The 72089-nt window shown below is 46.7% G+C and overlaps 2 protein-coding genes across 3 annotated transcripts in view; one reads left to right on the top strand and one right to left on the bottom strand.

Moving 5' to 3' along the window:
- rbbp8 (retinoblastoma binding protein 8) overlaps positions 1-2243 on the top strand; it is a 290628-nt gene extending 288385 nt beyond the window's left edge. For both annotated transcript variants that reach the window (XM_070875006.1, XM_070875014.1), the window contains one exon: positions 1667-2243. In XM_070875006.1, coding sequence (XP_070731107.1) covers positions 1667-1767 — 101 coding nt within the window. In that variant the 3' untranslated portion in view covers positions 1768-2243. The remainder of the gene's footprint in view (positions 1-1666) is intronic.
- A 50458-nt stretch (positions 2244-52701) lies between these two features.
- Positions 52702-58569, bottom strand: LOC139265698 (uncharacterized). The gene is made up of 4 exons (XM_070882993.1): positions 58566-58569; positions 54015-54102; positions 53260-53368; positions 52702-53174 (listed from the first exon to the last, which is right to left on the bottom strand). The coding sequence occupies exons 1-4, from the start codon at positions 58567-58569 to the stop codon at positions 53046-53048; spliced, it is 330 nt and encodes a 109-aa protein (XP_070739094.1). The 3' UTR covers positions 52702-53045.
- Positions 58570-72089: the final 13520 nt, after the last annotated feature.

The following is a 72089-nucleotide window of genomic DNA, read 5'->3' as shown; positions in this document are numbered from 1 at the left end:
TTCTCGCACTACATCTCACTTAATCCTCCATGGGATACCTTTAGTACATCAAGTTTGCTCTCATTAGTTGAGCACCTTATTTCTGTCTGCAGCCTTTCATACAATATCAACCCTAGATGATCAGAGCACTAGTGTTCACCCACTCATTAATCATTTTACAAAATCACGATCAGTTTGGATGAAGATTCTTCAACCACCATTGATCTTATGGTTCCAGAATACCAGCCCTACCAGCTCCCCATTACTGCATCATGCTGTTACCTTAAAGAGTCCAGTGTCCTGCCTTGACTGCCATGCCTGCCAACCTGCTGTTGTCATTGATCACCCTCTGTTAAGAAATACTTCTTTGAATCTGTCCAAAATTCGACACTCAATCTTGAATCTGTGTGCTCCTGTCCTGCTCACCTAGTGAATCTAAAAATATTGCTTCAGGCTTACTACTCTATATAAATGCAATTATTTCTCTTTCTTTATTATCTTAAGAGTTACATATCTCTATAAAATCCTCTCTGTGAATCATTGTCAACTATTTTTGTTTCCATAATGCTAAAAAAAAAGGTTTAATTTATGCTAACTGAATTTTCCAGAGATTTACCATGCTTTGTTGTGGGTTTGGTGTGATTGCTACCTTTAGTGTACTTTCTTACTTTGAGGGCACACTGAGTCAGTCAATCAGTGACATTTGATTTTGAATGCACATACTACCTGCAGCCTCACGAGTCCAATTTGAGCATCTCTGTGGTGTAGTAACACACTGCTTAAAATCATAACTTTTGGAAGAGAATCTTGTGATGTACCAGTTTTGATCTCACACTGCACTTTTGGTGTCTGTGTTGTCTTGAGTGCCAACATTATACTCCAAGCACAGTGTTATATCAGAAGATGCACAGAGGTGAGGGAGGGGGGAGTATTTTCCTGTTAAATAAATGCAACTAGTGTAAAGTCTTGCCAATTAAGAGCTCCCTGATCAGTTCTTTCCAGGCATTCAAAATCCTAGGCAGTTGGGACCATAAACAGGATTTCAAACATGTACTTGATTGTGTGAGAGAAGAGCACTCCTTTCCCCATGCAAGCAAACAGTGAAAACAGCTTCCTGCTTATAGTTGTGGAGCATAAAAATGTCAATAATGTACGTTTTTTTTCTCCTTTCTCATTATTTCCATAGCCCTCCTGGCTAGCATCCAGCACTGATACTCAACTCTTTCTTCCGTACACAATGTTATTTGGAAGTGGGGCTATCCCAGCATCCAGAACACAAATGAGAGGGCTCCATAAAAATAAACTCATTTTCTGGAGCTATAGACGCTGGACTAACACCACTTCCAAATGAGGTAGTGAAAAGATCATGGGGGGGAGGAGGGGTTTGCTGGAAAGAGTCTAACTGAACCAAATATTATCGGCACAAGAGGATTTTTAATGTTAATCAGGCAGTCTCAACAATACACGGCACTTAATAGCTATGATGAAATCGACTCCATTTCTGAGTATGTATCTATTTTGAAAACCTAATTTTGCCCATCACAATTGCTATTTTCCTTTTTCACAGAGCTAACATTGCACCACCTAGTGGTATTTTAAGGAAATAGGGATTTGAAAAAAATCAACAATCTCAAGCTCACAATCATGTCCCTTCTAACTGCCAAATATGTATGCTTTTACTTTCCAGGTTATATAAAAGAAGAGAGCACACCTTGCCAGCGCCCGAGACGGAGACATCCTTACAATCCAACATTTTTACCAAAGGGCAAAGAACAGAACATAACCTAGTCATCCGTGTAAGAGACAACTGCAAAAAAAGGTCGACGCTGAAGACTGTGTTTAAACTCCTTTTTGCTTCAAATCTTATAGTATGAGACTCTTACCTGATGTGTTTTATACCAGTTTGTCAGATCTAACCTTTTTCTATGATTGTTATTTAAATTATGATTGCTTTTCATCTGTATATTAGGTGGAAGCTTTGACATTTGCACACCGGCATAAGGTATGGTGCTATTTGTTGCACTGGGTAATTATGCAGTTAGATATTTGTAAACCATTATATAATTGTCTGTAAATATAACTTGAATTTTTGGATGTAATTGATTGAATAAGATTTTAGTGATGATCATTTGCTAAAATCTGTAATAATAAATAGCACATCAACATAGATTAATAAAGAAAACAAAAACTGCTTTTGAGCACCAGCTTGTTCATAAAATAACCTTTATCGCAAAGATCAAAATATGCAAGTCCCATAATGGCTCAGTTAATTAGTGCACTGACCAGCATACGACTGATCCATGGAGAACAGTACAGCCCTGATTCAATCCTTGGTCTAGCCTGAGTTGGCCATTAGCAGCCATGGTTGCAGTTGTAGCACTCCTTGGTTTAAAGCCTCCCGTTCAACTCATGGCTAGACAGAGGACAAAAGCAGCCTGGTTCCTGCTCCTGATTACTACACGGTGCCTCTTTCTGGAAAGTACACATTTGCAGAAGTCTGATGAAAGAAAGAAAAGAATGACTTGCATTTACATAGTACCTTTCACGACCACCGGCCATCCCAAAGCACTTTACAGCCAATGAAGGACATTTTGAAGTGTAGTCACTGTTGTAATGTAGGAAAGACAGGATTAGCCCAGCTGTGATGAATATCCTGCCAGCTTTCACTGTTCAAGACTCGCACATGAAAAATGACCACTTCGACAAGATACCAAAGGATGGCTGGCATCTTTGGAACCATATTCCAGCAGGTCAGTGCTGTCATGAGCAGAGGGGATTTAAAAAGAAAGCAAAATAATGGGAGGAAAAGGAGGCATTGCTCTGCATAAGAAAGCAAGTTGGTGGTAATCAGACAATAATAGATAAACAGGAATAATTTATGGAAGGTGTTAGAATTCAAGCTACTTTCCAATACTCATTTTGAGATTTGAGCTCATAAACTGAACACACACTTCAGAACAATACTTGAGGGAGTGCTACATTGTTGGTGGTGCCAATTTTCAGATGAGCATTACATTGGGGCCCTCTTATACCTGTTCTAGTAGTTCATGTGGATGTTAAAGATCCCATGGCACTATTAAGAGAAAAGCACATGCCCATTCTTCTCTCAACCAACAGATTAACTGCCGTTTACCTCATTGCTCTTTGTTGGATCTTGCTGTGTGCAGTGATTTCTACATTAAGCAACAGTAATTACATTTCAAAGCAATTTACTGATTGTAAAGCAAATGAGACATGATGAAGTGCTATATAAATGTAAGTACTCCTACTCTTCAAACACCACACAAAGGTCTGCTTCCACAGACAAACCTGCAGTTCCCATGAGCAGAAAGTTGACTTGTATGTAAAATATCTAGGATAGTATTGCCATAGGGTCAACCATAAATACTTCTACCTTAGAGATATGCACTGGGAATGATACATTGATTAGCGTATGTTTGAGCTCTCCACAGACTGGGAGACATTTGCGACATTTGCTGCAAAAGCATATAGCTCTGGCTTAAACCTACAGATGCTTGTTCATTAAATACAATTATATAGAAGCAAGAATAATTATAACACTGTACTTAATTTTATGCCATTAATAAAAGTACCAAAGCTTTAACAGTTTTCCTCACCTTTTGAACAAGTCTATGATGAACAATATTGAGAACTAAGGGAGCCCCAATGAGCTTTGGTTATATGTATCACTGACTTGATCAAACTAGTATAAAGGAAGATTTTTAAAAGTTATGCTTCCCAATTAATGAAAACTGACCCACTTTGGTCTACCACTATAGGAAGTAATTCAGAGACCGAAGGAGCAAATGTAAGCAACTTCATCTAACATTGAGCCTCTCAAACCAAGATTTGACTTAATTAGATTCAGGCCCAATGCTTTTTGGTTTCTGAGTTACAATAGACAAAGAAACTTTTAAAAAATACAGGTAATTAAAATTTGTCCCTATAATACTCCAATTACATATTTCCTGCTGGATTTGAAGCTGAGACAAAAGGAACTCTTAATCATAGCAGCTAATTATTTTTTTTAATCCATTTGCCTACCCTAGGCCTAGTTGCAAATTTCTTTAGAAATAGGTGTAATTTAAAACTGAGTCAATCTTTTTCCATCATTGAAGGGTTTACAGTATTTCATAAGCCACAATAAGAAATTTGTAGTTTTCATCTGAATCCATCGATATTGCAGCCTTCAAATTCTAATTTTATATGACGTACTCATCAATCTCTTGTGATGTTGCACATGGGAAATTGAAACATAGAAAATAGGTGCAGGAGTAGGTTATTTGGCCCTTCAAGCCTGCACCACGATTCGATAAGATCATGGCTGATCATTCACCTCAGTACTCCTTTTCTGCTTTCTCTCCATACCCCTTGATCCCTTTAGCTGTAAGGGCCATATCCAACTCCCCCTTGAATTATCCAATGAACTGGCATCAACAACTCTGCGGTCGGGAATTTCACAGGTTAACAACTTTCTGAGTGAAGAAGTGTGTCGTCATCTCAGTCCTAAATGGCTTACCCTTATCCTTAGACTATGTCCCCTGGTTCTGGACTTCCCCAACATCGGGAACATTCTTCCTGCATCTAACCTGTCGAGTCCTGTCAGAATTGTATATGTTTCTATGAGATTCCCTCTCATCCTTCGAAACTCCAGTGAATACAGGCCTAGTCGATCCAGTCTCTCCTCATATGTCAGTCCTGCCATCCTGGGAATCAGTCTGGTGAACCTTCGCTGCATTCCCTCAATAGCAAGAACATCCTTCCTCAAATTAGGAAACCAAAACTGAACACAATATTCCAGGTGAGGCCTCACTAAGGCCCCGTACAACTGCAGTAAGACCTCCCTGCTCCTATACTCAAATCCCCTCGCTATGAAGGCCAACATACCATTTGCTGCCTTCACCGCCTGCTGTACCTGCATGATAACTTTTAATGACTGATGTACCATGACACCCAAGTCTCGTTGCTCCTCCCCAACTACGGTCTGAAGGCGAAGCAGGACTAGAGGGCAGTGGAATAATTGGACCAAGGTGGAACAGGGAGGAAGGGAGTGGGGGGGGATGGTCACAGCACTACCTACAGGATAAAACAGCTACTAGTAGTATTTTGAAATGGAATGTGGTGATACATTATCAATTTTAATATATATAACATATTGGGAGTTCGTGTGATAGTTTCAACAGACATCAGGCAGGAATCTTCATACAGTTAATGTTGACCACACTGATTAACAGTTCTGACATAGTGTGCTGATGGATTACTGAGTAATGGCACTGTTTCGTGTACCACAATGCTTTGTAGACGAGCAGATGTCTGGTTTCCAGTCTGAGTTGTTAACTGATCCCAGTTGGAGCAGCGAGGTAACTGACAAAATGATAGTTACAACACAGGACTTTGTCTGTTTCTCCAGCCTAATCCATTTCCTGTTTTAGCCCATCATGTCCTTCTGTTTAATAGTTAGTAGTCTTGTGAAGATTGAGGGAAGTAATTCCACTGTAAATTTCATGAAAAATGCTGAATTTTTATATTGATTTAAGCAGAACCTAGGCAATTACTATCTATTTTCGGTAATTACTGACTACTGTAATAAAAGAAAAAAGACTTACATTTATATAGCACCTTTCACCACCTTGGGACATTCAAAAGTGCCCTACAACCATAGAATTACATAGACTATACAGCACAGAAACAGGCAATTTGGCACCAATTAGTCAGTGCTGATGTTTATACTACACATCTACCTCATCTCAGCCTTTCGCTATATCTTTCTATTTTTTTTTCTTTCGTAAGCATACTAGTTTCCTTTTGAAAGCATCTAAGCGGTTTACCTCAACCACTTCCTGTGGTAGTGAGTTCCACATTATACTCACTGTAAATTCATTTCTCCTCCTGTCCCTATTAGATTAGTAACTATCTTGTATTTATGCCTCTAGTTTTGAATTCTCTCCACATCTATCCTGTCCAACCCATCATAATTTTAAAGACCTCTAGCAGGTCTCCTCCATGTCTTCTCTTTTCTAAAGAAAAAAGCCCCAACCTGTTCATTCTTTCTTGGTGGCTGGAATCTTTCAATTCTGGTATCATCCTTATATTTTGTGCACTTTCTTAACTGCTTCTATATCCTTTCTATAGTATGGAGACCAGAACTCTGCATCATAATCTTATTTGGACCCTGACCAGAGTCCTACTACTTTTGAATTCTACACCCCTAGAAATAAATTCCAGTGCTTTGTTAGCATTTTAAATTGCTTTGCTGACCTGTGATGTTGCTTTTAATGAGTTCACCTGTATCCCTAGATCCCATTGCTCTTCTATCCTATTCAGTTTCTTCTTTTCTAAGGTGTAGGTGATGTTTCTGTTTTTCCTACCAAAGTGCATCACCTCACATTTATCTGTTAAAATGAATTTGCCATTTAACTGCCCAGTCTTCAAGATTTCAATGTCTTGTATTATGTTGCATTCTTCCCCTATTTTGTATCACCTGAAAATGTTGATAGTTACTTATTCCTAAATCCAAATCATGTAAATTATGAATAACTGGTCCCAGCACTGATCCTTGTGGAGCATCGCTTTCTACCTTCCTTTAATCTGAATAACTAACTTTTAACACAACTCTTTGGATACCAAATTGGCTCAAAAATAAAGCATTCAGCTATTTGTCCGCTGACTCCACCTGTCCTAACCTTTGTCACAGGCCTACAGTGTAGTACCTCGGTGGTAGGAAAAATAATGGAATTCCTACTAAAGGAGAAAATAGAACATCTAGAAGCCAAAAATTAGATAATGAATAGTCAGCATGGATTTCAAAAGGGAATGCCCTGCTTGACCAACCTTATTGATTTTTTTGAAGAGGTAACAGAGAGAATAGACAATGGCAATGCAGTACATGTAATTTATCTAGATTTTCAAAAGGCCTTTGATAAGGTACCTCATAATATACTGATGAACAAGATCAGAGAATGCGGAGTCAGGGGACAAGTAGCAGAGTGGATCGCTAGCTGGCTTCAAGACAGAAAGCAGAGATTAGGAGTAAAGTGTAGTTATTCACAGTGGTAGAAGATGGATAGTGATGTCCCACAAGGATCAGTGCTGGGACCATTGCTGTTCACAATTTTACATTTAACGTTTTAGACTTTGGAATCAAAAACACAATTTTATAAATTTACAGTTGACACCAAATTGGGGTGGGGGGGGGGGGGGCGTGATAGTCAATACCGAGGAGGACTGCAACAAATTACAAGAGGACATTAATAAACTTACAGAATGGGCATATAATTGGTAAATGAAGTTCAACACGGAAAAATGTCAGATATTACATTTTGGTAGGAAGAATAGGGAGGTCACTTAATACTTGGGAGGGTGCGAGTCTAGGTGGGGTAGAGGAACAAAGGGATCTCGGCGTACAAATCACTAAAAGTTGCAACATAGGTTAGCAAGGCCATAAAAAAGCAAATCAAGCACTATGGTTAATTTTTAGAGGTATAGAATTGAAAAGAAGGGCCGATATGCTAAACCTGTATCAAACCTTGGTTAGACCACACTGCCTACAGTTATGGTCCCCATATTATAAAAGGATATAGAGGCACTGGAGAGGGTGCAGAGAAGATTTACAAGGATGATACCAGAAATGTGAGGGTATGCATATCAGGGAAGGATGAACGGGCTGGATCTCTTTATTTGAAAAAAATAAGATCTTTAAAATCATGAAAAGTTTTAATAGAGTGGATACAGAGAAAGTATTTCCCACTTATGGGGAAGAACATAACTAGAGGGCATTAATGTAAGATGGTCACCAAGAAATCCAGTAGGGAATTCAGAAGAAATTTCTTTACGCTGAGAGTGGTGAAAATGTGGAAAACTCTCACAAGAAGTGGTTGAAGCAAATAGCATAGATGCATTTAAGGGGAGGCTAGACAAACATATAAGGGAGAAGGGAATAGAGGGTTATGTTGATGGATTTAGATGAGTAAAGACAGGAGAAGGCTGGAGTGGAGCACAAAGGTCAGCATGGATTGGTTGGATCAAATGGCCTGTTTCTGTGCCGTATACCTTTTGTAATCCTATGTAAAACCTTATCAAAGGGCTTTTGAAAATCCAATTATGACATCTACTGTATTACCCTTCTCTGCTCTTTCTGTTACCTCTTCAAAGATTCTATCAAGTTGGTTAAAAATTACTTGGCCTTTTGGAATCCATGCTGATTATTATATTTTCTGTCTCTTGATGGTCTTCTATCACTTATTTTTGTCTAAATTCTAGTAGTGTCCAATCACTGATGTTAAGCTGACTGGTCTATAGTTTCCAGATTTTGTTTTATCTTCCATTTTCTATATAGGAACAACATTCCTTGCAGCCGTGAGTCCCAAAGACTGTGTTGCCTGCCTGGTGCCAGGGTTAAGGACATCTCCTCATAGCTGGAGAAGGAATGTGAGGATCCAGTTGTTATGGTACATGTAGGAAACAATGACATAGGTAGAACTAGAAATGAGGTTCTGCTGAGGAGTTTGAGGACCTACAAATTAAAAAGCAGAACCACAAAGATCATCTCTAGATTACTACCTGACGCACACATAAATAGCATAGGGACAATCAGATTAGAGGTTTAAATGTGTGACTGATATATTGGTGTGGGAGGAAGGGGTTTCAATTCATGGGGCACTGGCACTAGTGCTGGGGAAAGGGGAAGCTGTTCCGTTTGGATGGACTGCACTTAAATTGGGCTGGGACATTTAAAGATATAATTCATAATTCTCAATGAATATACATTCCCTTGAGGAATAAAAACTCCACTGGAAAAGTGGTACAGTCATGGCTAACTAGGGAAGTTAAGGATAGTATTCGATTAAACGAAGAGACTTACAATATTGCCAAAAAGTGGAGTAAGCATGAGGTTTGGATGGGTTTTAAAAATCAGCAAAGGATGACCAAGAATGTGCTGGTGAATTGAATAACTAGGGCGGTAGACGGGCTTTAAACTATTACAGGGAAGGGAAGGTTCAGTAAACGTAAATTTATAAGTCTGAAGAGAAAAGTCAAGGCTATAGAGTAGAGTAGCGATTTGGGTAAAATCAAATAGGTTGTGTCGGGAAGGGACAGAGAGTTTAATAACTGTAATAAGACATTAGCGACGAAGATCACATTGGAGAAAAATAGTAAAAAGTTAAAATTAGAGGTGCTATAGCTGAATGCACGAAGCATTCTTAACAAGATAGATGACTTAATGGAACAAATAGAAATAAGTTTGATCCAGTAGCCGTTAGTAAGACATGAATGCAGGGTAACCAAGGTTGGGAACTAAATACTCCAGGGTACTTGACTTTTAGAAAAGATGGGGAAAAGGAGGTGGGGTAGCCTTGATAATAAAGGATTAGGTAAAGGCAGTAGAGAGAAAGGATCTTAGCCTTGAAAATCAGGATATAGAATTACCTGTAGTATGAGTGGAGCTATGAAATAACAAAGGGCAGAAAACACTGGTGGGAGTAGCTTACAGGTCTCCTAACATCAATCATAGTGTTGGACAGAGTATAAATCAGGAAATTAGAGGAGCATGTAACAAGGGTAATGCAATAACCATGGGAGACTTTCATCTTCATATAGACTGGGCAAACCAAATTGGCAAAAGTAGCTTGGAGGATAAGTTTATAAAATGCAATTGAGACAGTTTTCTAAAACAATATGTTGAGAATCAACTAGGGAACAGGCTATTTTAGAACTAGTAATATGTAATGAGACTGTTAATTAGTAATCATATAATACAGTATCCTCTGGGTGCATGGATGCACTACAACAATTATACATCCCTGTCTGGCGTAAAAATAAAAAAGGGAAGTTGGCTCAACCGTGGCTATCAAGGGAAATCAGGGATAGTATTAAAGCCAAGGAAGTGGCATACAAATTGGCCAGAAATAGCAGCGAACACGGGGACTGGGAGAAATTTAGAACCCAGTAGAGGAGGACAAAGGGTTTGATTAGGGCAGGGAAAATAGAGTACAAGAGGAAGCTTGCAAGGAACATTAAAATGGACTGCAAAAGCTTCTATAGATATGTAAAGAGAAAAAGGTTAGTAAAGACAAACGTAGGTCCCCTGCAGACAGAATCAGGGGAACTCATAACTGGGAACAAAGAAATGGCAGACCAGTTGAACAAGTACTTTGGTTCGGTATTCACTAAGGAGGACACAAACAACCTTCTGGATATAAAAGGGGTCAGAGGGTCGAGTAAGAAGGAGGAACTGAGGGAAATCCTTATTAGTCAGGATATTGTGTTGGGGAAATTGATGGGATTGAAGGCCGATAAATCCCCAGGGTCTGATGGTCTGCATCCCAGAGTACTTATGGAGGTGGCCTTGGAAATAGTGGATGCATTGACAGTCATTTTCCAACATTCCATAGACTCTGGATCAGTTCTTATGGAGTGGAGGGTAGCCAATGTAACACCACTTTTTAAAAAAGGAGGGAGAGAGAAAACTGAATTATAGACTGGTCAGCCTGCCATCGGTAGTGGGTAAAATGATGGAATCAATTACTAAGGATGTCATATCAGCGCATTTGGAAAGAGGTGACATGATAGATCCAAGTCAGCATGGATTTGTGAAAGGGAAATCATGCTTGACAACTCTTCTGGAATTTTTTGAGGATGTTTCCAGTAGAGTGGACAAGAGGGAACCAGTTGATGTGGTGTATTTGGACTTTCAGAAGGCTTTCGACAAGGTCCCACACAAGAGATTAATGTGCAAAGTTAAAGCACATGGGATTGGGGGTAGTGTGCTGATGTGGATTGAGAACTGGTTGGCAGACAGGATGCAAAGAGTAGGAGTAAATGGGTACTTTTCAGAATGGCAGGCAGTGACTAATGGGGTACCGCAAGGTTCTGTGCTGGGGCCCCAGCTGTTTACATTGTACATTAATGATATAGACGAGGGGATTAATGTAGTATCTCCAAGTTTGCAAATGACACTAAGTTGGTTGGCAGTGTGAGCTGCGAGGAGGATGCTATGAGGCTGCAAAGTGACTTGGATAGGTTAGGTGAGTGGGCAAATGGGCAGATGAAGTATAATGTGGATAAATGTGAGGTTATCCACTTTGGTGGTAAAAACAGAGAGACAGACTATTATCTGAATAGTGACAGATTAGGAAAAGGGGAGGTGCAACGAGACCTGGGTGTCATGGTACATCAGTCACTGAAAGATGGCATGCAGGTGCAGCAGGCGGTTAAGAAAGCAAATGGCATGTTGTCCTTCATAGCGAGGGGATTTGAGTATAGGAGCAGGGAGGTGTTACTACAGTTGTACAGGGCCTTGGTGAGGCCACACCTGGAGTATTGTGTACAGTTTTGGTCTCCTAACTTGAGGAAGGACATTCTTGCTATTGAGGGAGTGCAGTGAATGTTCACCAGACTGATTCCTGGGATGGCGGGACTGACATATCAAGAAAGACTGGATCAATTGGGCTTATATTCACTGGAGTTCAGAAGAATGAGAGGGGATCTCATAGAAACGTTTAAAATTCTGACGGATTTAGACAGGTTAGATGCAGGAAGAATGTTCCCAATGTTGGGGAAGTCCAGAACAAGGGGTCACAGTCTAAGGATAAGGGGTAAGCCATTTAGGACCGAGATGAGGAGAAACTTCTTCACCCAGAGAGTGGTGAACCTGTGGAATTCTCTACCACAGAAAATTGTTGAGGCCAATTCACTAAATATATTCAAAAAGAAGGTAGATGTAGTCCTTACTACTAGGGGGATCAAGGGGTATGGTGAGAAAGCAGGAATGGGGTACTGAAGTTGCATGTTCAGCCATGAAGTAATTGAATGGCGGTGCAAGCTAGAAGGGCCAAATGGCCTACTCTTGCACCTATTTTCTATGTTTCTACGTAAAAATGATTATAATATGATAGAATTTCATATCAAGTTTGAGAGAGATGTGGTTAAGTCCAAAATGAGGGTTTTACATTTAAACAAAGCCAATTATGGAGTTGTGAGGGACAAGGTGGCTGAGGTAGATTGGGAAATTAGAGTAAAAGATATGATGGTAGATAAGCAATGGCAAGCATTTAAAGAAATAATTCATAATCCTCAATGAATATGCATTCCCTTTGAGGAATACAAACTCCACTAGAAAAGTGGTACAGTCATGGCTATCTCGAGAAGTTAAGGATAGTATTAGATTAAAAGAAGAGGCTTAAAATGTTGTCAAAAAGAGTAGTAAGCATGAGGTTTGGAAGGGTTTTAAAAATCAGCAAAGGATGACCAAGAATTTGACAAAGAGGGAGAAAATAGAATGAGAGTAAACTAGCAAGAAATATAAATACATGTAAGAGATTTTACAAGTATGAATAAAGTAAGTGATTAGTGCAAGTAAACGTGGGTCCCTTAGAGGCAGCGAGAGGAGAAATTATAATGGGGAATAAGAAAATGGCAGAGACGTTGAACAAATATTTTGTTTCTGTCTTCACAGTAAAGGACATAGAAACATAGAAAATAGGTGCAGGAGTAGGCCCTTCGAACCTGCACAGCTATTCAATAAGATCATGGCTGATCATTCCCTCAGTACCCTTTTCCTGCTTTCTCTCCATACCCCTTGAGCCCCTGAGCCGTAAGGGCCATATCTAACTCCCTCTTGAATATATCCAATGAACTGGCATCAACAACTCTGCGGCAGGGAATTCCTCAGGTTAACAACTCTCTGAGTGAAGAAGTTTCTCCTCATCTCAGTCCCAAATGGCCTACCCCTTATCCTAAGACTATGTCCCCTGGTTCTGGACTTCCCCAACATCAGGAACATTCTTCCCGCATCTAACCTGTCCAGTCCCATCAGAATCTTATACGTTTCTATGAGATCCCCTCTCATCCTTCTAAACTCCAGTGAATAAAGGCCCAGTTGATCCAGTCTCTCCTCATATGATAGTCTAGCCATCCCTGGAATCAGCCTGGTGAACCTTCGCTGCACTTCCTCAATAGCAAGAACATCCTTCCTCAGATTAGGAGACTAAAACTGAACACAATATTCCAGGTGAGGCCTCACTAAGGCAGTAAGACCTCCCTGCTCATATACTCAAATCCCCTGGCTATGAAGGCCAAAATACCATTTGCCTTCTTCACTGCATGCTCATTTTCAATGACTGATGAACCATGACATCCAGGTCTCGTTGCACCTCTCCTTTTCCTAATCTGCCGCCATTCAGATAATATTCTGCCATCGTGTTTTTGCCCCCAAAATGGATAACCTCACATTTATCCACATTATACTGCATCTGCCATGCATTTGCCCACTCACCTAACCTGTCCAAGTCACCCTGCAGCCGCTTAGCGTTCTCCTCACAGCTCACACCGCCACCCAGTTTAGTATCATGCGCAAATTCAATTCCTTCATCTAAATCGTTAATGTATATTGTAAAGAGCTGGGGTCCCAGCACTGAGCCCTGCGGCACTCCACTAGTCACTGCCTGCCATTCTGAAAAGGACCTGTTTATCCCGACTCTCTGCTTCCTATCTGCCAACCAGTTCTCTATCCACGTCAGTACATTACCCCCAGTACCTTGCGCTTTGATTTTGCACACTAATCTCTTGTGCGGGACCTTGTCAAAAGCCTTTTGAAAGTCCAAATACACCACATTCACTGGTTCCCTCTTGTCCACTCTACTAGTTACATCCTCAAAAAATTCCAGAAGATTTGTCAAGCATGATTTCCCTTTCATAAATCCATGCTGACTTGGTCCGATCCTGTCACTGCTTTCCAAATGCGCTGCTATTTCATCCTTAATGATTGATTCCAACATTTTCCCCACCACTGATGTCAGGCTAACCGGTCTATAATTACCCGTTTTCTCTCTCCCTCCTTTTTTAAAAAGTGGTGTTACATTAGCTACCCTCCAGTCCATAGGAACTGATCCAGAGTTGATCGACTTTTGCAAAATGATCACCAATGCATCCACTATTTCTAGGGCCATTTCCTTAAGTACTCTGGGATGCAGACTATCAGGCCCCGGGGATTTATTGGCCTTCAATCCTATCAATTTCCCTTACACAATTTCCTGCCTAATAAGGATATCCTTCAGTTCCTCCTTCTCACTAGACCCACTGTCCCCTAGTACATTCGGAAGGTTATTTGTATCTTCCTTCGTGAAGACAGAACTGAAGTATTGGTTCAATTAGTCTGCCATTTCTTTGTTCCCCATTATAAATTCACCTGAGTCCGACTGCAAGGGACCTACATTTGTCTTCACTAATCTTTTTCTCTTCACATATTTATAGAAGCTTTTGCAGTCAGTTTTTATGTTTGCTGCAAGCTTCCTCTCGTACTCTATTTTCCCCCTCTTAATTAAACCCTTAGTCCTCCTCTGTTGAATTCTAAATTTCTCCCAGTCCTCAGGTTTGTTGCTTTTTTTATCCAATTTATATGTCTCTTCTTTGGCTTTAACACTATCCTTAATTTCCCTTGTTAGCCACGGTTGAGCCATCTTCCCCGTTTTATTTTTACTCCAGACAGGTATGTACAATTGCTGAAGTTCATCCATGTGATCGTTACATGTTTGCCATTGCTTATCCACCGTGAAATCTTTAAGTATCCTTTGCCACTCTATTCCAGCCAATTCACGCCTCACACCGTCGAAGTTACCTTTCCTTAAGTTCAAGACCATAGTTTTCAAATTAACTGTGTCACTCTCCATCTTAATAAAGAATTCTACCATATTATGGTCACTCTTCCCCAAGGGGCCTCACACAACATGATTGCTAATTAGGCCCTTTTCATTACACATCACCCAGTCTAGGATGGCCTGCTTTCTAGTTGGTTCCTCAACATATTGGTCTAGAAAACCATTGCTAATACACTCCAGGAAATCCTCCTCCACCGCATTGCTACCAGTTTGGTTAGCCCAATCAATATGTAAATTAAAGTCGCCCATGATAACTGCTGTACCTTTATTGCACACATCCCTAATTTCTTGTTTGATGCTGTCCCCAACCTCACTACTACTGTTTGGTGGTCTGTACATAACTCCCACTAGTGTTTTCTGTCTTTTGGAATTCCGCAGCTCCACCCATACCGATTCCATATCATCCAGGCTAATGTCCCTCCTTACTCTTGCATTCATTTCCTCTTTAACCTGCAACACCACCCCACCTCGTTTTCCTCTCTGCCTATCTTTCCTGAATGTTGAATACCCCTGGATGTTCCCAGCCTTGGTCACGCTGGAGCCATTGCATCATATCCGTTAACGGCTGTCTGCACAGTTAATTCGTCTACCTTATTCTGAATATTCCTCGCATTGAGGCACAGAGCCTTCAGGCTTGTCTTTTTAACACACTTTGCTCCTTTAGAATTTTTCTGTAACGTGGCCCTTTTTGTTTTTTGCCTTGGGTTTCTCTGCCCTCCACTTTTACTATTCTCCTTTCTATCTTTTGCTTCTGCCTCCATTTTATTTCCCTCTGTCTCCCTGCATAGGTTCCCATCCCCCTGCCATGTTAGTTTAACTCCTCCCCAACAACACTAGCAAACACTCCCCCTCGGACATTGGTTCCGGTCCTGCCCACGTGCAGACCGTCCGGTTTGTACTAGTCCCACCTCCCCCAGAACCGGTTCCAATGTCCCAGAAATTTGAATCCCTCCCTGCTGCACCACTCCTCAAGCCACGTATTCATCTGAGCTATCCTGCGATTCCTACTCTGACTAGCACGTGGCACTGGTAGCAATCCTGAGATTACTACTTTTGAAGTCCTACTTCTTAATTTAGCTCCTAGCTCCCTAAATTCGTCTCGTAGGACCTCATCCTGTTTTTTACCTATATCATTGGTACCTATATGCACCACGACAACTGGCTGTTCACCCTCCCTTTTCAGAATGAGGCAACATACCATCCTGGAGTCTCGGTTGCGGCCGCAGAAACGCCTATCTATTCCCCTTACAATCGAATTCCCTATCACTATAGCTCTCCCAATCTTTTTCCTGCCCTCCTGTGCAGCAGAGCCAGCCACGGTGCCATGAACTTGGCTGCTGCTGCTCTCCCCTTATGAGTCATCCCCCTCAACAGTACCCAAAGCAGTGTATCTGTTTTGCAGGGGGATGGCTGCAGGGGACTCCTGCACTACCTTCCTTGCACTGCTCTTCCTGCTGGTCACCCATTTACTATCTGGCTGTGTATCCTTTACCTGCGGTAAGACCAACTCGCTAAACGTGCTATTCACGTCATTCTCAGCATCGTGGATGCTCCAGAGTGAATCCACCCGCAGCTCCAGTGCTGCAATGCGGTCTGTCAGGAGCTGGAGGCGGATACACTTCCTACACACGTAGTCGTCAGAGACACCGGAAGCGTCCCTGACTTCCCACATACTACAGGAGGAGCATAACACGTGTCTGAGCTGTCCTGCCATTACTTAACCCTTAGATTAACTTAATTTGGCAACAACAATGCTAAAGGTTACTTACTGATGATAAAAAGAAAAAGAAAAACTACTTACCAATCACTTACCCCCTTGGCTGTGACGTCACCTTTCAATTTCTTTCTACTTTTTTGCCTTCTCTCCCTGCTGCAGCTGCACCAGCTTGCCTCTCCTCCGAACTCCCGCATCTCGCCGACTGCCGCTGCCTCAGGAACTCCCGCTGGGCCTTTATAGGCCTCTCCTCCGAACTCCCGCCTCTTGCCGACTGCCGCAAGGACACAAAGAACATTCCGGAAATTGTGGTGAACCAAGTGTCTGATGAGAGCGAGGAACTTAAAGTAATTAATATTAGTAAAGAAAAAGTACTGGAAACTTATTGGATTAAAATCTGACAATTCCGCTGAACCTGATGGCCGACAAGAGGTGCCTGCAGAGATAGTGGGTGCATTGGTTTTGATCGTCCAGAATTCCCTATATTCTGGAACAGGCCCCATGAATTGGAAGGTAACATAGAAACATAGAAAGTAGGTGCAGGAGTAGGCCATTCGGCCCTTCGAGCCTGCACCACCATTCAATATGATCATGGCTGATCATGCAACTTCAGTACCCCATTCCTGCTTTCTCTCCATACCCCTTGATCACTTTAGATGTAAGGGCCACATCTAACTCCCTTTTGAATATATCTAATGAACTGACCTCAACAACTTTCTGTGGTAGAGAATTCCACAGGTTCACAATTCTCTGAGTGAAGAAGTTTCTTCTCATCTCAGTCCTAAATGACTACCCCTTATCCTTAGTTCTGGACTTCCCCAACATCGGGAACATTCTTCCTGCATCTAACCTGTCCAATCCCGTCAGAATTTTATATGTTTCTATGAGATCCCCTCTCATTCTTCTAAATTAGATGTGAATATAAACCTAGTCGATCCAGCCTTTCTTCATATGTCAGTCCTGCCATCCCGGGAATCAGTCTGGTGAACCTTCACTGCGCTCCCTCAATAACAAGAATGTTCTTCCTCAGATTAGGAGACCAAAACTGCACACAATACTCAAGGTTGGTCTCATCAAGGCCCTGTACAACTGCAGTAAAACCTCCCTGCTCCTATACTCAAATCCCCTTGCTATGAAGGCCAGCATGCCATTTACTTTCTTTACTGCCTGCTGTACCTGCATGCCTACCTTCAATGACTGATGTACCATGACACCCAGGTTTCGTTGCACCTCCCCTTTTACTAATCTGTCACCATTCAGATAATAGTCTGCCTTCCTGTTTTTGCCACCAAAGTGGATAACCTCACACTTATCCACATTATACTGCATCTGCCATGCATTTGCCCATTCTGCTAACCTGTCCAAGTCCCCCTGCAGCCTCCTAGCATCCTCCTTGCAGCTCACACTGCCTCCCAGCTTTGTGTCATCTGCAAACTTGGAGATATTACATTCAATTCCTTCATCTAAATCATTAATGTATATTGTAAATAGCTGGGGTCCCAGCATTGAACCCTGTGGCACCCCTCTAGTCACTGCTGCCATTCTGAAAAGGACCCGTTTATTCCCACTCTTTGCTTCTTGTCTGCCAACCAGTTTGCTATCCACATCAATACATTACCCCTAATACCACATGCCTTAAAGTAACAAGTGTAGTCTCACCAATGCCCTATATAATTGCAGCATGACCTCTTTACTCTTATGTTCCAATCCTTTTACAGTACAAGAAAAGATGGACAGAGAAAATGGAATGGTCGGCTAGTTAGCCTGACATCAGTAGTAAGGAAATGCTAGAATCTATTACTCAGGACATGGTAACAGGTCACTTTGAAATTAACAATATGATTAGGCAGAGTCAAAGTGGCTTTATGAAAGGGAAATCGTGTTTAACAAATGTATTAGAGTTTTTGAGGATGTAACTAGCAGAGTAGATAATGGGGAACCAGTGGATGTAGTATATTTGGATTTCTAAAAGGCATTCGATAAGGTGCCACACAGCAGGTTGTTACTCAAGATGAGGGCTCATGGGATTGGGGGTAATATATTAATTAGCATGGATTGAGCATTGGTTAACAGACAGGCAACAGAAAGTAGGAATAAATGGGTCATTTGATGGCAGAATGGCAGGCTATAACTAGTGCACAAGAGTGCCACAGGATCAGTGCTTGGGCTTCAGCTATTTACAATCTGTATCAAAGACTTAGATGAGGGGACCAAGTGTATTATATCCAAGTTTGCTGATGATAAAAGCTAGGTGGGAAATTAATGAGAAGAGGATGCAAAAAGGCCAGAGAAGTGATTGGGCAAGAAGGTGGCAGATGGAGTGTCATGTGGGCAACTATGAAATTATCCACTTTAGTGGGAAGAATGGAAAAGTAGAATATTTTTTAAATGGTGAGAAACTCAAAAATGTTCGTATTTAGAGGGATTTGGGGTCCTTGTACACGAATCATAGAAAGTTAACACGTAGGTATAGCAAGCATTAGAAAAGCAAATGGTATGCTAGCCTCTAATATAAAAGGATTGGAACATAAAAGTAAAGAGGTCATGCTGCAATTATATAGGGCATTGGTGAGACTACATCTGGAATACTGTGCACAGCTTTGGTCTCCTTATCTGAGGAACAATATAATTGCCTTAGAGGTGGTGCAATGAAGGTTCACTAGATTGATTCCTGAGAGGAGAGGACAATCCTATGAGGAGAGATTGAGTATAATGGGCCTATATTCTCTGAAGTTTAGACGTATGAGAGTTGATTTCATTGAAACGTATAAGATCCTGAGGGGGATTGACAGGGTAGATGCTGAGAAATTGTGTCCCCTAGCTGAAGAGTCTAGAACTAGGGGTCATAGTCTCAGAATAAGATGTCAGCCATTTAGGATTAAGATGAGAAGAAATTTCTTCATTCAGAGGGTTATGAATTTTTGGAATTCTTTCCCTCAGAGAGTTGTGGATGTTCAGTTGTTGAGTATATTCAAGACAGAGATCGCTAGATCTTTGAGCACTGAGGCAATTAAGGGATATGGGGATAGGGCAGGCAAGTGGAGTGATGTAGAAGGTCAGTCATGATCTTATTTAATGGCAGAACAGACTCAATGGGCTGTATCGCCTACTCCTGCTCCTACTTCTTATGTTTTTAACATTAGCTGTCTACCAGTCCTCTGACACTATTCCCCTCTTCTATGGAACTGTTGTATATATAAATTCGTGCCTTTGCTATCTCCTCCCTAGTTTCCTTGAGTATGCGTGGGTGCATATCATCTGGACCTGGGTTTTATCCTCTTTTACTTTTGATGGTTTTTCAATTAATTTCTTCGTTTCCATCCTTACTGTATCAATATTCTTTATAAGCTCATCCTATTAGTAAAATATCTATTTTGTTATCTTAGTAAAAACTAAGGCAAAGTTGTTATTCAATATGTCAGCCATTTCTCTGTTATTACCTGTAAATTTTATCTTGCTCATCCTTTAGTGGCCCTATCCCTACTTTAATTTTTCTTTTATTATTTATCTGTCTATAGAATACTTTGTTATTCATTTTTATATTCTTTAATAATTTGTTTTTGTAATTTCTCGTTGCTTTCCTGATTTTTTTTAACTTCTTCGTATTCCCATTTGTCCTCCTCTACTTTAGTATCTAAGTACTTCTTGTACGTATTTTTCTTTAGATTCAATTTTCCTTTAAGTTCTTTATTCGTCCCATAATTAGCTTGCTTATTTTTGGCTTTTAGTGGAATACATTTCTCTTGAACTCTATTGATTACCCCTTTAAAGATTTCCCACTGTCTTTATTGTCTCTTTGTTTTTCAAGATTTTCTTCCACTTTACCTTCGATAGTTCCACTCTCATTTCCACATAATTTGCTCTTTTTGAATCTGTTACCTTACTCTTTGTCTTACTTATGTCATGTTTGATTCGAATCTTGAACGACCCAAGGCGCTTCACAGGAGCGTTATCAAGCAAATTTTGGCACCGAGCCACTTAAGGAGATATTGGGACAGGTGACTAAAAGCTTGGTCAAGAGGTAGGTTTGCACAAGTGTTTTCAAGGAGAAGAGAGAGGTAGAGAGGAGGCGAGGTTGTGGGAGGAAATTCCAGAGCTCAGTTTAATTATATTCCTAATACAGTGTGCATCAAAGACTAAGGTTCCAGTCAAGGGGAATAATACAAGAAAATACATACGTTCAAGAAATCTGAGAAAATGCAAAAACTTGAGCAGCTGTGATAAACAATCAGGATGGTTGATAATTTGACTAATCTAAATAACTCATTGAAATTTAGCTTATGGAGTCTAATCCAATGAAGAAGAATTGTTTGTGTGGGTGCCGCGAGGCAAAATGGATATTGATACAGATGTCGTATGTTTATACAAAATTGACTATTTACATATCCATTACTCACCTCATCAACAAACACGTCGAAGGCCTGAAAAGTGTTTACTTAATTTTAAAAGAAGAGCAAAGTCCAAATCCTGTGAAATGAGATTAAAAAATCCTCTCAGGTAGCTTTTCATGTGAATTATAAAAAAACACATCACTTTACCTCATTTAGTTAGATGAGAATTTGAGAAAGTTGGAGCAGGAAGATAAAAAAAAAGGACAGTATTTGTCTTAGTGGCACGATAATTATAGATGAGGAAGGCCATTTATTCCATCATATGTAGAGAAATACCTTATAAACCACTACTGCAATATCTAATTATTTTTCAAATGATTACAGGCTTTTCTCCATTATGATTCACTATCTAGAAGTCTATTCCACATGGTGATCATTTCTTGCATGAAGAATTTCCTACTGTTGGTCCAAAATTTACATTTTACTAGTTTGAGCTGGTTTCCCCTTGTTCTACTCTCAACTTAATTTAACTTAATTTAATGTAATATTCCAAATTAGCCTTTTCCTCAAATATCTCATACACCTCTATAAAATCATTTCTTAGGTACTTCATTTCCACGCTGGGTGTGTTTTGCTAAGATTTAGAGTTTAGTTCTACTTGATAATTCTGAGTGTAACTAGAGGAATGGTAGAGCAGCTCAGTCCCGTGGATTGCATAACCTGTGGCATGTGGGAAATCCTGGATCCTTCGCGTAGCCGGGGCCACGTGTGCAGGAAGTGTCTCCAGCTGCACCAACTCGAACTCCACGTCTTGGAGCTTGAGCGGCGGCTGAAATCTCTGCAGTGCATCCGTGAGACTGAGAGCTACGTGGATAGCATAAGAGGTGGTCACTGTAATGTATCAATAAAGAGTCTGACTAGATATTGTAAGCTTAAAGTAAAGTGTGAGTCAATCTGGGACCTTTCTTTCCCTGGTTGATCGTCTCGGTGCAAATGCTGGTTTTGGTGAATTGTTTGTTGGGCCCTCGCTGGGCTGCTGTGCAGCTGACCTTGTTGGGCTGCCTGGTGTGGTGAGTCCTGCTGGGCTGCTGCGGATGATGGGTTCTGCTTCATGGTCAACCGCGGTGTCGGTTGCCACTGGTGTGTATGTTGGGGGGGTCAAAGAAGGTAGCGTCCAATGTGGGTTGCTCAGGATAGTCCGTAAATCTGAGTTTGATTTGGTCCAAGTGTTTCCGATGAATGAGTCCATTTGAAAGTTTGACCTGAAACACCCTACTCCCCTCTTTGGCCACAATAGTGCCGGGAAGCCACTTGGGACCTTGTCTATAATTCAACACAAATACAGGGATCATTGATTTCAATCTCGCATGACACATTTGCGCTATCCTGATATGTACTTTGTTGAAGCAGCCTGCTCTCTACCTGTTCATGTAGATCAGGGTGGACAAACGAGAGCCTTGTCTTAAGTGCCCTTTTCATGAGCAGTTCAGCAGGTGGAATCCTAGTGAGCGAGTGGGGTCTCGTGCGGTAGCTAAGCAGGACTAGGGATAGACGAGTCTGCAGTGAGCCTTCAGTTACCCTCTTCAAGCTCTGCTTGATGGTTTGCACTGCTCTCTCTGCCTGACCATTGGATGCTGGTTTGAACGGGGCAGATGAAACATGTTTGATCCCATTACGGGTCATGAACTCTTTGAACTCAGCACTGGTGAAACATGGCCCATTGTCGCTCACAAGGACATCAGGTAGGCCGTGCATGGCAAACATGGCCCGCAGGCTTTCAGTGGTGGTAGCGGACGTGCTTGCTGACATTATCTCACATTCAATCCATTTGGAGTACGCATTGACAACCACTAGGAACATTTGACCCAGAAACAGGCCTGCATAGTCGACGTGGACCCTGGACCACAGTTTGGAGGGCCAAGACCATAAACTTAGTGGCGCCTCCCTGGGTACATTGCTTAACTGCAAGCATGTGTTACATTTGTGCACGCAGGACTCTAAGTCCGCATCGATATTGGGCCACCACACGTGGGATCTGGCTATCGCTTTCATCATTACAATGCCTGGGTGAGTACTGTGGAGATCACTGATGAAAGTGTCCCTGCCCTTCTTGGGGACCACTACCCGATTACCCCACAGAAGGCAGTCTGCCTGTATAGACATTTCATCTTTGTGCTGCTGGTACAGTTTTATCTCTTCCTGCATTTCCACTGAGACACTGGACCAGCTCCCATGAAGCACACAATTTTTTACTAGGGACAGTAAAGGGTCCTGGCTCGTCCAGGTTCTAATTTGTCAGGCTGTGACGGGTGATTGCTCACTCTCGAATACTTCCATAACCATGGCTAAATCTGCGGGCTGTGCCATTTCCACCCCCGTGGTGGGTAATGGCAGCCTACTGAGAGCATCGGCACAGTTTTCTGTGCCTGGCCTGTGGCGGATGGCGTAGTTGTATGCGGACAACATGAGCGCCCATCTCTGGATGTGGGCCGATGCATTTATATTTATCCTCTTACTTTCAGAAAGAAGGGTTATCAGTGGCTTATAGTCAGTTTCCAATTCAAATTTGAGCCCAAACAGATATTGATGCATTTTCTTTACCCCATAAACACACGCTAATGCTTCTTTTTCAATCGTGCTGTAGGCTCCCTCAGCTTTAGACAGACTTCTAATGTATAAGCAACCAGTTGCAATTTCCCAGATTCATTAGCTTGTTGCAATACTCACCCGACGCTGTACAACGACGCATCACACGCTAGTACCAAACGCTTACATGGATCATACTACACAAGCAATTTGTTTGAGCTTCCATGTCCCTGATGACTACGTGTGCGGGAAGTGCATCCGCCTGCAGCTCCTGACAGACTGCATTGCGGCACTGGAGCTGCGGGTGGATTCACTCTAGAGCATCCACGATGCTGAGAATGACGTGAATAGCACGTTTAGTGAATTGGTCTTACCGCAGGTAAAGGGTACACAGCAAGATAGGGAATGGTGATCAACAGGAAGAGCAGTGCAAGGAATGTAGTGCAGGGGTTCACTGCGGGTCATCTACATAACAGATACACCGCTTTGGGTACTGTTGAGGGGGATGACTCATCAGGGGAAGGCAGCAGCAGCCAAGTTCATGGAACCGTGGGAGGCTCTGCTGCACAGGAGGGCAGGAAAAAGAGTGGGAGAGCTATAGTGATAGGGGATTCAATTGTAAGGGGAATAGATAGACGTTCCTGCGGCCGCAACCGAAACTCCAGGATGGTCTGTTGCCTCCCTGGTGCAAGGGTCAAGGATGTCTCGGAGCGGGTGAAGGACATTCTGAAAAGGGAGGGTGAACAGCCAGTTGTCGTGGTGCATATAGGTACCAATGATATAGGTAAAAAACAGGATGAGGAATCGCAGGATAGCTCAGATGAATACGTGATGCAGAAGGGAGGGATTCAAATTCCTGGGACATTGGAACCGGTTCTGGGGGAGGTGGGACCAGTACAAACCGGACGGTCTGCACCTGGGCAGGACCGGAACCAATGTCCTAGGGGGAGTGTTTGCTAGTGCTGTTGGGGAGGAGTTAAACTAATATGGCAGTGGGATGGGAACCTATGCAGGGAGAAAGAGGGAAGTAGAATGGGGGCAGAAGCAAAAGATAGAAAGAAGAAAAGTGAAAGTGGAGGGCAGAAAAACCTAAGGCAAAAAGCAAAAAGGGCCACATTACAGCAAAACTCTAAAGGAGCAAAGTGTGTGAGAAAGACAAACCTGAAGGCTCTGTGCCTCAATGCGAGGAGTATTCGGAATAAGGTGGACGAATTAACTGCACAGATAGCAGTTAACGGGTATGATGTAATTGGCATCATGGAGACATGCCTCCAGGTTGACCAAGGCTGGGGCCCCAACATCTAGGGGTATTTAACATTTAGGAAGGATAGACAGAAAGGAAAAGGAGGCGGGGTGGCATTACTGGTTAAAGATGAAATTAATGCAATAGTAAGAAAGGACATTAGCTTGGATGATGTGGAATCGGTATGGGTGGAGCTACGGAATACTAAAGGGCAGAAAACGCTAGTGGGAGTTGTGTACAGACCACCAAACAGTAGTAGTGAGGTTGGGGACGGCATCAAACAAGAAATTAGGGATACATGCAATAAAAGTACAGCAGTTATCATGGGTGACTTTAATCTACATATTGATTGGGCTAACCAAGCTAGTAGCAATGCGGTGGCGGAGGATTTCTTGGAGTGTATTAGGGATGGTTTTCTAGAGCAATATGTCGAGGAACCAACTAGGGAGCTGGCCATCCTAGACTGGGTGATGTGTAATGAGAAAGGACTAATTAGCAATCTTGTTGTGCGAGGCCCCTTGGGGTAGAGTGACCATAACATGGTTGAATTCTTTATTAAGATGGAGAGTGACACAGTTAATTCAGAAACTAGGATCCTGAACTTAAGGAAAGGTAACTTCGATGGTTTGAGGCGTGAATTGGCTAGAATAGACTGGCAAATGATACTTAAAGGGTTGACAGTGGATAGGCAATTGCAAACATTTAAAGATCACATGGATGAACTCCAGCAATTGTACATCCCTGTCTGGAGTAAAAATAAAACGGGGAAGGTGACTCAACCGTGGCTAACAAGGGAAATTAAGGATAGTGTTAAATCCAAAGAAGAGGCACATAAATTGACCAGAAAAAGCAGCAAGCCTGAGGACTGGGAGAAATTTAGAATTCAGCAGAGGAGGACAAAGGGTTTAATTAAGTGGGGGAAAATAGAGTACGAGAAGAAACTTGCCGGGAAGATAAAAACTGACTGCAAAAGTTTCTATAGATATGTGAAGAGAAAAAGATTAGTGAAGACAAACGTAGGTCCCTTGCAGTCGGATTCAGATGAATTTATAATGGGGAGCAAAGAAATGGCAGACCAATTGAACAAATACTTCGGTTCTGTCTTCACGAAGAAAGACACAAATAACTTTCAGGAAGTACTAGGGGACAGTGGGTCTAGTGAGAAGGAGGAACTGAAGGATATCCTTATTAGGCGAGAAATTGTGTTAAGGAAATTGATGGGATTGAAGGCCGATAAATCCCCGGGGCCTGATAGTCTGCATCCCAGAGTACTTAAGGAAGTGGCCCTAGAAATAGTGGAAAAATTGGTGATCATTTTCCAACAATCGATCAACTCTGGATCAGTTCCTATGGACTGGAGGGTAGCTAATGTGACCCCACTTTTTAAAAAGGGAGGGAGAGAGAAAGCGGGTAATTATAGACCGGTTAGCCTGACATTGGTAGCAAGGAAAATGTTGGAATCAATTATTAAGGATGAAATAGCAGCGCATTTGGAAAGCAGTGACAGGATCGGTCCAAGTCAGCGTGGATTTATGAAGGGGAAATCATGCTTGACAAATCTTCTAGAATTATTTGAGGATATAACTAGTAGAGTGGACAAGGGAGAACCAGTGGATGTGGTGTATTTGGACTTTCAAAAGGCTTTGACAAGGTCCCACAGAAGAGATTAGTGTGCAAAATCAAAGCACATGGTATTGGGGGTAAAATACTGACATGGATAGAGAACTGGTTGGCAGACAGGAAGCAGAGAGTCGGGATAAACGGGTCCTTTTCAGAATGGCAGGCAGTGACTAGTGGAGTGCCGCAGGGCTCAGTGCTGGGACCCCAGCTCTTTAAAATATACATCAATGATTTAAATGAAGGAATTGAGTGTTATATCTCCAAGTTTGCAGATGACACTAAACTGGGTGCGGTGTGAGCTGTGAGGGGGATGCTAAGAGGCTGCAGGGTGACTTGGACAGGTTAGGTGAGTGGGCAAATGCATGGCAGATGCAGTATAATGTGGATAAATATGAGATTATCCATTTTGGCAGCAAAAACGGAAAGACAGAATATTATCTGAATGGCGGCAGATTAGGAAAAGGGAAGATGCAACGAGACCTGGATGTCGTGGTTCATCAGTCATTGAAAGTTGGCATACAGGTACAACAGACGGCGAAGAAGGCAAATGGTATGTTGGCCTTCATAGCTAGAGGATTTGAGTATAGGAGCAGGGAGGTCTTACTGCTGTTTTACAGGGCCTTGGTGAGGCCTCATCTGGAATATTGCATTCAGTTTTGGTCTCCTAACTTGAGGAAGGACATTCTTGCTATTGAGGGAGTGCAGCGAAGGTTCACCAGACTGATTCCCGGCATGGCTGGACTGACATTTGAGGAGAGACTGGATCAACTGGGCCTTTATTCACTGGAGTTTAGAAGGATGAGAGGGGATCATAGAAACATATAATATTCTGACGGGACAGGACAGGTTAGATGAGGGTAGAATGTTCCCGATGTTGGGGAAGTCCAGAACCAGGCGACACAGTCTTAGGATAAGGGGTAGGCCATTTAGGACTGAGATGAGGAGAAACTTCTTCGCAGAGAGTTGTTGATGCCAGTTCATTGGATATATTCAAGAGGGAGTTAGATATGACCATTACAGCTAAGGGGATCAAGGGGTATAGAGAGAAAGCAGGAACGGGGTACTGAGGGAATGATCAGCTATGATCTTATTGAATGGTGCTGCAGACTCGACGGGCCGATTCAAAGATGGAGGCAATTGAGAACGCACCGAGGCCACAGGACGTGATGGAGCTGCACCTATTTTCCATGTTTCTATAACAATTTTCTAGCTTTTACAAAGGCATTTTCTTGGCTTTTGCCCGATACCCATTCGTCTCCTTTACGCAGTAAGGTGTGCAGTTGGTTCTAACAGTATGCTGAGACCCGGTAAGAAGTTACCAAAGTAGTTCAGGAGTCCTAGAAACGACCGCAGCTCCGTCACGTCCTGTGGCCTCGGTGCGTTCTCGATTGCCTCCATCTTCGAATCGGTGGGCCTGATGCCGTCCGCCGCAATTCTTCTCCCCAGGAACTCCACTTCAGGCACCAGGAAAATGCACTTCAATCATTTCAATGTGAACCCCACGTGGTTGAGTCGACCACGAACCTCCTCCAGGTTCTGCAGATGCTCGTCTGTGTCCCGACCTGTAACCAAGATGTCGTCCTGGAAGACCACTGTGCACGGGACCAACTTCAGTAAGCTTTCCATGCTTCTCTGGAATATGGCCGCGGCTGATCGAGTTCCAAACGGGCATCTTATTGTAGATGAAGAGACCTTTGTGCGTGTTTATGCAGGTGAGGTCCTTCGATGATTCCTCCAGCTCCTGCGTCATGTAGGCCGAGGTCAAGTCCAGCTTTGTGAACGTCTTTTCTCCCGCCAGCGTAGCAAAAAGGTCGTCAGTCTTTGGGTGTGGGTATTGATCCTGCAGGGAGAAACGATTGATAGTTACTTTGTAATCACCGCAGATTCTGACGGTGCCGTCTCCCTGAGGACTGGAAGAATCGAATTGGCCCACTCATTGAATTAAATCGGCGAAATGATGCCCTCTCGATGCAGCCGATCTAGCTCGAGCTCTACCCTTTCTCTCATCATGTATGGTACTGTTCTCACCTTGTGATGGATGGGTCGCACCCCCGGAATTAGGTGGATCTGCACTTTTGCTCCTTGGATCTTCCCGATGCCTGGTTCGAACAGTGAAGGGAACTTGTTTAAGACCTGGGCACACGAAGTGTCATCAGTGGACTAGATCGCTCGGACGTCGTCCCAGTTCTAGCGTATTTTTCCCAGCCAGCTCTTGCCGAGCAGTGTGGGACCATCGCCTGGTACCACCCAAAGTGGTAGCTTGTGCACCGCTCCATCGTGTGAGTCCTTTACAGTAGCACTGCTGATTACGGGAATCAGTTCCTTTGTGCAAGTTCTCAGTTTCGTGCAAATGGGAGTTAGGACTGGCCTTGAGGCCTTGCTGCACCACAATTTATCGAGTCTTTTTGCTCATAATGGACTGGCTAGTGCCCGTGTCCAGCTCCTTTGACACCAGGAGTCCATTTAATTCAACCTTCAGCATTATCGGGGGACACTTTGTCATAAATGTGTGCACCCCATGTACCTCTGCCTCCTCGGTCTGAGGCTCTGGTTCGCCGTGATCCACTGTGAATCTGTCCTCCTCTGCAACATGGTGCTTTGCAGGATTACCAGGGTTTGCAGCTCGCCTGCACATACGTTGGAGGTGTTCCATTCTTCCACAGCCCTTGCAAACATATCCTTTGTAGCGGCATGAATGGAAGCGATGATCACTCCTGCAGTGCCAACAAGGTGTTAATGGCCTTGCATCCATCACCCTTGATGGTGGACTCTGAAACATCTGCAGACATGCAGCTGCAGGCTTGTGAGACCTGCCCTGTATGTTGTGATTTGAAAACAACATCACTTTGTTCACAGTACTTGTAGCAGCACTCGTGTGCTGAGAGATTTGCTTAGTATTGTCACTGGTGGCAATGAAATCCTGAGCTATCACTATGACTTTATTCAAGATTGGGGTCTCTACAGTCAAAGGTTTGCGAAGTATCACTTCGTGGCCAATGCCAAGTACGAAAAAGTCTCTGAGCATGTGCTCCAAATGTCCTTCAAATTCACAATGTTCTGCAAAACGTCTTAGCTCGGTGACATAACTTGCCACTTCCTGGCCTTCAGACCTTTTGTAGGTGTAGAACCGGGACCTCGCCATCAGAATGCTTTCCTTCGGGTTCAGATGCTACCGGACCAGTGTGCACAAATCGTCATCCGATTTCTCTGTGGGTTTCGCTGGAACAAGCAGATTTTTCATGAGGCCATACGTTGGTGCCCCGCAGACGGTGAGGAGAATCACCCTTCGTTTGGCAGCATTCGCTTCTCCTTCCAGCTCGTTGGCCACAAAGTATTGGTCAAGTCACTCCACGAAAGTTTCCCAATCATCTCCCTCCGACAATTTCTCCAGAATGCCCACTGTGCTCTGCATCAGTGGGTTTGTCATCTGTATCTCATCGCCAGTTGTAACGTATGAATAAAGATATTGTGAGCTCAAAGTAAAGTGTGACAATCTTTTATTGCAGGTCTCCAGAGTGCCTCGCCAGCCTGTGAGGCCACCTGTGCTCCCAAGGGATTGTGGGATCCCTTGGGGCTCCAGGGGATGAGCCCTCTGGTGGCTACACAAGGTATATACTGGTTTACACATATATAACAGACACCCCGCAGCTTAAGAGTGTGCAGGCAGATAGGGATTGGGTGACTGCCAGACAGAAAAGGAGGACTAGACATGTAATGCAGGAGTCCCCTGAGTCCATCTCGCTCTGCAACCAGTATTCTACTCTGAGTACCCGTGAGGGCGATGGTGGCTCTGGGGAATGCAGCCAGAGCCAAATCCACGGCACCATGCGTGGCTCCGCTGCACAGGGGGCGGGGGGGAAGAAGAAGAATGGAAGAGCTATCGTGGTAGGGGATTCAATAGTCAGGGGAGCAGACAGGCATTTCTGCGGCCGCTGACGTGACTCCAGGATGGTATGTTGCCTCCCTGGTGCCGGTCAAGGATGTCACTGAGTGGCTGCAGGGCATTCTGGGGGGAAACGGTGAACAGCCAGGGGTTGTGGTTCATATTGGGACCAATGACATAGGTAGAAAGAGGGATGAGGTCCTGCAGGTAGAGTTTAGGGAGCTAGGAGAGAGATTAAAAAGCAGGACCTCAAAGGTAGTAATCTCCTGATTACTCTTGGTGCCATGAGCTATGAGTATAGAAATAGGAGGATAGAGCAGATGAATTCGTGACTGGAGAGAAGGTGCAGGCGGGAGGGCTTTCATTTCCTGAGGCATTGTGACCACTTCTGGGGGAGGTGGGACCTGTACAAGCCGGACGGCTGTTAGGGAGAGTTTAAACTAACTTGGCACGGGGATGGGAACCTGAAAATAGATTCAGTAGGAAGGGGAATAAAGCTGAAATTAGAAAGCAAAAATAAAGAAAGTGAGTTTGAAGGAGAGAGAAAACAAGCTGGAAAAAAGGGTAAAAAAACAAATTTAAAGGCACTTTGTCTAAATGCACGTAGCATTCATAACAAAATAGATGAGTTGACGGCACAAATAGAGACAAATGGGTATGATCACATAGCCATTCCAGAGACGTGGTTGCAAGGTGACCAGGACTGGGAATTAAATATTATGGGGTATTTGACAATCCGGAAAGACAGACAGAAAGGAAAAGGAGGAGGAGCTCTATTGATAAAGGATGGAATCACTGCAATAGCGAGAAACGATATTGGCTCAAATGAACAGATGTGGAAACAGTTTGGGTGGAGATAAGGATTAATAAGGCGAAAAAGTCACTGGTGGGTGTAGTCTATAGGCCCCCTAACAGTAGCAACTCTGTTGGTCGGAGTATTAACCAGGAAATAGTGGGGGCTTGTAAAAAGGGAACAGCAATAATCATGGGTGATTTTAGCTTCCATATTGATTGGACAAATCAAATTGGTCAGGGTAGCCTTGAGGAAGAGTTCATAGACTGCATATGGGATGGGTTCCTTGAGCAATATGTAATGGAACCAACCAGGGTGCAGACTATCTTAGATCTGGTCCTGTGTAATGAGACAGGATTAATAAACAATCTCCTAGTAAGGGATCCCTTTGGAATGAATAATCATAGCATGATTGAATTTCAAAATCAAATGGAGGGTGAGAAAGTTGGATGTCTAACCAGCGTACTAAGCTTAAATAAAGGAGACTATGAAGGTATGAGGGCAGAGTTGGGTAAAGTGGACTGGGAAAATAAATTAAAATGTAGGACGGTTGATGAACAGTGGCGTACATTTAAGGAAATATTTCACAACTCTCAAGAAAAATATATTCCAGTGAGGAGGAAAGGTGTAAAAGAAAAGATAGCCATCCGTGGCTAACTAAAGAAATAAAGGACGGTATCAAATTAAAACGAGGGCATACAAAGTGGCCAAAACTAGTGGGAGGACAGAAGGTTGGGAAGCTTTTAAAAGCCAGCAAAGAATGATTAAAAAATGATTAAGAAAGGAAAGACAGAAACATAGAAAATAGGAGCAGTAGCAGGCCATTCGGCCCTTTGAGTCTGCACCGCCATTCAATATGATCATGGCTGATCCTTTATCTCAACACCATATTCCTGCTTTTTCCCCTTACCCCTTGATGCCTTTTGTTTCTAGAAATCTATCTATCTCCCTCTTAAATATATTCAGTGACTTGGCCTCCACAGCCTTCTGTGGTAGAGAATCCCACAGGTTCACCACCCTCTGAGTGAAGAAATTTCTCCTCATCTCGGTACTAAATTTCCTACCCCATATCCTGAGACTGTGACCTCTTGTTCTGGACTTCCCAGCCAAGGGAAATATTCTCCCCGCATCCAGTCTGTCCAACCCAGTCAGAATTTTATATGTTTCAATGAGATCCCTCTCATTCTTCTAAACTCTCGTGAATATAGGCCTTGTCGACCCAATCTCTCCTCATACGACAGTCCTGCCATCCCAGGAATCAGTCTGGTGAACCTTCGCTGCACTCCCTCTATGGCAAGAATACCCTTTCCGAGGTAAGGAGACCAAAACTGCACACAATACTCCAGGTGCGGTCTTACCAAAGCCCCGTATAACTGTAGTAAGACATCCTTGCTCCTGTACTCAAATCCTCTTGCAATGAAGACCAACATACCATTTGCCTTCCTAACTGCTTGCTGCACCTGCATGTTTGCTTTCAATGACTGGTTTACAAGGACATCGACACTTCCCAAGCCATCACCATTTATATAATACTTTGTCCTTATGTTTTTCTTACCAAAGTGGATAACTTCACGTTTATCCACAAATTGCATCTGCCATATGTTTGCCCACTCACTTAACCTATCTAAATCATCTTGCAGCGTCTTTGCATCCTCCTCACAACTCACAATCCCACCTAGTTTTATGTCGTAAGCAAACTTGGAAATATTACATTTGGTTCCCTCATCCAAATCATTTATATATATTGTGAATAGCTGGGGGCCAAGCACTGATCCCTGTGGTACCCCCACTAGTCACTGCTCGCCATCCCGAAAAAGACCCGTTTATTCCTACTCTCTTTCCTGTCAGTTAACCAATTTTCAATCCATGCCAATACATTACCCCCAATCCTAATTAATTTTGCACACTAACCTCTTATGTGGGACTTTATCAAAGGTCTTCTGAAAATCGAAATACATTGCTTTCACTGCTCCCTTATCTATTTTATCAGTGACATCCTCAAAAAACTCCAGTAGATTTGTCAAACATGATTTTCCTTTCATAAGTCCATGCTGACTTTGTTTAATCCCATTGATATTACCTAAGTGTGTCGTTATCACATCCTTTAGAATAGACGCCAGCATTTTCCCTACTACTGATGTCAGGCTAACCGGTCTGTAGTTCCCCATTTTCTCTCTCCCTCCTTTTTTAAATAGTGGGATTACATTTGCCACCCTCCAATCTGCAGGAACTGTTCCATAATCTATAGAATTTTGAAAGATGGCAACCAATGCATCTTCTATTTCCATGACTACCTCTTTTAGTACTCTGGGATGCAGATCATCAGGCCCTGGGGACTTATCTGCCTTCAGTCCCATTAGTTTCTCCAGCACTATTTTCTTACTAATAATCATTTCATTTAATTCCTCTTGCTCACTAGACGCAAGCCAATTTAGGGAGAAAAAATCTGGGAAAATTCCTCTCCAACCCATCCAGGTGATCGAAACTAGTCCAGGAGATCGCCCTGGCTGTATTCTATTCCCTGTAGTACTTACCATTATATCTGCGCCGTCCAACAAAAGCTCATCCAGTCTAATCCCAATTACCAGCTCTAGGTCCGTAACCCTGCAGGTTATGACACTTTAAGTGCCCATCCAACCATCTCTTAAAAGTGGTGAGGGTTTCTGCATCCACCACTCTTCCAGGCAGCGAGTTCCAGATCCCCACAACCCTCTGCGTAAAGAAGCCCCCACTCAAATCCCTTCCAAACCTTCCACCAACCACCTTAAAACTATGCTCGCTCGTAATAGACCCCTCCACCAATGGAAATAGGCCCTTACTATCCACTATATCCAGGCCCCGCAAAATTCTGTACACCTCAATGATGTCTCCTCTCAACCTCCTCTGTTCCAATGAGAACAAACCCAGCCTATCCAATCTATCCTTATAACTAAGATTCTCCATTCCAGGCAGCATCCTAGTAAATCTCCTTTGCACCCTCTCTCGTGCAATCACGTCCTTCCTATAATACGGTGACCAGAACTGCACACAGTACTCCAGCTGTGGCCTAACCAAAGTATTATACAATTTAAGCATAACATAAGAACATAAGAACATAAGAATTAGGAACAGGAGCAGGCCATCTAGCCCCTCGAACCTGCTCCGCCATTCAACAAGATCATGGCTGATCTAGTCGTGGACTCAGCTCCACTTACCCGCCCTCTCCCCGTAACCCTTAATTCCCTTATTGCTTAAAAATCTATCTATCTTTGACTTGAAAACATTCAATGAGCCAGCCTCAACTGCTTCCTTGGGCAGAGAATTCCACAAATTCACAACCCTCTGGGAGAAGAAATTCCTTCTCAACTTGGTTTTAAATTGGCTCCTCCGTATTTTGAGGCTGTACCCCCTAGTTCTAGTCTCCCCCACCAATGGAAACAACCTCTCTGCCTCTATCTTGTTTATCCCTTTAATGATTTTAAATGTTTCTATAAGATCACCCCTCATCCTTCTGAACTCCAAGGAGTAAAGACCCAGTCTACTCAATCTATCATCATAAGTTAACCCCCTCATTTCTCGAATCAGCCTAGTGAATCGTCTCTGTACCCCTTCCAAAGCTAGTATATCCTTCCTTAAGTAAGGTGACCAAAACTGCACGCAGTACTCCAGGTGCGGCCTTACCAATACCTTATACAGTTGCAGCAACACCTCCATGCTTTTGTACTCTATCCCTCTCGCAATGAAGGCCAACATTCCATTTGCCTTCCTGATTACCCACTGCACCTGCAAACTAACCTTTTGGGATTCATGCACAAGGACCCCCAGGTCCCTCTGCACCACAGCATGTTGTAATTTCTCCCCATTCAAATAATATTCCCTTTTACTGTTTTTTTTCCCAAGGTGGATGACCTCACACTTTCCGACATTGTATTCCATCTGCCAAACCTTAGCCCATTCGCTTAACCTATCCAAATCTCCTTGTAGCCTCTCTGAGTCCTCTACACAACCCGCTTTCCCACTAATCTTTGTGTCATCTGTAAATTTTGTTGCACTACACTCTGTCCCCTTCTCTAGGTCATCTATGTATATTGTAAACAGTTGTGGTCCCAGCACTGATCCCTGTGGCACACCACTAACCACTGATTTCCAACCGGAAAAGGACCCATTTATCCCGACTCTCTGCTTTCTGTTCGCCAGCCAATTCTCTATCCATGTTAATACATTTCCTCTGACTCCGTGTACCTTTATCTTCTGCAGTAACCTTTTGTGTGGCACCTTATCGAATGCCTTTTGGAAATCTAAATACACCACATCCATCGGTACACCTCTATCCACCATGCTCGTTATATCCTCAAAGAATTCCAGTAAGTTAGTTAAACATGATTTCCCTTTCATGAATCCATGCTGCGTCTGCTTGATTGCACTATTCCTATCCAGATGTCCCGCTATTTCTTCCTCAATGATAGTTTCAAGCATTTTCCCCACTACAGATGTTAAACTAACCGGCCTATAGTTACCTGCCTTTTGCCTGCCCCCTTTTGTAAACAGAGGCGTTACATTAGCTGCTCTCCAATCCGCTGGTACCTCCCCAGAGTCCAGAGAATTTTGGTAGATTATAACAAATGCATCTGCTATAACTTCCGCCAAATCTTTTAATACCCTGGGATGCATTTCATCAGGACCAGGGGACTTGTCTACCTTCAATCCCATTAGTCTGTCCAGCACTACCTCCCTAGTGATAGTGATCATCTCAAGGTCCTCCCTTCCCACATTCCTATGACCAGCAATTTTTGGCATGGTTTTTGTGTCTTCCACTGTGAAGACGGAAGCAAAATAATTGTTTAGGGTCTCAGCCATTTCCACATTTCCCATGATTAAATCCCCCTTTTCATCTTCTAAGGGACCAACATTTACTTTAGTCACTCTTTTCCGTTTTATATATCTGTAAAAGCTTTTACTATCTGTTTTTATGTTTTGCGCAAGTTTACCTTCGTAATCTATCTTCCCTTTCTTTATTGCTTTTTTAGTCATTCTTTGCTGTTGCTTAAAATCTTCCCAATCCTCTAGTTTCCCAATAACCTTGGCCACCTTATACGCATTGGTCTTTGATTTGATACTTTCCTTTATTTCCTTGGTTATCCACGGCTGGTTATCTCTTCTCTTGCCGCCCTTCTTTTTCACTGGAATATATTTTTGTTGCGCATTATGAAAGCGCTACTTAAAAGTCCTCCACTGTTCCTCAATTGTGCCACCGTTTAGTCCTTGTTTCCAGTCTACTTTAGCCAACTCTGCCCTCATCCCACTGTAGTCCCCTTTGTTTAAGCATAGTACTCTCGTTTCTGACACAACTTCCTCATCCTCAATCTGTATTACAAATTCAACCATATTGTGATCACTCATTCCGAGAGGATCTTTTACGAGGAGATCGTTTATTTTTCCTGTCTGATTACACAGGACCAGATCCAAAATGGCTTGCTCCCTTGTAGGCTCTGTTACATACTGTTCTAAGAAACAATCCCATATGCATTCTATGAATTCCTCCTCCAGGCTACCCCCTGCGATTTGATTTGACCAATCGATATGTAGGTTAAAATCCCCCATAACTACTGCCGTTCCTTTTTCACATGCCTCCATTATTCCCTTGATTATTGCCCGCCCCACCATGAAGTTATTATTTGGGGGCCTATAAACTACGCCGACCAGTGACTTTTTCCCCTTACTATCTCTAATCTCCACCCACAATGATTCAATATTTTGTTCATTGGAGCCAATATCATCCCTCACAACTGCCCTGATATCATCCCTTATTAACAGAGCTACCCCAACTCCCTTCCCTTCCTGCCTATCTTTCCGAATCGTCAGATACCCCTGTACGTTTAATTCCCAGTCCTGGCCATCTTGCAACCATGTCTCTGTAATGGCCACCAAATCATATCCATTTGTAATGATTTGTGCCGTCAACTCATTTACTTTATTTCTAATGCTGCGTGCATTTTGGTAGAGTGTTTTCATCCTAGTTTTTAAACCATGATTTTTAGTTTTTACCCCTCCTGCAGCCCTTTTATATTCAGTGGCCCTTTTTGTTTCTTGCCTTTGGTTTCTCTGCCCTCCACTTTTACTCATCTCTTTTCTGTCTTTTGTTTTTGTCTCCTTTTTATTTCCCTCTGTCTCCCTGTATTGGTTCCCATCCCCCTGCCATATTAGTTTAACTCCTCACCAACAGCACTAGCAAACACTCCCCCTAGGACATTGGTTCCGTTCCTGCCCAAGTGCAGACCGTCCGGTTTGTACTGGTCCCACCTCCCCCAGAACCTGTTCCAATGCCCCACGAATTTGAATCCCTCCCTGTTGCACCACTGCTCAAGCCACGTATTCATCTGTGCTATCCTGCGATTCCTACTCTGACTAGCATGTGGCACTGGTAGCAATCCCGAGATTACTACTTTTGAGGTCCTACTTTTTAATTTAACTCCTAGCTCCTTAAATTCGACTCGTAGGACCTTATCCCTTTTTTTACCTATGTCGTTGGTACCAATGTGCACCACGACAACTGGCTGTTCTCCCTCCCTTTTCAGAATGTCCTGCACTCGCTCGGAGACATCCTTGACCCTTGCACCAGGGAGGCAACATACCATCCTGGACTCTCAATTGCGGCCGCAGAAACGCCTATCTATTCCCCTTATGATTGAATCCCCTATCACTATCGCTCTCCCACTCTTTTTTATGCCCTCCTGTACAACAGAGCCAGCCACGGTGCCATGAACTTGGCTGCTGTTGCTTTCCCCTAATGAGTCATCTCCCTCAACAGCACTCAAAACAGTGTATCTGGTTTGCAGGGGGATGACCAGATGGGACCCCTGCACTACCTTCTTTGTACTACTCTTCCTGCTGGTCTTCCATTCCCTAGCTGGCTGTGGATCCTTCTCATGCGGTAAGACCAACTCACTACACGTGCCACTTATGTCATTCTCAGCATCGTGGATGCTCTAGAGTGAATCCACCCTCAGCTCCAATTCCGCAACGCGGTCCATCAGGAGATGGAGGCGGATACACTTCTTACACATGTAGTCGTAAGGGACACCGGAAGCGTCCCTGAGTTCCCATATGGCACAGGAGGAGCATATCACGTGACCGATCTCTCCTGTCATGCCTTAACCCTTAGATACCCTTAAATTGGTTATAACAATGTTACAGTTTACTTATTGATATAAAAACAAAAAGAGGAAAAGTTATTCACCAATCACCAGCCAATCACTTACCCCATTGGCTGTGATGTCACCTTTTGATTCCTTTCTACTTCTTTTTTGCTTTCTCTCCCGCTGTAGCTGCACAAGTACGCCTTTTATAGGCCGCTCCGACACTGCTCCCACCTCTCGCCAACTGCCGCTCACTCTCGAGCTCCCGCTGGGCCTTTTATAGGCCGCTCTGACGCTGCTCCCACCTCTCGCCAACTGCCGCTGACTCTCGAGCTCCCGCTGGGCCTTTTATAGGCCTCTCCGACGCTGCTCCCACCTCTCGCCAACTGCCGCTGACTCTCGAGCTCCCGCTCGGCCTTTTATAGGCCGCTCCGACGCTGCTCCCACCTCTCGCCAACTGCCAATAACCTCCCTGCTCTTGTATTCTATGCCTCGGCCAATAAATGCAAGCATTCGGTATGCCTTCTTAACCACCTTATCCACCTGGCCTGCTACTTTCAAGTATCTGTGGACAAGCACTCCAAGGTCTCTTTGTTCATCTACACTATTAAGTGGCCTACCGCTTAATGTGTATACCCTTTCATTATTAGCCCTCCCGAAGTGCCTCACCTCACACTTCTCTGAATTGAACTGCCACTGCTCTGCCCACCTGACCAGTAGATTGATATCCTCCTGCAGCCCATGACTTTCCTCTTCATTATCAATCACACAGCCAATTTTAGTGTCGTCTGCAAACTTCTTAATCATACTCCCTATATTCAAATCTAAATCATTGATATATACCACAAAAAGCAAGGGACCCAGTACTGAGCCCTGCAGAACCCTACTGATAACATCCTTCCAGTCACAAAAACATCCATCAATCATTAATCTTTGCTTCCTACCTGCAAGCCAATTTTAGATCCAACTTGCCACTTTGCCCTGGATCCCATGGGCTTTAATCTTCGTGACCAGTTTACCATGTGTGACCTTATCAAAAGCTTTGCTAAAGTCCATATACACTACATCATAAGCACTGCCCTCATCGACCCTCTTGGTTACCTCCTCAAAGAATTCAATCAGGTTAGTCAAACACGATCTTCCCTTAACAAATCTGTGCTGACTGTCCCTAATTAATCCTTGCCTTTCCAAATGTAGATTTATCCTGTTTTTCAGGATTTTTTCCAATAATTTTCCCACCACTGAGGTTAGGCTGACAGGCCTGTAATTACTCGACCTATCCTTTTCTCCCTTCTTAAACAAGGGTACTGCATTAGCAGTCCTCCAATCCTCTGGCACCATGCCCAGATCCAAAGAGGACAGGAAAATGATGGTCAAGGCCTCTGCTAGTTCCTCTTTTACTTCGCTCAATAGCCTGGGATGCATTTCATCCGGGCCTGGGCACTTATCTACTTTCAAAGCTGCTAAACCCCTTAATACTTCCTCTCTCACTATATTTATTTCATCCAGAATATCACACTCCTCCTCGATAGCAGAATCTGAATTACCCTTTTGCTTTGTGAAAACAGATCCAAAGTATTCGTTAAGAACCTTACCAACATCTTCTGCCTCCACACAAAGATTACCCTCATGGTCTCTAATAGGCCCTACCCTTTCCTTGGTTACCCTCTTACTCTTAATATATTTATAGAACATCATAGGGTTTTCCTTAATTTTACTAGCCAAAAATTTCTTGTGCTCTCTCTTAGCATTCTTAATCCCCTTTTTAATTTTGCCTCTTAACTTTCTATATTCCTCTAAAGATTGTATAGTATTTAGCCGTTGGTAAATGACATAAGCATCCCTTTTTTTCTTTATCCTCCCCTGTAAGTACCTAGATATCCAGGGGGCTCTAGAATTATTATCCCAACCTTTTTCTTTAAGGGCACATGTTTGGCCTAAGCCTTCTGGATCTCCTCCTTGAATGCCTCCCACTGTTCCAACACTGATTTACCCACAAGTAGCTGGACCCTATTTGCTAGTGCGCTCTTTTGTTTGAATGCTCTGTCCCTTCCTGACATAATCTGGTTATCCTTACCATAATCACATTCCTGCATCAAGATAGACTATGAAAGTAAACTAGCATGAAATATAAAAACAGATAGCAAGAGTTTCTATAGGTATATAAATAGGAAAAGAATGGCTAAAGTAAATGTGGGTCCCTTAAAGGACGAGACCAAGGAATTAGTAATGGGGAAAATGGAAATGGCAGAAACTCTGATCAAATATTTTATATCAGTCTTTAGGGTAGAGGACACAAACAATATCCCAACAGTGGATAGTCAAGGGACTATGGGGGGGGAGGAACTTAGCACAATCACAATCACTAAGGAGGTGGTACTGAGTAAGATAATGGGACTAAAGGTGGATAAATCCCCTGGACCTGATGGCTTGCATCCTCGGGTCTTAAGAGAAGTAGAGGCAGGAATAGTGGATGCATTGGTTGTAATTTACCAAAATTCCCTGGATTCTGGGAAGGTCCGGGCAGATTGGAAAACTGCAAATATAATGCCCCTATTTAAAAAAGGAAGCAGTCAAAAAGCAGGAAACTATAGACCAGTTAGCCTAACATCTGTGGAAAATGTTGGAGTGCATTATTAAAGAAGCAGTAGCAGGACATTTGGAAAAGCATAATTCGGTCAGGCAGAGTCAGCATGGATTTATGAAGGGGAAGTCATGTTTGACAAATTTGCTGGAATTCTTTGATGATGTAACGAACAGGGTGGATAAAGGGGAACCAGTGGATGTGGTGTATTTGGACTTCCAGAAGACAATTGACAAAGTGCCAAATAAAAGGTTACTGCACAAGATAAAAGTTCACGGGGTTGGGGGTAATATATTAGTATGGATAGAGGATTGGCTAACTAACAGAAAACAGAGAGTTGGGATAAATGGTTCATTGTTGGGTTGGCAATCGGTAACTAGTGGGGTGCCGCAGGGATCAGTGCTGGGTCCCCAACTATTTATAATCTATATTAACGACTTGGAAGAAAGGACCAAGTGTAACGTAGCGAAGTTTGCTGACAATACAAAGATGGGAGGAAAAGCAATGTGTGAGGAGGACACAAAAATCTGCAAAAGGACATAGACAGGCTAAGTGAGTGGGCAAAAATTTGGCAGATGGAGTATAATGTTGGAAAGTGTGAGATCATGCACTTTGGCAGAAAAAAATCAAAGAGCAAGTTATTATTTAAATAGAGAAAAATTGCAAAGTGCTGCAGTACAGCGGGACCTGGAGGTACTTGTGCATGAAACACAAAAGGTTCGTATGCAGGTACAGCAAGTGATCAGGAAGGCCAATGGAATCTTGGCCTTTATTGCAAAGGGGATGGAGTATAAAAGTAGGGAAGTATTGCTACAGTTTTACAGGGTATTGGTGAGGCCACACCTGGAAAACTGCGTATAGTTTTAGTTTTCATATTTACGAAAGGACATAATTGCTTTGGAGGCAGTTCAGATAAGGTTAACTAGGTTGATTCCGGAGATGAGGGGGTTGACTTATGAGGAAAAATTGAGGAGGTTGTGCCTCTACTCATTGGAATTCAGAAGAATGAGAGGTGATCTTATCAAAACTTAAGATTATGAGGGAGCTTGACAAGGTGGATGCAGAGAGGATGTTTTCACTGATAGGGGAGACTAGAACTAGGGGGCATAATCTTAGAATAAGGGGCCGCCCATTTAAAACTGAGATAGGGGTAGTGTGCTGATGTGGATTGAGAACTGGTTGGCAGACAGGAAGCAAAGAGTAGGAGTAAATGGGTACTTTTCAGAATGGCAGGCAGTGACTAGTGGGGTACCGCAAGGTTCTGTGCTGGGGCCCCAGCTCTTTACATTGTACATTAATGATTTAGACGAGGGGATTAAATGTAGTATCTCCAAATTTGCGGATGACACTAAGTTGGGTGGCAGTGTGAGCTGCGAGGAGGATGCTATGAGGCTGCAGAGTGACTTGGATAGGTTAGGTGAGTGGGCAAATGCATGGCAGATGAAGTATAATGTGGATAAATGTGAGGTTATCCACTTTGGTGGTAAAAACAGAGAGACAGACTATTATCTGAATGGTGACAGATTAGGAAAAGGGGAGGTGCAATAAGACCTGGGTGTCATGGTACATCAGTCATTGAAGGTTGGCATGCAGGTACAGCAGGCGGTTAAGAAAGCAAATGGCATGTTGGCCTTCATAGCGAGGGGATTTGAGTACGGGGCAGGGAGGTGTTATTACAATTGTACAGGGCCTTGGTGAGGCCACACCTAGAGCATTGTGTACAGTTTTGGTCTCCTAACTTGAGGAAGGACATTCTTGTTATTGAGGGAGTGCAGCGAAGGTTCACCAGACTGATTCCCGGGATGGCGGGACTGACATATCAAGAAAGACTGGATCAACTGGGCTTGTATTCACTGGAGTTCAGAAGAATGAGAGGGGATCTCATAGAAGCGTTTAAAATTCTGACGGGTTTAGACAGGTTAGATGCAGGAAGAATGTTCCCAATGTTGGGGAAGTCCAGAACCAGGGGTCACAGTCTAAGGATAAGGGGTAAGCCATTTAGGACCGAGATGAGGAGAAACTTCTTCACCCAGAGAATGGTGAACCTGTGGAATTCTCGACCACAGGAAGTTGTTGATGCCAATTCACTAAATATATTCAAAAAGGAGTTAGATGTAGTCCTTACTACTGGGGGGATCAAGGGGTATGGCGAGAAAGCAGGAATGGGGTACTGAAGTTGCATGTTCAGCCATGATCTTATTGAATGGCGGTGCAGGCTCGAAGGGCCGAATGGCCTACTCCTGCACCTATTTTCTATGTTTCTATGAGATTAGGAGGAATTTCTTCTCTCAGAGGGTTGTAAATCTGTGGAATTTGCTACCTCAGAGAGCTGTGGAAGCCGGGACATTGAATAAATTTAATAGACAGAGATAGACAGTTTCTTAACCGATAAGGGATTAAGGGGTTATGGAGAGCGGGCAGGGAAGTGGCCCTGAGTCTACGACCGGATCTGCTGTGATCGTATTAAATGGCGAAGCAGGCTCGAGGGGCCGTATGGCCTATTCCTGTTCCTATTTCTTATGTTCTTATGTTCCTATAAGCCCAAGTTTCTCCATATTTTTCTCATACCTTAGATCGATGACTCTAGAGATCAGCCATGTGGGTTTTCTCTGCCTCCAGTGCTTGAACGTCACCCCTGTTTTCTTGGTAACTGGAGCTGGACACAATAGTCTGGGTGCAGTTTGACTGAAGCACCATATAGTTTGCTCACTTGTATTCTACTGTTTTAGCTATGTATTTCAATGTTCTATTGGCTATTCTCTGCTTTGTTTGGGCAAGTTGAATATCAATTCTATTAAGACACCTGGGCCACTCACACATCCTTAGCTATTTCAACACCATTTATGGAGTATACGCGTTCCTGGTATTCCTTCCAATATGCAGTACTTTACATTTGTCTGCATTAAATTTCATCTCAAATTTCTTCCCATTTACGTATTTTGTCCAGCTCGTCCTGTAACTACTGAGTTGCCTCTCCCAATTCCACTGCCCCTCCTAGTTTGGCATCATCTGCAAATTTGCATTGAGTTTCTGTATTCGAGTCATTAATGTAAAATAGAAACTTTAGTGGTCCCAACAGTGAGTCCTGTGGTACCCAATCAGTACTTCCTTCCGTCCTGACATAACTCCTTGAACGATCATCCATTATTTTCTGCCTTGGCCCAGTTTTTTAACAATTATCTAGACTTAGCCTGAATTCCCACAGCATAACTAATAGCCTTTCATTTGGGTCATTACCTTTGTTTGAAAAAGAGCAGTGAGTTCTTCCAGTGACTTGGCCAGATTCATCATTCATGCAATACCACCAAAAAAAGAATATTTACTGGTCATTCATTTGCTTTATCAGGACCATATTGACCGCAATTAGTAAAAAGGCAGTAAATGGTCTTGGCGAAGTATGTTAGGAACAACTGACTTGCCTTGGAGCTGCCCTTCTGAGGCTGGTGTATAAGATTCTGTTTGGGGCAAACATGCTCAGTGTTTCAGAGCACACGTAGTTTCAAGCCTCAAAACAGGGGATCCTAGTGAGCCCAAAAAGTTGAGAAATCTTACTGATACAAATGATTGCTAAGATGGTCCTTTGGGTTCATATAGTACATAAATTGGATGCTCTTAATGCTACTGAATAATCAAAAAAGAACAAGCTGGTTCTGCTTTTGTGAGGAATGTGAAGTATAGATTGTGGATTATTCTGAGTTTGGCGATTTTCATAAGTATCAGCGGAACCCACATATTACTTCAACAAAAGCGATATGCTGCGGGTGCTGGAAATCTGAAATAAAAACAGAAAATGACGAAAAGTTATCGACCTGAAACCTTAACTCTATTTCTCTCTCCACAGATGCTGCCTGACCCGCTGAGTATTTCCAGCATTTTATGTTTTTTTTAATTTCTATTACACTTTTGATTTGGGGTGGGGTGAGGGGGGATTTTAACTGTCTTGACTGCTGGGAACCATGCTGGCTCAGATTATACCAATTTATGTAACTTGACAGGAAAATCAGTCCTCTAAAAACTACAGTCTGGGGAGTGGCTGATGAAGCAGGTTAATATACTGTCCTTTGTAATCTGGCTTCATAAGCAGCACAGCCTTGCACATTTATGACCGGTTCAAATCCAATTTACATGATTTGGAAGAAAGTCTCTTATTTCTGACTGTTAGTGGCAAAAGTGAAATTTCTTTGAGTATTCTTAACACAGTTTCTAGTAAATGTGTCCACAGGAGACAACTACTCATAATGCGGAAAAAATTTACATTCTTACTTGAAAGAGCATTGTGGATGAGCTGCTGTTATGAGAATGGGGCATAGTAGAGGGGTTTCTACTTTGCCTCTGCCTTCTGCAATTCTCTATGTGGAAATGCCTGAAGCTACTAGTAGTGAAAGACTTAATTTTCCAGCATTAACATAATGAATAGCACAAAATTCACTGGGACATTATATTTTAAAAGTTTCCTGTCATTGAATTTGAGACTCAGATAAAACACATAAACTGAGTTTTGCTCTTGCAGTTTAATATAATTTAAATTATTTGATTCCATGGGCCCAAGTTTCCACACGATAAAAAACGGGCGCCCCTCCGAGTTGGGCGCCCGTTTTTCGGGCCACAAAGCGCGCCTAAAAAAACCCTTCGTATTCTCCACCTCCCTGCAGGTCCTCTGGCCCTCGGCGCGGCGCAGCAGGAGCTGTAGGGGGCGGAGCCAGGTCCCTGCGCCGAAAACAGTGCTGGGAGCTCTGCATATGCGCGCTACAGTGGGCACGCAAGTGCAGTAGCTCCAGGCGCCCGAAACTGTGTGGGAGGGGTCCGAAGCACGCAGCCCCTAGCCCTGACCAAATGGCCTCACTGGGGCTGTGTGAATAAGGCTCCTCCCACGGCCAGCTCCTGCTTCCTGCCGACTCCCGCTCCTGCTTCCCCCCCCCCACCCCACCGACCGGACCCGACCCGACCCGACCTAGAACTTTGTACTGTTTCTTTTTAAGTTGCCACTTCATGGTGGGAGACATTTCAGTCACATAGACCTCGTCAAAATAGGGGCTGATGGTTTTAGTAACCTCTACGTCTCCAGCTCCGAGATCAAGCACCCTGCCCATCCTCCAGTGCGTCCCCACCCTGAGCAGCTGAAGGAACCGCTCCTCAGAGAAGACGAGCTGCCGCTCCTGCTTCCCCCCCGCCCCCCGACCGGACCCGACTCGACCCGCCTGTCGCTGCCGCTCCTGCTTCCCTGCCGCTCCTGCTTCCCCCCCGCCCCCCGACCGGACCCGACTCGACCCGCCTGTCGCTGCCGCTCCTGCTTCCGCCCCCCACCCCCCCCCGGACTGCACCGGACCCGACTCGTCTGCGTCTGCCGCTCCCGCTCCCACCCGACTCGACCCGACTCTACTCTACTCTCGCCCCCGGACTGGATCCGACCTGACCTCCCCCTCCCCGACCTGACTGGATCCGACCTGACCTCCCCCTCCCCGACCTGACCTCCCTCTCCCCGACCTGACCTCCCTCTCCCTGACCTGACCTCCCTCCCCGACCTGACCTCCCTCCCTCCCTCCCTCCCTCCCTCCCCCTCCCTCTCTCCCTCCCTCCCTCTCTCTCTCTCCCTCCCTCCCTCCCTCCCCCTCCCTCCCCCTCCCCCGCCGACCCGAACCGAACCTCTCTCCCCGACCTGACCCAACGCCACCTACCTCTGGTGCTGGGGACGGGCCCTGCCCGAAATCTCGGGCCCGGCCCGTTCAGCCTTCGGTCCCGATGGCAAACCGCTTCCTAAAGGCCTACCTGAAGCACTTTCACACAGGTAGGAACATGGTTTATTTAATCTTTTCTTTGCTTATAAATGTTTATTCAGGTTGGATTTATTTGTATAATATTTGTATAAGTATAACTAAGGATTTATTGTAGAATTTAATGACTTCCCTTCCCCCCACCCCCCCACCTCGTTCTGGACGCCTAATTTGTAACCTGCGCCTGATTTTTTAATGTGTAGAACAGGTTTTTTCAGTTCTACAAAAATCTTCACTTGCTCCATTCTAAGTTAGTTTGGAGTACGTTTTCACTGTGGAAACTTTAAAATCAGGCGTCAGTGGCCAGACACGCCCCCTTTTGAAGAAAAAATTCTGTTCCAAAGTAGAACTGTTCTACCTGACTAGAACTGCAGAAAAAAAATGTGGAGAATTGCGATTTCTAAGATAGTCCGTTCTCCACCAGTTGCTCCTAAAAATCAGGCGCAAATCATGTGGAAACTTGGGCCCCATGTGTCATCTGAGAGCATGGTGATTCATCAAAGCCATCTGAGGGCACTGGATATCAAAACCATCTGAATTAAAAAAAAAATCTCAATTAACAATTAAAACCTGAAACTCCACAAGTGTAATACCCTGTAGTTAATTTTCAGTGCCAGATAGGTTGACTGGCAATAATTAACACTTATCACATTGTTAAAAGGCTACTTAGACTCAAAATGATTTGGTATAACTTTGTGGCGAATTTACTTAAATCTACTGTGCAAGTACAGGAACTTAACTTTTTGTCAATAATCTTTCCTGCTTTCCACCCTATCACAGACCTTCCCTTTTGTTCTTTCCTTCCACCCTCCCTTTCCTTGCCTCTGAACTTACATCTGTAACATTTTCCAGGTCTGACAAAAAGGTCATCTACCTGAAATGTTAACTTTGTTTCTCTCTCCACACCTGCTGAATATGTCCAGCATTTTATGTTTTTATTTCATATTTTCAGCATTCGCAGCATTTTGCTTTTGTACAGGAACATAATGCCACTCAATGGGCCCAAGTTTCCACACGCGCCTAGAACGGCGCAGTCCCGACCTGGACGCCCGTTTTTCGGGCCACAAAGTGCGCCTAAAAAAAACCTCCGTATTCTCCACCTCCCTGCAGGTCCTCTGGCCCTCGGCGCGGCGCAGCAGGAGCTGTAGGGGGGCGGAGCCAGGTCCCTGCGCTGAAAACAGTGCCGGGACCTCTGCACATGCGCGCTACAGTGGGCACGCAAGTGCAGTAGCTCCAGGCGCCGAACTGTGTGGGAGGGGCCCGAAGCACGCAGCCCCTAGCCCTGGCCGAATGGCCTCACCGGGGCTGCGTGTATAAGGCTCCTCCCACGGCCAGCTCCTGCTCCCCCACCCTGACCAGACCCGACACCCGCTCCCCCCCGCCCCCGGACCAGACCCGACACCCGCTCCCCCCCCTGCCCCCGGACCAGACCCGACACCTGCTCCCCGCCACCCCCCCGCGCGTGCCTCCGGACCAGACCCGACACCTGCTCCCCGCCACCCCCCCGCGCGTGCCTCCGGACCAGACCCGACACCTGCTCCCCCCCCCCCCCCCCCCCCCCCCGCGCGTGCCTCCGGACCAGACCCGACACCTGCTCCCCCCCCCCCCCCCCCCGCCGCGCGTGCCTCCGGACCAGACCCGACACCCGCTCCCCGCCCCACCCTGCCTCCGGACCAGACCCGACACCCGCTCCCCGCCCCCGCCTCCGGACCAGACCCGACACCCGCTCCCCGCCCCCGCCTCCGGACCAGACCCGACACCCGCTCCCCCCCGCCTGCCTCCGGACCAGACCCGACACCCGCTCCCCCCCCCGACTGGACCCGACCCGACCCGCGCTCCTGTTCCCGCTCCCCGCCTCCCCGACTGGACCCGACCCGACCCGAGCTCCTGTTCCTGCTCCCCGCCCCCCCAACTGGACCCGACCCGACCCGCGCTCCTGTTCCCACTCCCCGCCCTCCCGACCCGAGCCGAGCTCCTGTTCCCGCTCCCCACCTCCCCGACTGGACCCGACCCGACCCGAGCTCCTGTTCCCGCTCCCCGACTGGACCCGACCCGCGCTCCTGTTCCCGCTCCCCGCCTCCCTGACTGGACCCGACCCGAGCTCCTGTTCCCGCTCCCCGCCTCCCCGACTGGACCCGACCCGAGCTCCTGTTCCCGCTCCCCGCCTCCCCGACTGGACCCGACCCGCGCTCCTGTTCCCGCTCCCCGCCTCCCTGACTGGACCCGACCCGAGCTCCTGTTCCCGCTCCCCGCCTCCCCGACTGGACCCGACCCGAGCTCCTGTTCCCGCTCCCCGCCTCCCCGACTGGACCCGACCCGACCCGAGCTTCTGTTCCCACTCCCCGCCTCCCCGACTGGACCCGACCCGACCCGAGCTCCAGTTCCCGCTCCCCGCCTCCCCGACTGGACCCGACCCGAGCTCCTGTTCCTGCTCCCCGCCTCCCCGACCCGACCCGAACTCCTGTTCCCGCTCCCCGCCTCCCCGACTGGACCCGACCCGAGCTCCTGTTCCTGCTCCCCGCCTCCCCGACTGGACCCGACCCGACCCGAGCTCCTGTTCCCGCTCCCCGCCTCCCCGACTGGACCCGACCCGACCCACACTCCTGTTCCCGCTCCCCGCCTCCCCGACTGGACCCGACCCGAGCTCCTGTTCCCGCTCCCCGCCTCCCCGACTGGACCCGACCCGACCCGAGCTTCTGTTCCCGCTCCCCGCCTCCCCGACTGGACCCGACCCGACCTGAGCTCCAGTTCCCGCTCCCCGCCTCCCCGACTGGACCCGACCCGAGCTCCTGTTCCCGCTCCCCGCCTCCCCGACTGGACCCGACCCGACCCGAGCTCCTGTTCCCGCTCCCCGCCTCCCCGACTGGACCCGACCCGAGCTCCTGTTCCTGCTCCCCGCCTCCCCGACTGGACCCGACCCGACCCGAGCTCCTGTTCCCGCTCCCCGCCTCCCCGACTGGACCCGACCCGACCCGCACTCCTGTTCCCGCTCCCCGCCCCCCCGACTGGACCAGACCCGACCCGACCCGACCCGAGCTCCTGTTCCCGCTCCGCCCCCCCCAACTGGACCCGACCCAACCCGACCCGAGCTCCTGTTCCCACTCCGCCCCCCCCCGACTGGACCCGACCCGACCTGAGCTCCTGTTCCCGCGGCCCCCCCCCCGACTGGACCCGACCTGACCCGCGCTCCTGTTCCCGCTCCCCGCCCCCCCCGACTGGACCCGACCCAACCCGCGCTCCTGTTCCCGCTCCGCCCCCCCCCCCGACTGGACCAGACCTGACCCGACCCGACCCGCGCTCCTGTTCCCGCTCCCCGCCTGGACCCGACCCGACCCGCGCTCCTGTTCCCGCTCCCCGCCCCCCTGACTGGACCCGACCCGACCAGCGCTCCCGCCCCCCGACCCGACCCCCCCCCACTGGACCCGACCCGACTCCCGCTCCCGGACTGGATCCGATCTGACCTCCCCCCCCCACCTCCCTCTCTCTCTCTCTCCCTCCCTCTCTCTCTCTCTCCCTCCCTCCCCCCCGACCCGACCCAACCCAACCCAACCCAACGCCACCTACCTGTAAATCTGGTGCTGGGGACGGGCCCTGCCCGAAGTATCGGGCCGGCCCGTTCAGCCTTCGGTCCCGAAAGGCCTGCCTGAAGCACTTTCACACAGGTAGGAAGATGGTTTATTTAATCTTTTCTTTGCTTATAAATGTTTATTCAGGTTGGATTTATTTGTATAATATTTGTATAAGTATAAATAAGGATTTATTATAGAATTTAATGACTTCCCTTCCCCCCCCCCCCCCCACCTCGTTCTGGACGCCTAATTTGTAACCTGCGCCTGATTTTTTAATGTGTAGAACAGGTTTTTTCAGTTCTACAAAAATCTTCACTTGCTCCATTCTAAGTTAGTTTGGAGTACGTTTTCACTGTGGAAACTTTGAAATCAGGCGTCAGTGGCCGGACACGCCCCCTTTTGAAGAAAAAATTCTGTTCCAAAGTAGAACTGTTCTACCTGACTAGAACTGCAGAAACAAAATGTGGAGAATTGCGATTTCTAAGATAGTCCGTTCTCCACCAGTTGCTCCTAAAAATCAGGCGCAAATCATGTGGAAACTTGGGCCCAATGTGTTTGAATGGGGAGCCAGGCAGCAAGATGCTATTTTCGTGAACTTCATGGCAGAGCGGTACTTCTCCAATAGCACCTTCTCGATTTCAGCATTCAATCGCACGTCTGCAGTCACTTGAGGTTGCTGTGGTATTTGCACATAAATAACAGCGAGCACCATTAGCCTCACTGTTATTTTGACAGCAATTTTTGGGCCCATGCCTTTTTCTGTAATCAGTCCCCCATTAGATCCGAAGTGGTTTGATTATTTCCTCAAACAATGTTTCAAATTTGCCACTGTAATAAAGAGACCTCAAGGCTGAAAATGAACGGTTCAGTAATCCTAGTTTAAGTGCCAGGATGCACCCTCTGGGAACCTTGGCTGCTGACCTGGACATATTGACTGCCATCCATACCACTATGAATACATCTCAGTTGCCTGCCATAGAGAGGGAGGTCAGACGGAGGCTGGAAATTGTGGCAGAGGAAAACTGGTTTGGTGGTACCAATGAGTCTCCTTTACAAAGTGGCTGCAAAAAAGAAAGAAATTTGAAAAAAAAACCTGTCCTGATCTCCCAGCTGGGTCCCAGTTCTGCAATTAGACCAGTTAGTGCATCTCAATCATCTGGGTGTATGAGCCATCTGACTTCCTCTAACCACATCCCCTTTGACATAAGCGACCATGTTTGGGATGGACAGAGATTCTGCTCCAAACAGGTTTCATCCACCCCTATTAAAATCTCGGTACTGAGGTCTAATTCATGGGTCTAATTCTGCAATTCCCAAAGATTTCCTGCCTGGAGTGCACCATTCAGGCTCATGTAAAGTTGGGGTTAGCCATTATCTATAAAGACTTTCCCACCAGTGAGGGGTGCCCTCCTAAGAGAGACTCTTGATTAATGGGGCATATTTGGAGGTGTGGGACTCTGCTTGAAATCAGGTATTTAAGAGACAGTCCCTTTCACTTTGAGATCTGGTTTGTTTGATAACTCTATACCCAGAGCTTTCTCACTTCTGAAATGGATGATTGTGCATTTTAAGCCCAATGATCAACTTGGGACATAACCTAGATTGATACTGAGGGAGTGTGCTGCATTGTCAGAGGCACCACAATTTGGATGTGATGTTAAACCAAGACTATGTCCGCTGTTCAGGTTCATGTAGAAGATCTCATGGCACTGTTCAAAGAAGAGCAGGGAGTTCTACTGGTTCTTGGCAAACATTTATCCCTCAACCATTATTATCAAAAAACAGATTAACTGGTCATTGACCTCATTTGTTATTTGTGAGACCTTGCAGTGCAGAAATTGGCTGTCGTGCTTGCCTATACAATAATACTTCAAAAGTAATTAATTGGTTGTACAGTGATTTGGGATATCGGGAGGGCGTTATGAAGTGGTATATAAATACATGTCCCTTTGTTTTTTGAAGAAGTTTCCACAAGGTGAGCTCTTCTGTACATTGAAGATACAGTAGCCTCAGAACTGCACTTGTAGTTGGCATCATGTCACTGGGAGTTACATATACTAATGGCCATTAAGCTATAGAAATGTGAAACTGGCATTATCAGATGTGTAACTGGACTAGTCAGGATTCCAGTGATAAAACATTGATCACCGCAGAAAACAAAAGAATTTCACATGGAAGAATGTTAACATTAATAAAGCTGAAAATTGGATTATTCTGAGAAGCAAAAGTAGAAACAGATGCAGAAGTTGCGAGAGCTTGATAAAATATAACACCTTCAAAAAATTAATGGCCGGGAAATTGTGGTCGAGGCTTGTCGCCCGCATACGCCACCAAACGGAAAGGAAACAATGAACTTACCTGGTGTCTCCGGTGCTTCGGATGCTTGCGGTCCTGGGCCTACAGGTGTATGCAGTTCACAAGCATCCCTGGGATTACGTGGGCCAGGCCAACCACTCAAATAGAGGGATTCCTATGATGCTTATGAGGATTCCATTTATGTATGGAATCCCCATAAGCATAAGAAAACTCACCTAATAAGTAAAATTTCACATCACTTGAATAAAAAATAAATCATCACAGGTTCAAAATTAATGAAAATACCCTTTTTAAAATATTTAAAATAAAAATTAAATTTTTTGAAAAATAAATTTAAACATTTTTAAACAGGACAAAATTTACCTAAACTATTTTAAATTAAAGTGAATGTTTAAGTCATTTAAAAAAAAAAATTATTTTAAGATTTATTTTAACCCTTACTCTGGTAAAAGAAGGCCTTTGTTAAATATGCAGCAAAAATGTACACTTTGTAGTTTGTAATAATTATACCATTTTAATGCGTTACATTATTGTTAAGCCAGTTTCTATAAATTTTGTCATTCAAAAAGTGAAATTTCTCTAAACATATACTTGAGCAATATGATCAGACTGTATCATGTATTCGGCATTCCTTTATAGAGAGGTGTATCCTGAACAATTCTGAGAATGGTTGTTACAGAGGATCCCCTGAAATTTGTATGTGAGATGGAAATTATAACATAAACTAAAGAGTCAGAAGGTCAAAAACTATACATCTAGTGTGTGTTTTTAGATCAACTAAGAATCTAGAAATTAGTTTGGTTTGGCCGACTACCCAACAAACATTATTTAACTCAGATCACGAAAGCATGGTTTAAAGATCAAAGCATCACGCTAGGATAGCGGAATCAGTCAATCATGTTCATCATGCTGGTTGCAGCATGGTGGCAATTGTTACGAAATAGACCATAATTTTCACCACCAGCTCGAACAAAGTCTCCCAATGTTCTCCTCTCTACTGGCCTTTCAGGCATCTCCTGCACAATAAAAAAAAGGCCAATGTTACCATCTTATTCCTGAAGTTAATTTGGTTAAGGGCTTTCATAAATAGTTGATACATACACGCCACTGAGCTGACATGTGAGCGGCATCAACGACAACAGTCTGAGACGAGCGACCATATCCATGTCCTTTGTGAATCAGCCACTGGTGGTTATCATCTGTGGTAACTCTGAAACACAGAGGGCTTTTGTCTGTAAATGATCCAGGGCTTCTTAAGTAAAGTTAGCACAATCTCACTTGTGCTTTTCTGCTGTTTTTATTGTTTTTTCAGAAGACATATACCAGTCAGTGTTACCCACCATTAACATCCTAACATTGGAAAGACCACATAAAGGGCCCAAGTTTCGGCCTCAGTTGCTCCTGATTTTTTGGAGCAACTGGTGTAGAACGGAGTATCTTAGAAATTCAAATTCTCGGCATTTAGTTTGCTTCAGTTCTAGTCAGTTAGAACAGTTTCACTTTGGAACAGAATTTTTTTTCAAAAGGGGGCGTGTCCGGTCACTTACGCCTGTTTTCAAAGTTTCGGCAGTGAAAACTTACTCCAAACTAACTTAGTAAGTGAAGATTTTTGTACGTTTGAAAAAACCTTGTCTACACTTTAGAAAATCAGGCGTAGGTTACAAATCAGGCGTAGGGAATGGGGGGGGGGGGGTTTAAAGGGAAGTTTACAAACATTAAACACTTGAATTTTACAAAAAGGGTCATCATCAATAATAAATTATAAATACATCAATAAATCAACCAATAAATCAATCAAGAAAATTAATAAAAAATAAATTTTAAAAAAATCAATAAATAAAACATTTTCTACTTACTGACTGCAGCACCGGGAGTCCTCCAACAGTGTGCTGGGACGGCCCCCGCCCCCGTGTGTCTCTGTTAGTGTCTCTATCTCTCTGTCTGCCTGTGTGTGTCTCTCTCACTCTCTGTCTGTTAGTGTCTGTGTTTCTGACAGTGAGGGGTGGAGGGGTGGAGGGGTGGTGGAGTGGAGGAGAGGGGGTGTAGTGGGGAGAGGGGGTGGGGGGGAGGGGGTGACAAGGGAGGGAGAGGAGGGGGGTGAGAAGGGAGGGTGAGGAGAGGGGGTGGGGTAGGGGGGGTGAGGGGGGAGGGGGGTGAAGAGGGAGGGGAGGGGGTGGGGAGGGAGGGGAGGGGGGTGGGGAGGGGCTGGGGAGGGAGGGTGAGAAGGGAAGGAGGGGAGGGGAGGGGGGTGAGAAGGGAGGGAGGGGAGGGGGGTGAGATGGGAGGGAGGGGAGGGGAGGTGAGATGGGAGGGAGGGGAGGGGGGTGAGAAGGGAGGGAGGTGGTAGGGAGGGAGGGGAGGGGAGGGGGGGTGAGGAGGGAAGGGAGGGGGGGTGAGAAGGGAGGGGGGGTGAGAAGGGAGGGAAGGGGGGGTGAGAAGGGAGGGAAGGGGGGTGAGAAGGGAGGGAAGGGGGGTGAGAAGGGAGGGAGGGGGTGGTGAGGAGGGAGGGGAGGGGGGTGAGAAGGGAGGGAGGGGAGGGGGGTGAGAAGGGAGGGAGGGGAGGGGGGTGAGAAGGGAGGGAGGGGAGGGGGGTGAGAAGGGAGGGAGGGGAGGGGGTGAGAAGGGAGGGAGGGGAGGGGGGTGAGAAGGGAGGTCAGGTCAGTGGGGGGGGAGGAGGGTGGGAGCGAGAGTCAAGTCGGGTCAGGTCCGGTCCGGAGGAAGCAGGAGCTGGGCGTGGGAAGAGCCTTATGCACGCAGCCCCAGTGAGGCCATTCGGCCAGGGCTAGGGGCTGCGTGCTTCGGGCCCCTCCCACACAGTTTTGGGTGCCTGGAGCTACTGCACATGCGCGCCCACTGTAGCGCGCATGTGCAGAGGTCCCGGCACTGTTTTCAGCGCAGGGACCTAGCTCCGCCCCCTTCAGCTCGTACTGTGCGCGCTGTGCTGCAAACGACCTGCAGGGAGCCGGAGAATCTGGAAGTTTTTTTTAGGTGCACTTTGTGGCGTGAAAAACGGGCGTCTAGGTCGGGGCTGCGCTGTTCTAGGCGCGGCCCGAAACTTGGGCCCAAAGTTTCACCTTTCCAACCAGTCTATTCTGAAAATGGATTTACTATTGCACAGATACGCAATAGTCAGAAATACAAGTAACGCCAATTATTATATAACTATAGATAACTGCAAAAATTGAATATTAGCTTTTAAACAGCAGATTTCTTAGTTCCAACATCAAGGTTGACATCTGAATTTACAGTGTGGTTACTTGGGGTAGCTCAATGTCCTGAGTGTTTGAATACTAAACTTCCAGTATTACAAATTGGGAAATGCAGGTTTGATCTCCCCTCTGCTCAATTCTCAATCTGAGTTGCATTAACAAAGGAAATATTGGCCTCAATTTTGGCCCACTCCTTTTTTCGGCACACTTACAGGAGATACGCCGCTTTTCTCCGTTAATAAGTGCGCCGAAGAAAATCGCTCCCCACTTTGGCCGCTGTCCAGTCTCTCCTAGTCAGTCAAGTCGGGGGTGGTGCCAGCGTCCTGCGCTGAAAACAGTGCCGGGACATCTGCAAATGCACATTGGAGTCGGGTCGCGATGTCCGCGCATGTGCAGTAGCGCCGAAATTTGGCAATAGGCCAATTTTAAAATGAATCATAACTGCTTGTGTTTTGCTGTCCAGTGAGTTTGCTTCCTGTAGCTTGTGCGTGCTCTGATGTCAGCAGTTCCTGCTCTTATTCCTGGCCGAATGGTCTCCCGGTCGTCCCGCCCCATTCCTAGCCAAATGGTCTCCCGGTCGTCCCGCCCCTATCCCTGGCCGAATGGTCCCCCGGTCGTCCCGCCCCTATCCCTGGCTGATTGGTCTCTCGGTCGTCCCGCCCTATCCCTGGCTGAGTGGTCTCCCGATCGTCCCGCCCCTATCCCTGGCTGATTGGTTTCTTGGTCGTCCCGCCCCATCCCTGGCTGAGTGGTCTCCTGATCGTCTCACCCCATCCCTGGCCGAGTGGTCTCCCGGTCGTCCCGCCCCATCCCTGGCTGAGTGGTCTCCCGGTCGTCCCGCCCCATCCCTGGCTGAGTGGTCTCCCGGTCGTCCCACCCCTATCCCTGGCCGAATGGTCTCCCGGTCATCCCGCCCCCTATCCCTGGCCGAGTGGTCTCCCGGTCGTCCCGCCCCATCCCTGACCGAATGGTCTCCCGGTCATCCCGCCCCATCCCTGGCCGAGTGGTCTCCCAGTCGTCCCGCCCCTATCCCTGGCCGAGTGGTCTCCCGGTCGTCCCGCCCCATCCCTGGCCAAGTGGTCTCCCGGTTGTCCCGCCCCATCCCTGGCCAAGTGGTCTCCCGGTCGTCCCGCCCCTATCCCTGGCCAAGTGGACTCCCGGTCGTCCCGCCCCATCCCTGGCCAAGTGGTCTCCCGGTCGTCCCGCCCCATCCCTGGCCAAGTGGTCTCCCGGTCGTCCCGCCCCATCCCTGGCCAAGTGGTCTCCCGGTTGTCCCGCCCCATCCCTGGCCAAGTGGTCTCCCGGTCGTCCCGCCCCATCCCTGGCCAAGTGGTCTCCCGGTTGTCCCGCCCCATCCCTGGCCAAGTGGTCTCCCGGTCGTCCCGCCCCTATCCCTGGCCAAGTGGACTCCCGGTCGTCCCGCCCCATCCCTGGCCAAGTGGTCTCCTGGTCGTCCTGCCCCATCCCTGGCTGAATGGTTTCCCGGTCGTCCCGCCGGCCGAATGGTCTCCCGGTCGTCCCGCCCCATCCCTGGCCGAGTGGTCTCCCGGTCGTCCTGTACCTATCCCAGGCCGAGTGGCCTCCCGCACCGGCTGGCCCACTGTTTAAGTAGTTGCTTGTATTTTGCCCTTGCTGCAGCCTGTCCAGTGAGTTTGCATCCTGTAGCCTGTGTTGCTCCGATATCGACAGTTCCCGCCCCTATCCCTGGCTGAGTAGTCTCCCGGTCGTCCCACACCTATCCCAGGCCGAGTGGCTTCCCGCACTAGCCGGCCCGCTGTTGAAGTAGCTGCTTGTGTTTTGCCTTTGCTGCAGCCTGTTGCAGCCCGTCCGGTGAGTTTGCTTCCTGCAGCCTGTGTGTGCCTTCCCGGGCCGAGTTTTCAGATGATGGTAGGATTTAGTTCTATTTTTTATTTCTTTTTGAATGCTTATTACTTTTTGTACTTTGCTTAGTGCTTTTTAAATCTTGGTGCAAAGTCCTCTCTGCTTCCCTTCCCGCCCCAACCCAGGCCGAATGGCCTCTGATGTACCTACCTGCACTGATTTCTTAACTCTCTGCAAGGGTTTTTTGAAGTGGCCACATATGCTGGCCTAAGTAGATTTGGAGTAACTATTAGCTGGCCAAAGTGGCCTAAATGGCCAAAACTTGTGTAGGTGGTTGTTAACGCCCCCTTTTGAGAAAAAAAACTAAACTAAAAAATCCTAACTAGTTCACTTACGCAGGTGCAAATTGAATGTGCAAAATGGGGATTTTTAAGATATTCCAAAAAGATCAAGTTGCTCCAAAAAAAGCGGAGCAATTCCTGGCTAAAATTGAGCCCATTAAATGGAGGTTACAGCATGTCCTGGGCTGGAGCAGTAGGGAAAATGTTCGGGTGCAGTTTAGTCTGAGCAGTAACTTATGCCTCTTAGTGGCTGGTTAAAGGGTTGTTTATGGGCCTATAGGAATGGAACAGTTGCCCAATATTTTAGCTGCAGAGAGGTGAGTCTAGACAGATGTGTGAACAAAGATATATTGCCTCAGGAAAAAAATTACTGACAATTAAAATATATACACGAGTAGGCTCTTCAATTCATTTGAACTCAAAATAAGATAATAGTGTGGTTTCAGTGGTCAGCCAATCAATTGTTTTAATTGATTGCTGGTCATTGTTCTTATGTACTAAAGGCAGATCAATTAACTGCATTTGAACTAATTTAAACTGAATTTTAAGTAATTTAAGGTAATTGGGGGATCAGTATGAGAAAGAGTCAGGCTTCAATTGTAGAGGCAGATCTTTAACGATAAATCAATGTAACCATTGGGGCGCAATTGGTGGAAACTCGGCATTTCATTCTGGGGGCATGGTTTGTTTTGTGGGCGAGAACTGCTTCGGGTGAATGGACTTTTCAACCAACATAAAAGATTGTTGAAACTCGAGCATAAAGAGATTATAGCCACAATGTACTAATGCTTAAAATCCACTGGGGCCAAAATTCAGGTCCCCAAAAAGGCCTGTTGCCACCGGATACGGTGGTCATACAGTGGAGTCGAGCAGCCACTGACTTCCGGTCCAATGGCCACTGCCAGCGAAATTTAGCTAAGCTTTTTTTCCAGCGGTGCCGACTTCTGCCCCGATCACCTCACTTCCGCTGCGGTACAGTGGTTGCGGCTGTGACGATGCAATCACAGTGCGTACTACTGCTGCTCCGCCCCTCAACCCATATTTAGCATAAAAAAGCCGATCTGCTTCCTGACAGTGCCCCCGACAGCTTTTTGTGTCGGAGCACTTTGCTGAGCTGCTCGAGACCGCCAGCAGAGGAGAAAGGAGTTTTGGTGGAAACTGTTGCGGACTTGCGGGAAATTTTGGCGACTTCTGAAAAGTTTTCTACTCGCCGTGATTACGAGTGGCCTGGGGGCCTATTTCTGTACTCAACAGAGGCTTTCTAGTGAAGGTTGAGCCTAAAGACGCAATGAGCTCTATGTTAGCCTTGTCCACATTGTGAGAGGCAGGGAGACACGCAGGAGAAGGCGGTACCGTGAGTTATGGATTCAGAGGCAGCGGGCAAGGGAGGCAGCAGCTATGGCTGCCCAACATGGAGAAGGGCCTGGAGATGGCTGCAGATCTCAACGCAAAGTGTTTGGCCAGGAAGGAGCTGGCATCAGGAGGAGGGTCAGGTACGCTGACCCCCCACACCAGATAGTGGGCGAGGAGCCAGATGCTAGCCAGCCTCAGTCTGCAGAGGCTGAGGACCATCAACAGCATGAAGAAGGCGGCAATCAGACCGCTGCTATTGGAAGGGCCCAGCACAGACTTTGGGGAAGAACCAGGATTGTGGATGGCTACTTGGGGACAAGGGATATCTCCTGCCCACTTAGCTGCTGACTCTCGTTCGGAACCGTAGGATTGCTGGCGAACATTCCTACAACAACACTCATTCTGCATAATTGAGCACTGCATCAGAATTCTCAAACAGAATTGCCTGAGCGGGACTCCACCTTCGTAGTCGTCTGCTGCATGCTTCACAACCTGGCAATCATGAGGGGCTAACTGCTGGAGGTCGATCCAACAGTAGCACCTCAGGAGGAGGCGTAGGAGAAGGAGGAGGATGCGCGTCGCCATCCACTCAGGGGGCATCATCGCCATCAAAACCCTGCAAGGGAAGTGCAGACCCTTCTCATTGCTGCTTGTTTCAGATAATTTAAAGCCCAATGACCCTTGGTTCGGGCGAGACCATGGTTGGATGCAATAGCGGAGTGACAGGTCTGGGATCAGGAATGGTGTGATCCTGAGAGAGCACATCCTCAAAATCCTGGTCGGAGGAGCCTGCATCACTCCCGGGGGTGGCACATTACCACCACCACGAATCTGAGGGAGGTCAAAGTCGGTGCTGTGGTGCCACACCAGAAGGTTCCCCCGTGGCCTGTGGTATACCCAGCCGCGAAGGCAACACTGAGGTGTTGAGTGGCATCCAGCTGCGACTGCATGAGAGCAGCCACAATCTCAACGCCACCAGAGATGATAGCACTTCGACGCTCCGAGATCTGTTGCACAGACTGCACAACAGCATTCTGAGCTTCCAGGGCAGCGGCCTTCCTCTCCAAAGCAACACCGATACGCTCGTTCCCTTGTGCCTCTGCTGCAATAGCAACTGCCACATCAACTACGAGTTGCAGCATCACAGCTGGATCTGCATGGTCTCTCTGGGAGTCCACTATTGCCTGCACACTGGCAATGATGGGCTCTATGGAGTGCGCAGAGCTGTCGACAATGCAAGAGGCGGACTCCTCCACGCTCCTGACCACTTCCGACAGCCCGTCCGGCACCCTTGCCACTGCCCCCAACATCTGGGAATACATAGCCTCCACCCTTCTCTCATAAGCCACAACATCGATGGGCTCATCTGAGTCCTCCTCAGCAGAACTCCAGTGCAGACTTGCCCCCCCGGAGAGATGGCACCTGAGATTCCCTCTACCCGTCACCATCCTGCAGGCCGCCAGGACCCGGTGCAACACCCAGTGCAGACCCCTCTGCTATCTCTACTAACTCCGACCGTGTACTCCCAGTATCTGAGCTGGCACGTGTGAGTGGAAGAAGTGACGCATTGCTGCCAACAGTGACCCCCTCGTCCTCTGCCTCATCCTCTGCCTCGTCGAGGTGTCGCCAGCGGGTGGAATGGGCTCCAACATGTCATGTAGACTTGAGGCTACAATGTCCTCTAGGGTGTCAGGATCTCCATGGCTTTTTGGCCCCTCAAGGCTGCCATCCAGGCCTCGCCTCCCACTCTCCATCTCATCATCTTCTCCCTGGTCTCAGCTTTCACTGCTGTCAAGGCTATCGTTGGTTATTTCCCTCCCACTCGCACTAGTGCTCGGACCCGCTCGTTGGCTGTCAATGGACCTCTCTTCTGTAAGCATAAATGGCACAAGGGATGCCGTGAGGTGGAGGGAGGGGATGACGGAGGTGATGCATGGAGGCTGCAACTAGCACACTTTCAGAAGGAAAGGCACAGCAGGCGCTGGTGCTTTCAGGGAGAGATAGCATTAAAGGAGGGCCTCACTTTCCCATGCTGCCCGCAGGGGGATCGGCATCGCCCGTACCGGTGACCAGAGAGAAGGCAGCAAATCTGCTCATTAGAGCCTCTGCCCGTTCCTCCAAAGGGGTCAGTATTTGAAGCTGGGGCTCGCCACCACCAGTCTTCCTTTCCTCCATCCGGTTGTGCACAACCTTGGCCTACAAAACAAAGAATGGTTGCTGAGTAGCAGTGTGATGAGACCTCAGAAATGAATGCACAAGTGTGTATCCCTGACATGTAGCTGGAACTGTGACATGAAAAGGAGCCTCCATTGCGAGAACACACACAGATTTATATAGGCCTCAATAGTGAAATGCTGCTTCAGTGATTACATACTGAAGGTGGGAAATAAAAGGATGACAGAGAGGCTTGCAGATGGAAGGTCAGCAGTTGGTGGAACAGGTACTCACTTTCATCAGCAGGATGATGTCGTTCATCCTTTTTCTGCACTGGGTGGCAGTCCGGTAATGAATGGAGGTCCCTGAGACCTCTACAGCTGTCTCGCTCCAGGCATTAGTAAAAAACTTCCCACGTAGGTCTGCCTGCATCAGAGTGCAGCATGCTACCTGCTACCATCTCAGTAAAACCCCAGCCCTACATGAGGTAGAAAAGGCCATCTACCAGCTCAAGAACAACAAGGCAACGGGAGCGGATGGAATCCCTACTGAGGCACTAAAGTATGGCAGAGAGGCACTATTGATACGAATGCATGACCTCATCTCTCTCATCTGGAAGGAAGAGAGCATGCTGGGAGATCTCAAAGATGCAATAATCTTTAAAAAAGGGGACAAGTCCGACTGTAGCAACTACGGAGGAATCTCCCTGTTATCAGCCACTGGGAAAGTCTTCGCTAGAATCCTCCTCAACCGTCTTCTCCCTGAGGCTGAGGAGCTCCTCCCAGAGTCACAGTATGGATTTCGTCCACTACGGGGTACAACGGACATAATCTTTATGGCGCGACAACTGCAAGAGAAATTCAGGGAACAGCACCAACCCTTGTACATGGCCTTCTTTGACATTACAAAGGCCTTTGACACTGTCAACCGCGAGGGACTATGGAGCGTCCTCCTCCATTTCGGCTGTCCCCAAAAGTTTGTCGCCATCCTCCGCCTGCTCCACGACGACATGCAGGCCGTTATCCTGACCAACAGATCCCTCACAGACCCAAACCAGGTCCGGACCGGGGTCAAGCAGGGCTGTGCCATCGCACCAATCCTCTTCTCAATCTTCCTCACTGCAATGCTCTCCTCACACTCAACAAGTTCCCCGCTGGAGTGGAACTAAACTACAGAACCAGTGGGAACCTGTTCAATCTTCATCCTCAATAGGCCAGATCCAAGACCGTCCCAACCTCTGTCGTCGAGCTACAGTACGTGGACGACGCTTGCATCTGTGCACATTCAGAGACTGAACTCCAAGACAAGGTCAACATCTTCACTGAGGTGTACGAAAGCATGGGCCTTACACTAAACATCCGTAAGACAAAGGTCTTCCTGACCCTGCCACACAGTACTGCCCCTCCAGTCATCAAGATCCACGGTGCGGCCCTGGACAACGTGGACCACTTTCCATACTTCTGGAGCCTATTATCAGCAATGGCAGACATCGCCAGTGCACCAGTGCAGCCTTCGGCCGCCTGAGGAAGCGAGTGTTCGAAGATCAAGCCCTAAAATCTGGCACCAAGCTCATGGTCTACAGGGCTGTAGTGAGGGGCGAGGCCATTCAGTACTGTGGCAGGGCGGCAACCTACTTTACAACAGTGACTACACTTCAAAAACTACTTCATTGGCTGTAAAGCACTTTGCCCTAAGATCATGAAAAGTGCTATATCAATGCAAGTCTTTCTTTTAGAAGTCTTTCTTTTTTGCCTCGACCCTCCCTATGTCTGTAATCTCCTCCAGCCTCACAACCCCACTAAATCAATGTGTGGCTGGAGAGATGGTGCAGAGTTAGACTCCTGAGGCATTGGGACCATTTCTGGGGGAGTTGGGACTTGTACAAGCCGGACAGAGACGGGACCAATATCCTCATGGGAGGTTTTGCTGGTGCTGTTGGGAAGGGTTTAAACTAGCTTGGCAGGGTTATGGGAACCTGAGAGTAGATTCAGAAGGGAGAGAAGCAAAGCTGGAATTGGAAAGCAGAAAATTAGAAAGTGAATTTGGAAGGCAGTGGAAACAAAGGTTAGAAAATAGACAACAAGGGAATTTGGCAGTGCTAAATGGTATATACTTAATGTCATGTATCCTACATGGGTACTGTTTGTACTATTACAAGGTGTGCCACCAGGGGGCATCTCAGTGGGAGACTTGTAGGTTACCTGTACAGGTGTGCCAGGCCTAGTATAAAAGGCAGGCCACCAGGTGTGATCCTCGATTTGGAGTTATCAATAAAGGACTAAGGTCACTACAGTTCAAGTACAACACATTACCTCATGGAGTCATTATCAGAGCACCTAAAGACGCAACAATTGGCGACGAGATTACGGACCTTCACACGAAAATAGCTACCCTTGGTACGTTGCAGCAGTTCACCGATGGTGATGATTGGGAAGCTTTTGTGGAGAGGCTCGATCGTTTCTTCACAACAAATGATCTGGCGGGCGACAATCTGGCCACACTGGCTGAAAGCGCAGAGCTATCCTGCTAACCAGTTGTGAGCCCACTGTTTATGGCCTCGTCAGGGACTTGCTGGCACCAGCAAAGACAATGACCAAGACGTACGAGGAGCTTGTAACGCTGATTCAAGAACAAATCAAGCCCAAAGAGAGCATCCTCACAGCCAGACACCGGTTTTACACCCACTGACGGCCTGAAGGCCAGGAAATCGCGAAATATGCTGCAGACCTCAGGAGGCTGGTGGCACTGCGTGATTTCGGCAACCACCTCACCGAAGCGCTGCGGGACATCTTTGTCATTTGAATCGGCCATGAGGGCCTTCTTCATAAGCTACTGTCAGCGGATACCTCAGTCAAACTGCAGAAGACCATCTCCGTGAGCCAGGCATTCATGACCTCGACCTGCGACTCTAGGCAGATGACTCATCCTCAGGACTCAAACCCGGCAAGTACTGTGCACAGAGTGGCACCTTTTAGAGGCTGGACCGTAGAACGTGAACCTTCTCGGGGAAGAGAAAACAGGCCCCCCAAGTCCCTTAACTCAGAGTCCGCCGAGGGGAGCTAACCGAGTAGCTCCATGCTGGTGTTGCGGAGGGAATCACAGGGCTCACCAGTGCCGCTTTAAAGACTATGGGCCCAAGTTTCCACATGATTCGCGCCTGATTGTTAGGAGCAACTGGTGGAGAACGGACTATCTTAGAAATCGCAATTCTCCACATTTTGTTTTCTGCAGTTCCAGTCAGGTAGAACAGTTCTACTTTAGAACAGAATTTTTTCTTCAAAAGGGGGCGTGTCCGGCCACTGACGCCTGATTTGAAAGTTTCCACAGTGAAAATGTACTCCAAACTAAAGTAGAATGGAGCCAGTGAAGATTTTTGTAGAACTGAAAAAACCTGTTCTACACATTAAAAAATCAGGCGCAGGTTACAAATTAGGCGTCCAGAACGAGGTGGGGGGGGGGGGGGGAGGTGGGAAGGGAACTCATTAAATCTGACAATAAATCCTTATTTATACTTCTACAAATATTATACAAATAAATCCAACCTGAATAAACATTTATAAGCCAAGAAAAGATTAAATAAACCATCTTCCTACCTGTGTGAAAGTGCTTCAGCCAGGGAGAATTCTGCAGTCGTTCGTGCCGCTGAGCGGGAGGGGGAGAGAGAGAGAGAGGGGGAGGGAGGGAGAGAGAGAGAGGGGGAGGGAGGGAGAGAGAGAGAGGGGGAGGGAGGGAGAGAGAGAGAGGGGGAGGGAGGGAGAGAGAGAGAGGGGGAGGGAGGGAGGGAGAGAGAGAGAGGGGGAGGGAGGGAGAGAGAGAGAGGGGGAGGGAGGGAGAGAGAGAGAGGGGGAGGGAGGGAGAGAGAGAGAGGGGGAGGGAGAGAGAAAGAGGGGGAGGGAGGGAGAGAGAGAGAGGGGGGGAGGGAGAGAGAGAGGGGGAGGGAGGGAGAGAGAGGGAGGGGGAGGGAGAGAGAGAGAGGGGGAGGGAGAGGGGGGGAGGGAGAAGGTGGGGGAGCGGGTGTCGGGTCGGGTCTGGTCGGCGGGGGGGGAGCGGGTGTTGGGTCTTGTCGGGGGCGGGGAGCAGGAGCTGGCCGTGGGAGGAGCCTTATTCATGCAGCCCCAGTGAGACCATTCAGCCAGGGCTAGGGGCTGTGTGCTTCGGGCCCCTCCCACACAGTTCGGCGCCTGGAGCTACTGCACTTGCGTGCCGACTGTAGCGCGCGTGTGCAGAGGTCCCGGCACTGTTTTCAGCGCAGGGACCTGGCTCCGCCCCCCCTCCACAGCTCGTGCTGGCTGCGCCGAGGACCAGAGGACCTGTAAGTAGGTGGAGGGGCACCTGTTTTTTTTCTTGTGGAAACTTGGGCCCTATGTGTGTAATGGCTGCAGCACAAAGGGCCACCTCCAGCGAATTTGTAAAAGAAATATGACTCACTGTGGTGATGAAGAGTCTGCAAATGGCCTTCAATTCAGCGTGGATTATGAAACGATAGTCAGAGAGGCAGCTCAGCCCCACGTTGAGGTATATAGCATGTTTACCTGCACCACTGAGTATTCCTCATTGAGGATGGAAGTCGAGATAGATGGCGTTCCAGTCTTCATGGAAGTGGGCACGGGGGGGCGAGCCAGTCAGTAATGAATCAAGAAGCCTTTGAGAGGCTATGGGACAATCAGGCTGAACGATCCAAGTTGGTCCCGGTTCAGGCAAAGCTGCACACCTACACCGATGAAATTATCCCAGTTGTTGGTAATGCGGATGTAAAGGTACTCCATGAGGGCACGGTGCACAGGTTACCTCTGTGGATTGTTGCAGGTGACGGACCAATGCTACTCAGAAGAAGGTGGATGGAGAAGATCCATTGGAGTTGGGAAGATTTCCTCCCTCCAGCGATCGACGTCCGCCGAGCTCAGAGGCAAAGACCGCTCAGCACGACTGCGTGGAGATGATCCAGCTGAGACGACCTGAACGCACCTTCCAGGCTCCAGTGGCAGGAATCCGGAGGAAGAAAATCGGATCCAAAGGCGACTTCCCAGCTTCGGTGGCAGAACCCGGGGAGAAGAGGATCACCGCAGTCGATATGGTGGATGGAGGAAAGATGGCGCCCAAACACGAGGTGATGCACTGAAGAAAAAAGATGGCGGCAGCCAGACCACGAGGTGCAGCGCTGATGGAGCAACACGTGGTGCCAAATGAAGAAGAGGATTGGGGTAAAGTTAGCAAGGCTCTCTTAAAGGAGTCTTGCAAATCACCACACTCTCAATCAATGTAAGAGCAACTGTGAGTTAGATGTAAAATGTGCAATTGATGATCAGAGCTGTGTACATGCAATAAGCAAAGAAAAGTTGCGCGATCAGAGCTACAGGTTATTTACTATGAAACGTTGTGCGATATAGGATTTCAACTGCATATAGTCAACTGCAGACACCCATTGGAAGCACACAGGTCCAGCAAGCTACCCAATGTAGTAGCCTAATAAAACTTATCATCAGCTCGATGTAGTTATTTCCAGGATATAAGTTACAACAATAATTATTGTTCCATTTACATAGCGCCTTTAACATAGAAAAATGTCCCAAGGCACTTCACTGATGCATAATCAAAACAATTAGACACCGATACAAAGAAGGTGATATGAGGAAGGGTAATCAAAAGCTTGGTCAAAGAAGTGATATTTAAGGTGAATCTTAAAAAAGAAGAGGGGGGTGGAGAAGTGGGGTGATTTAGGCCCCTATTTTTCACTTTCACGATTTTTGACGCCCGCGTACAATAACGTACGATTTTATTTTGCACGATTGCGGCAAAAAATAAAAATCCCAACTTTTCCCAAAGTAAAATGTAATTTTGGCGGAGCTTCATGTGTGTCCCAAAAACTCTGTGGGCATGCGGGAAAAGCGGAGGTTGGCAGGGCAACCAGAGACACACTGGCAGCTGAATCCCACTCCCCTGCTGCAACCCCGGCCAGAAAGGATTGCTTCCCCGCTGTACCCACTGCAACAAAAAATCACTCATGGGGAACATCACCTAACTGTGAAAAAAACGCACCCAATCCAGTTATGACGTTATCGACGGCCAATAAAAATAAAACTGCCACTGACAGTGGGCGCTGGTGTGCAAACTTTTGTCAAAGTTGCAAAAGGAGGATTTCACACTAAAAAACAGCGCCCAATTGTAGTGAAAATAGGGGCCTTAGGGAGCATGGCACCCAGGCTGCTGAAGGCACAGCTGCCACAAGTAGGACAAAGGGAGGGGGAATGCCTGAGGTCTGACTTAGATGTTTTGGGGGGCATGGGTTGTAGAGGAGGCTACTGGGATAGGAAGGGATGAGGCCATGAAGGGGTTTAAACACAATGATGATCATTTTAAACCTGATTGCTGATCAGGCACAGCGTTGGTGACGGCAAGGATCTTGGTGAGGGAAGTGTTCTCCATCTGATCTCCCCTGAAAAGCATTCCCTCCTTTAAAGTAATGCCCGCTACCCTGAACGGGCCTTCTACCTTTTCTCCCCTAGCCAACTGCTCTAGGACAACCTTGAGGAAGGGATCCTGTGCCTGGACTTTCCTCAAGTCCGGGGTCAACGCTACCCCTACACTCCCTTGTGTTCCCCCTTTGTCCTGGATCACTGCTACTGGGCTGGACCCATATGGATCTCAAAACTCTCCTGTTTTGGCTCCCTCCTTGGCTAACTCATCAGCCTTTTGGTTGCCTTCCCCTCTCTGCTCTGTCTTGGAATGGGCCTTTACTTTATGAATGTAATGGCTTCCCTGGGTTCCCGTGGCCTCTAAGATCCTTTCCAACAGTGGTTTGGTTGCTAAGGGCTTCCCGTCTGCGGATGTGAAACTGCGACGAGACCAGATGGCCAAGTATTCGGTACACGAATTGCATGTAAACGTGGAATCCGAGCAGACGGTGTATGGGGTCGGGAACACGTCGGCATCGGTAACGACGTACACCACCACCGACAGTTCGGCGTGCTGAGCGCTCAGGGTGCCCGGGAGTTTAAATGTCCTTGCAAAGCCTGCCATCGGGTCATAAATCCCACACCCTGTGAAACGCTCCCCTGCTACCACCAAACTGGATCCGTTAACATATATTTCGCAGCCCGTGGGGTGTAACCCGGCCCGAAATCCTATGTCTATGTCCCATACTCCCTCTACCGAACACTTATGGGCCGTCCCTGCATAGATCATGTTAGCTGCCAGCTTGGGCTCACACAGGCCTTGCACTCTCAGATTCATCTGTGAGAGCAATAAAGTCCAGCGAGCAATGCAAGCACTGCTCACTGTGCTGTCCTTTATCCTCCCATCTAATAATATCTTAGTGGGGGTATGGTGGGATAGTAGAATGATCTGGAATGACCCCGTGAAGAGCTGGGACGCTTCCCGGCCCAATGCGTGGCAAGGAAATGCCTCTTGCAATTGGAACACCCCCATTCCACATCTGGGAGGACACTTGAGGAGTAAGCCGCGGGTCTCAGCTTGCCGTGCTGCTCCTGGAGCAGCACCGCACTGTAGGGGAGGACGAAAACCCCCTCATTTTACCCAGAAGGAAAAGAGCTGTGGGATCTGTCTGTGCTGCAATGTGAATTGAAACCGAGATGGTTTGACCTTGGCAGAGCAGTGATTGGACGGGGGAGGACACCGGAGGGCCAATGGTGGGACAGAGTCAGCCCGAAGCATGGGGCTTTCAAGCCAATGGGAGAGCACTTGCTCGAAAACTGTGGGACTGACTCATCGCCATTATCGGGCTATTGTCTTCCCCATGTTTACATTATGGAGGGAAATTATGCAGACCTTCAGAAAACTAGGGAACCCAAAACAAACCAAGGGCCTACACAATGGCTACAGGAGGCCAACCCAATCAACCCCATCTCAAACCTTGAATAGGTTAGAGAAAACTGAATTGGAGGGAAATTATGCAAACCTTCAGAAAACTAGGGAACCCAAAACAACCCAAGGGCCTACACAATGGCTACAGGAGGCCAACACAATCAACACCTACTCAAACCTTGAGTAGGTTAACATCAGTGGAAAAAACCCACAATAATCTAAAACTGCTGCATTTTTCAAAATCACAAAGCCCACCAATGGGAAGGATCGATTTCAGCACGAGAGGTGGACTGGATAATTTGGCTATAAAAAGGGGTTTCTGACGCAGTGTGGGTGCTTCTCTGCTCTCGTGATCCAACAACCAGCAAGCCTCTCGACACTGAAGGAAAACCGGTCCACCAGACTGCAAAAGGCACATCAGTGAGTATAACCTCTGGTCCCCAAAACTCCCAACTCAGTTCGGCCAGGAAAGGTGGGAGGTTGGGCATTGTACTGCTGAACTTGTGTAAAGATTTTCGTTGTGTCTGTTTAATGGGATTTAGGGGGATTGTTTTGTTGGTGTATTGCTGTTTGTTGAGATACCCCTTGTCAAATAAATTGGAAGCTTAAGTTCCTCTTGGAATCACCTTGTCTCAGTTCTATTGTATTACATCTCCTGATCGTGAATCTTATGTCAGAACAGTGTAAGGGAAGCTAGGAGTGCCTTGAAAACGCTCACCTGTGTGTCACAGGCTAGGGAAGAAGGGTTAGGAGTGTTTGACACTCACAGGTGCCTCACAGGCTAGGCATAAGCTGTGGGGACGCACGAGTCTCAAAACCCCCTTCATAAGCTATGGACACAGTCTCTCCAGGGGTGCCCCTGCAGCACTCAGGGTACCTCACAGGCCAGGCATAAGCTGTGAGGGCAGAAGCCCAGAGAGAGACACCCAAGGCACAACAACACGCCCCGAGAACCCCTTACAGCACTCAAACTGTCCCCGCTGGCTGCTACTTCTAAAAGAAGTCCTCCTCACCATTAATCGCCCCTAGTGCAGGTGCCGTCTGCAGGTCTCCCTTGAGATGATTGAATGCTGCCGTGCAATCCTCATCCCACTCCCATCCGACTCCCTTGCTGAGGAGCCAAAGCAGAGGGGCTGCTGTGGCGGCGTAATCCTCAATAAAAACCCTGCAGTACCCCGTGAGTCCCAGGAAGGATCTCACTCCCGTCACGGTCATGGGGGTTGGTAACTCCTGTACTGCCTTCCGTTTGGCCTCGTCTATAGCCCTTTCCCCTTATGGTCCGTCCAAGGAATTTGACCTCCCTCTGACTGATCTGACCTTTCTTGGGATTGACCTTGAACCCGGTGTCCTCCAGCAGCTCGGCCAGCAGCAGACCATGCTCCTCCCCCTCATCGGAGAACAAAAGCAGGTTGTCCACATACTGTACCAACTGCTGAGGCCTGTTGAAACCCTTTAAACTGTTGGCCATACATGGTGAAAAATGGAGGGGCTGTTGTGGAAACCCTGGAGAAGGCACGTCCAGATATACTGTTACCCTTTAAATGTGACTGCGAACTGGTCCTCTCTTTTGAGGGGAATTGACCAGAACCCGTTCGATATATCCAGCACCGTGAATGTGGTCGCGGATGCTGGGATGCTCCCTATCAGATCGGCTACAGCCGGGACAGTGGGTACGCAAGCTGGGATGTTCTTATTGAGCACCCGATAGTCCACGGTGGACCTCCACGACTGGTCCGGTTTCCGAACTGGCCAAAGTGGAGAGTTCACGTGTGTGACTATGGGCCTCAATATCGGCTGGGCTACCAGGGATCCCAGTGCCGTCTCCAAGTCAGCTTCTGCCTCCCTGGGGAAATTATACTGTTTCTGTGGTACATAGGGTCTCCTTGTACCCTGACTTCTACCCCCGTCACCCTACCGCAGTCGTGTTTGTGTGTGGCGAACGACGCGAGATTGTCCCGCACGTAAGCCTGGTACTCGGCCGGGGTAGTATTAACCAATTGCTCTAGGTCATAACTCCCCTTCAGCTTCATCTTACACACTGTGCCTTTACCTTCCCCTTTCCTTGGGATCACTACCACTTCTTTATCCTTCCCTGTACACACCGCCCCCCAAAGGCAGTGGTTCCTTAAATCCACTATGATTCTGTGGGCTAACATAAAGTCGGCCCCAAGGACTTCTGACCCCGGCTGTTCCTACTTTATTAGGACACATTCCCACCTGGTGTGGAGGGATCTAAATCTATGGCTAAAAGCCTGGACCTTGCCCCCGCCTGCTCGTTCCTGGTGAACCCCACCAGACAGTGTGGAACCTTGGTGGACCAGGGTGAATCGGTCGGTGGATTACCGAGCTCAAAGCCCCAGTGTCCACCAAGTACTTCCCTTCTACCTTCTCCCCCCCCATCCCCATGCATGGTCTATTCCACTCATCATACATAAGCGATCACAGGTACTCAGGCTGGGTGCGTGCTAGTCAGAGTGGTGGGATTACCGGAGCGGTCGGGATTTCCCTGCTCACAGCAGCATCTACCCTTCCCTGCTCTGGCACAAAAGCTGTCCGAAGGGCAGCCACCAGAACATCGAACTGTTCCGGGGTCGGTCCCTTCACCTCAACAGGTTTTGCCTTAGGCCCTGGAGGATCCCCTTTGCCTTGCCCCTTCCTCAGGGCCGGGCAGTCTCTCCTCCAGTGGCCCGGCTTCCCACACCCGAAACATGTCCTAACCCTCTCGGAGCTACCTCCTTCATGGCGCCATTCCCTTTTACTACACTCACTGGGCTTCATCTCATGAACCTTCCCTTTAACTGGTTTGACCTCCTCCATCCCAGCCTTAAATGCCAGACTCATGTGACAGAGCACATCGGCCTCCGTGTTCTGGAGATTCTCAGGGTCAAACCAGTTCTCGGACTTTACTCTAATCCGGGGTAAACTCATTGACACTAGGGTCCTGAGCCAATGGCTCCTTGGCTCCCCCTGCAACTGCGCTCGGTCCAGCACTCCATGACAGGCTTTATTATAGACCGGCCAGAGCCTGTCCTCAAAAGCCTGAGGTGCTTCCCCAGCCAGTTGCAGTGTCCTTTCCACCCTGGAGAATGGACTACCTTGGGTGTGACCCATGGCTCTGATTTCCTCCTTTAAGCCTTCTAAGGTTCCCTGCTCCCTCTTGCTTTCAGCAGATAGGGCCTGATACATCTTCCCCTCCAGGGAAAATAATAGCAGCTTGTGAACCTCTGCTTCG

Source organism: Pristiophorus japonicus, chromosome 1 (assembly GCF_044704955.1).
Source record: "Pristiophorus japonicus isolate sPriJap1 chromosome 1, sPriJap1.hap1, whole genome shotgun sequence".
Lineage (NCBI taxonomy): Eukaryota > Metazoa > Chordata > Chondrichthyes > Pristiophoridae > Pristiophorus > Pristiophorus japonicus.
Note: the sequence above shows the minus strand (reverse complement) of the source record. Positions and strands in the feature narration are given on the sequence as shown.

Bases quoted from the DNA above. Each gene is read 5' to 3' on its own strand.
- LOC139265698 (XM_070882993.1), bottom strand. The intron at 53,369-54,014 runs GTAAGTAGAAAA...TCTGTGTTTCAG, and splicing joins GACTCCCGGTGCTGCAGTCA to AGTTACCACAGATGATAACC. The intron at 53,175-53,259 runs GTATGTATCAAC...TTTATTGTGCAG, and splicing joins ACATGTCAGCTCAGTGGCGT to GAGATGCCTGAAAGGCCAGT.